General features: G+C 39.6%; 2 protein-coding genes across 2 annotated transcripts; both read left to right on the top strand.

Annotated features, from left to right (window-relative positions):
• Window positions 1-32,357: 32,357 nt before the first annotated feature.
• mcm6 (minichromosome maintenance complex component 6) lies at window positions 32,358-59,125 on the top strand. Its single transcript, XM_061935292.1, has 18 exons — window positions 32,358-32,627; window positions 32,728-32,874; window positions 36,110-36,220; window positions 36,305-36,392; window positions 36,473-36,634; window positions 36,693-36,858; window positions 36,939-37,084; window positions 39,679-39,829; window positions 42,592-42,733; window positions 42,806-42,947; window positions 43,144-43,251; window positions 43,349-43,504; window positions 43,581-43,709; window positions 52,856-53,020; window positions 54,678-54,801; window positions 58,293-58,466; window positions 58,528-58,667; window positions 58,743-59,125. The coding sequence occupies exons 1-18, from the start codon at window positions 32,530-32,532 to the stop codon at window positions 58,848-58,850; spliced, it is 2,457 nt and encodes an 818-aa protein (XP_061791276.1). The 5' UTR covers window positions 32,358-32,529; the 3' UTR covers window positions 58,851-59,125.
• A 6,860-nt stretch (window positions 59,126-65,985) lies between these two features.
• On the top strand, window positions 65,986-69,128 carry LOC140677479 (uncharacterized). Its single transcript, XM_072912108.1, has 3 exons — window positions 65,986-66,131; window positions 66,288-66,513; window positions 68,745-69,128. Exons 1-3 carry the CDS (start codon window positions 66,041-66,043, stop codon window positions 68,914-68,916), a joined length of 489 nt encoding a protein of 162 aa, XP_072768209.1. The 5' UTR covers window positions 65,986-66,040; the 3' UTR covers window positions 68,917-69,128.
• The last annotated feature ends 2,961 nt before the right edge of the window (window positions 69,129-72,089 follow it).

The following is a 72,089-nucleotide window of genomic DNA, read 5'->3' as shown; positions in this document are numbered from 1 at the left end:
ATTAAAAAAAATTAAAACATTTATTTACATTTTTTACTCTTTTTTTTTTCAAAAATCTGTCCTGTCCAGCCACTTCAGTAAATGTTTGGGTATAATTTTATTAAACATGTGAAATCCTGGTAATTTCTTTACATTGTGACAATGTTAAAACATCAAACTATAACAAATAAAAAAAAACGTTTTTTGAAATTTACGCGATTTTTATTTGTAACAATTCTTAATCGATTAAAAAAAATGTTTTTAACTGATTTAAATTTTTTTTTAAAAATCTGTCCTGTCCAGCATCTTCAGTAAATTTGGGTAGAATTGTATTAAACATATGAAATTCTGGTCATTTTTTACATTGTGACAATGTTAAAACATAAAAGTATTTTTTTAAATTAATTAATTTATTTATTTTTAAATCGGTTTTCGAAATTTTCGCGATTCTTATTTGTAACGATTCTTCATTGATTAAAAAAAATGTAAAAATGTATTTACTTTTTTTTTTTTAATTCAAAAATCTATCTTGTCCAGCCACTTCAGTAAATTTGGGTAGAATTGTATTAAACATGTTAAAACTCCTAGTCAGTTTTTACATTGTGACAATGTTATAACATCAAATTATTAAAAAAAAAAAAAAAAAACGGTTTTCGAAATTTACGCGATTTTTATTTGTAACAATTCTTAATCGATTAAACAAAATGTTTTTAACTGATTTAAAAAAATGTTTTTTAAATCTGTCCTGTCCAGCATCTTCAGTAAATTTGGGTAGAATTTTATTAAACATGTGAAATTCTGGTCATTTTTTACATTGTGACAATGTTAAAACATAAAAGTATTTTTTTAAATTAATTTTTTATTTTTTAAATCGGTTTTTGAAATGTTCGCAATTCTTATTTGTAACGATTCTTCATCGATTAAAAAAATGTAAAAATTGATTTACTTTTTTTTTTTAAATTCGAAAATCTGTCCTGTCCAGCCACTTCAGTAAATGTTTGGGTATAATGTTATTAAACATGTGAAATCCTGCTAATTTTTTACATTGTGACAATGTTAAAACATCAAATTATTTAAAAAAAAAAAAACTCCACACAGAAAGATCCCGAGCCCAGGATCGAACTCAAGACTACTCAGGACCTTCATATTGTGAGGCAGACGCACTAACCCCTCTGCCACCGTGCTGCCACATATACATACATACATACATACATACATACATACATACATACATACATACATACATACATACATACATACATATATATATATATATATATATATATATATATATATATATATATATATATATATATATATATATGTATATATATATATATATATATATATATATATATATATATATATATATATATATATATATATATATATAAATACACATATATATACATACATACTTTAACATTTCGATTTTACAGTGTGCGGTCCTCAGTGGAAACAGTTTGGACAATCCTGGACTATTTAATTCCTAATATTACTACCATTTTAATTATATTTTCATCTTTATTTATATTTCTTCCTTTTCCTTAAATCTGTAAAAGCTATTACTGTATACTTTTATTTTATAAATGTATTTGTTTAATTGTGCTCAACGGCTACCTTAATTCATTACGTATTCTAACTTATCCAATTTATGTACAGTACATTATTAATTATATTTATTTGTATTTTATTTACTCTTGTAATTTTTTGTAAATCTTATTTTCTTTGTTTTTCTTTAACATTGCATAAGCAATATATTGTCTTTTTTTTACCGTTATTTTCGGATAAGTAATCATTCATTTCCTTCACCACTGCATAATCTATGTACTGTATCCATTGCATTCTTCAATTAGAAAAAGGAGCCACTTTAAACAGGAAGTAAACAAACTTCAAATGAGAAAATGTAATGATGCAAAATACAGCATTGTCAGTGTCCACATGTGAAAGTTATAATGTGATTAAACTTCTTCCTACTCCTTTTAGATTGTGCAAATGTAACCATGTCCTTTTAAAACCATGATTCATAATTATCATGAGTCCAATCACACATGGGAGTCCTGGAAAAGAGATTATGATTCACATATCCTTTGAGGGGAAAAAACATGTTGCATGATGGCCAACCCTTTCATAATCACAGCACCTTTGTATTAATTCATGATCACCCGACTGAATCCAAACATCTGAAGCCACCGATCCAAAGCCGGGATGAGGTAAAATTCCTCTGAAAAATACAACTTGTTCAGGACTTGACTGTGAACAGCAGATGAATCACTCATATTGTGTGTATAATACACACAATATGAGTGTGGACATGTCAAGAGCGATGATAATCAGTTTGTGACGCGACTGCAGGAATGTCCACCAGAGCTGTTGCCTGTGAATCGAATGCTCATTTCTCTACCATAAACCGTCTCCAAAGGCATTTCGGAGAATTTGGCAGGACATCCAACCGGCCTCAGAACTGCAGACCACGTGTAACCACCATACTTGCCAACCCTCACGATTTTCCCGGGAGACTCCCGAATTTCAGTGCCCCTCCCGAAAATCTCCCGGGGCAATCATTCTCCTGAATTTCTCCCGATTTCCACCTGGATAACAATATTGGGGGTGTGCCTTAAAGGCACTGCCTTTAGCATCCTCTACAACCTGTCGTCACGTCCGGTTTTCCTCCATACAAACAGCGTGCCGGCCCAGCCACATAATATATGCGGCTTTTAAACACACATAAGTGAATGCAATGCATACTTGATCAACAGCCATACAGGTCACACTGAGGGTGGCCGTATATACAACTTTAACACTGTTACAAATATGCGCCACACTGTGAACCCACACCAAACAAGAATGACAAACACATTTCGGGAGAACATCCGCACCGGAACACAACATAAACACAACAGAACTAATACCCAGAACTCCATGCAGCACTAACTCTTCCGGGACGCTACAATATACACCCCCGATTGATTTTTTAGGTCATTGTTTTATAGGTCAATCTAAGTTTTTTGATGTGGGTATGGCGCTCTTAGATTGACCAGCAGCGTGCGGTACACAAAATAATTATGAATGTGTCCACGGAACTGTATTACAAATATAATTTCTGCATATTTCCATTCATTTTTGACTTTTTCTTGAGTTGATTTTGCACATTTCCTGGCAGAGCGTGAGCCAAGCCTACCCTCTGATTACGCAATCCTGCAGAACTGACAATTGAATGTTTGCAGAAATATTTATTACACACCACGACTTTCTAGAGCTAATGTATTTAATGTAAGTGAGACATCATTATGCTTGTTAATCGGTCAATAATAGTCACATAATGTTGGTCTTGACCTCTGTATGTATGATGACATTATCGCAGATAAATCAAATTTGAATAATAGGCTATTGAGACTGATTTGGTGGATATAAAGATTCCTTTTTTTATTTATAAATGAAATTGTAAATGGGCATTTGGTGGGTAGATTTTGAAATGTATTATATTGTATTGTATTTTGTATATTATATGATAATGTATATTTTAAAGGGGAACATTATCACCAGACCTATGTAAGCGTCAATATATACCTTGATGTTGCAGAAAAAAGACCATATCTTTTTTTAACCGATTTCCGAACTCTAAATGGGTGAATTTTGGCGAATTAAACGCCTTTCTATTATTCGCTCTCGGAGCGATGACGGTCACATCGGGAAGCAATCCGCCATTTTCTCAAACACATCATCGTCTATGTGTTGTCGGAGGGTGTAACAACACGAACAGGGACGGATTCAAGTTGCACCAGTGGCCCAAAGATGAGAAAGTGGCAAGAAATTGGACGAAACTTGTTCAAAATACGAGGGTGTGGGGAAAGCCGACGAAATGATCAGTCGTTTGTTCCGCACACTTAACCGACAAAAGCTATGCTACGACAGAGATGGCAAGAATGTGTGGATATCCTGCGACACTCAAAGCAGATGCATTTCCAACGATAAAGTCAAAGAAATCTGCCGCCAGACCCCCATTGAATCTGCCGGAGTGTGTGAGCAATTCAGGGACAAAGGACCTCGGTAGCACGGCAAGCAATGGCGGCAGTTTGTTCCCGCAGACGAGCGAGCTAAACCCCCTGGATGTCTTGGCTCACATCGACCCTTATGCCACCGAAGATGATCAAGAGAAGAATATCGACCCTAGCTTCCCTGGCCTGCTGACATCAACTCCAAAACTGGACAGATCAGCTTTCAGGAAAGGAGAGCGGATGAGGGTATGTTTACAGAATATATTAATTGATGAAAACTTTATTCATTATTTGCGGTTTTACGTAAATGATTATACATAAAAGTTAAAAGTTAAAGTACCAATGATTCTGTGTTTACCAATAATTTAGCTTAAAAACATTTATTTTTTTCAATCATTTGAGTACATTCGGGTAGTCTTGTGTAATGCAGCATTATGTGCCTATTTCGGTATGGTTAACCTGAGTGAAGACTCCCCATTATTTTGTTACAGGTGTTACAGGTTGTTAGTTGTTAGTTTCCTTTAATGCCAAACAAACACATACCAATCGTTGGTTAGAAGGCGATCGCCGAATTCGTCCTCGCTTTCTCCCGTGTCGTTTTCGTCGGTTTCGCTTGTATACGGTTCAAACCGATATGGCTCAATAGCTTCAGTTTCTTCTTCAATTTCGTTTTCGCTACCTGCCTCCACACTACAACCATCCGTTTCAATACATGCGTAATCTGTTGAATCGCTTAAGCCGCTGAAATCCGAGTCTGAATCCGAGCTAATGTCGCTATACCTTGCTGTTCTATGCGCCATGTTTGTTTGTATTGGCATCACTATGTGACGTCACAGGAAAATGGACGGGTGTATATAACGATGGTTAAAATCAGGCACTTTGAAGCTTTTTTTAGGGATATTGCGTGATGGGTAACATTTTGAAAAAAACTTCGAAAAATAAAATAAGCCACTGGGAACTGATTTTTAATGGTTTTAACAATTCTGAAATTGTGATAATGTTCCCCTTTAACGGTGGGTCCCTGTCCATAAACTGTGTGCTTCTAGGGATGACCTTTTTGCAGAAGGGACTCTGATATTAACAAAAGAAACAATAATGAAATAACTGTCTGTATTTAAATAAATAAATATGAAAATCAATCAATCAATCAATCAATCTTTATTTATATAGCCCTAAATCACAAGTGTCTCAAAGGGCTGCACAAGCCACAACGACATCCTCGGTACAAAGCCCACATACGGGCAAGGAAAAACTCACCCCAGTGGGACGTCGATGTGAATGACTATGAGAAACCTTGGAGAGGACCGCATATGTGGGTAACCCCCCCCCTCTAGGGGAGACCGAAAGCAATGGATGTCGAGTGGGTCTGACATAATATTGTGAGAGTCCAGTCCATAGTGGATCCAACATAATAGTAAGAGTCCAGTCCATAGTGGGGCCAGCAGGACACCATCCCGAGCGGAGACGGGTCAGCAGCGCAGAGATGTTCCCAGCCGATGCACAGGCGAGCGGTCCACCCCGGGTCCCGACTCTGGACAGCCAGCACTTCATCCATGGCCACCGGACCTGTGCCCCCCCCCCTCAAGGAAAAGGGGAGCAGAGGAGAAAAGAAAAGAAACGGCAGATCAACTGGTCTAACAGGGGGGCTATTTAAAGGCTAGAGTATACAAATGAGTTTTAAGATGGGACTTAAATAAACTGCGGATAAATGCCACACGGTGATGCGAGCGGTACGCTGGCTTACCATAAAGAGAGCATAGTCAGGTGCAAAGAGGAAACAAGGAAAGAAAATTAGGTAGAGGTACGTACTTCATATACAAAATCAAAATGCTAACAGCACAAATGGTTTTCAGTTTCATTATGTTTTTAAAAACCTAAAAAGAATTATTCTCTTGTTTTTTTCTGGTATAAATAAATAAATAAATGGTAAATGGGTTGTACTTGTATAGCGCTTTTCTACCTTCAAGGTACTCAAAGCGCTTTGACACTACTTCCACATTTACCCATTCACACACACATTCACACACTGATGGAGGGAGCTGCCATGCAAGGCGCTAACCAGCAGCCATCAGGAGCAAGGGTGAAGTGTCTTGCTCAGGACACAACGGACATGACGAGGTTGGTACTAGGTGGGGATTGAACCAGGGACCCTCGGGTCGCGCACGGCCATTCTTCCACTGCGCCACGCCGTCCCTATCCTCTTCTATGTATTATGATTATTATAGTCGAGGTTTCTGTGGTTTATCCGTTACATAGTGCTCAATGTACCTATTATACGGTGGGTCAGGAAAAAACACAGAGGCTATTTCATCCCTACAAGCCTGTTTTGCAGGTTTCCCTGCTCTTCGGGGGATTGTATCCCTGAAAATCCCCTGAAGAGCAGGGAAACCTACGAAATTGTAGACTGACCTAACATATATTATGATTATACTATATTTTATTCTCGTTGTTGTGTATTCGAAATAATTAATTTAATGAAAAAGAACATACAACTTAGTTATAATGTAATTTAAATATGTCAGGTTTAAACACTGATGACATCTATTAAACAAGACAAGAGGCAAAGAATTAAATTTGGCTCAAATTGAGGAGAGATGCCTGGACACACTGTACCCTTGTGTGTCCTTTATTTGGACTTTCCCTGACCCCATGGCAACAGCTGCTTCCAAAGGGACGTGGGTCGTAAACAGCGTTGCCTTTAGTTACAGAACAGTTCAAAAGAAAAGGTCGTAAACACTTCACAGAAAAGGTCGTAAAACAGTTCAAAGAAAGGTTCGTAAAACAGTTCAAAAAAGCGGTGTCTGGAACTTGGGCAATCCTGCCTTCTCTTCGCTTTGTAGTCCTTGGGTTGAAACAATATCTTTCTGTTGATTATCATACATGAAAGAAAACAGAACACCTTCATGTTGCTTCCCCCCTACACAGTGGAGTTTTACAAGCCTTCTTCTTGGTAGGTACAAAGACAGCTTTTGGTCTTCTCGCTGGGAACTCATTTCAACACAAAGTTTTTGTGATAACTTAGATAAAATTATTCTAACAAAATAGTTGAAGTATTTGTAGTCTGTTTAACTTGAATCTCACAAAATTCCATAGAATAAAAATGTTTGTTGTTTTTTTTTTAACAAAAATGTGCATATTTTCCATTTTTTAACTACCCGTTCAGGCACCGTTTAAGTACCGACATTATTTTTCACGTACTATCGAATGTAAACAATACCTATGACAATCAAGTTTTTGTTGTTGTTGTTTTTTTAACTCTGTTTTATTAGTTGTGCACGTGATGTGTGACACCCTTAAATATGTGGAGACCCCCAAAAGCTTAGGTTATGAGCTAAACCTTGGTCAAAGTTCAGGGAAATGATGTTAAAACATAGAGTTTACATTGCAGATTGTAGTGCAAAAGCCTGAAACTCCCAAGAGGTTGACGTTGCTAACAAATATTGAATTTGATTAGAATTGTTCATCTGATATTCTACAAAACCCAAAACCAGTGAAGTTGGCTAGTTGGGTAATTCGTAAATAAAAACAAAATACAATGATTTGCAAATAAGTTTCAACCTATGTTCAATAGAATAGACTGCAAAGACAAGATACTGGTAAACTTTGTTATTTTTTGCAAATGTTAGCTCATTTGGAATTTGATGCCTGCACAAGTGGCAAAAAAGACTGATAAAGTCGAGAAATGCTCATCAAACACTTTTTTGGAACAACCAACATGTGAACAGGCTCGTTGGGAACAGGTGGGTGCCATGATTGGGTATAAAAGCAGCTTCTATGAAATGCTCAGTCATTCACAAACAAGGATGGGGCGAGGTTAACCACTTTGTGAACAAACTGTCGAACAGTTTAAGAACAACATTTCTCAACGAGCTATTGCAAGGCATTTAGGGATTTCACCATCTACGCTCCGTAATGTCATCAAAAGGTTCAGAGAATCTGGAGAAATGCTGAAAGGTACACAAAGGTTTTGGAGCAACATATGTTGCCATCCAAGCAACGTCTTTTTCATGGACGCCCCTGCTTATTTCAGCAAGACAACGCCAAGCCACGTGTTACAACAGCGTGGCTTCGTAGTAAAAGAGTGCAGATACTAGACTGGCCTGCCTGTAGTCCAGACCTGTCTCTCATTGAAAATGTGTGAAGCCTAAAATAGCACAACGGAGACCCCCGGACTGTTGTACAACTTAAGCTGTACATCAAGCAAGAACGGGAAAGAATTCCACCTGAAACGCTTCAAAAATGTGTCTCCTAAGTTCCCAAACGTTTACTGAGTCTTGTTAAAAGGAAAGGCCATGTAACACAGTGGAAAAAATGCCCTTTTGCCATTTTGTTTGCTTAGCTGATGCCATTAAATTCTAAGTTAATGATTATTTGCCAAAAAAAAATATGTTTCTCAGTTCGAACATTAAATATCTTGTCTTTGCAGTCTATTCAATTGAATATAAGTTGAAAAGGATTTGCAAATCATTGTTTTTATTTACCATTTACACAACGTGCCAACTTCACTGGTTTTGGGTTTTGTACTTAATGCATGTGTAAATACTTGAAACCCCCCCCCCCCCTCACACACACACACACACACACACACTTAGAGAGCTTCCCACATCAACACTTCCACTCGGAGGTGACCGAAACAGAAGCTGGAAGTTTACTGTGCTCCATTTCCTGGAGCAAAGAGAAGGATGAGGATGGAGGTAAGATTTAGGAGACACATCATGAAGCCAACAAAGACTGCAAGAAAGGGAAAAAAAACAACACTTTTTGTAACCGTCAGTTGGTCTTTGTTGGTGAAACATGGCACGGGGAAAACGCACCCATCTTTACCTGTGCCCCCTCTTTCTCCATCTAGCGCACATTCACACAGCAACACACCATCCCCTTCTATTCATAGGGTATTCAAAACAGGAAGGACTTCCTGCAGCTCATTTTAGGAAAAACAAGCAGCTAAAACAATCAAACGGCCGAGCGCTGCTGCTGCACTCAAACGGCGTCCAGAGCTTCGGTCGAGTCAATGTGACGGTAAAAAAAAAAAGGATGTTTAAATCACAAAACATACAGTAAACAACTGATGGTGTTTCCTATAAAAGCATGCACCTGATGAGCATAACCTGAATAAATAGTGGCTGCATCTTTGAACATCATGTTCAGTTTAAATAACGATGTTCAAACTTTTCGACTTGGGGAAAGCCTTTTTATAGCCTTTTTTTTTTCCACCTGTGAAACAGGCTTATTTGTATTTATATTTATATCCTCAACTTATATATTTAATGATCACAGGTTTCCCTGCTCGTCAGGGGATTATATATATATATATATATATATATATATATATATATATATATATATATATATATATATATATATATATACACACATATATACATATATATATATATATATATATATATATATATATATATATATATATATATATATATATATACACACATATATACATATATATATATATATATATATATATATATATATATATATATATATATTAGAGATGTCCGATAATGGCTTTTTTGCCGATATCCGATATTGTCCAACTCTTAATTACCGATTCCGATATCAACCGGCGTGGCGCAGTGGAAGAATGGCCGTGCGCAACCCGAGGGTCCCTGGTTCAATCCCCACCTAGTACCAACCTCGTCATGTCCGTTGTGTCATGAGCAAGACACTTCACCCTTGCTCCTGATGGGTGCTGGTTAGCGCCTTGCATGGCAGCTCCCTCCATCAGTGTGTGAATGTGTGTGTGAATGGGTAAATGTGGAAGTAGTGTCAAAGCGCTTTGAGTACCTTGAAGGTAGAAAAGCGCTATACAAGTACAACCCATTTATCATTTATTATCATTTAACCAATACTGATATATACAGTCATGGAATTAACACATTATTATGCCTAATTTTGGTTGTGATGCCCCGCTGGATGCATTAAACAATGTAACAAGGTTTTCCAAAATAAATCAACTCAAGTTATGGAAAAAAGTGCCAACATGGCACTGCCATGTTTTTATTATTGAAGTCACAAAGTGCATTATTTTTATTTTATCATGCCTCAAAACAGCAGCTTGGAATTAGGGACATGCTCTCCCTGAGAGAGCATGAGGAGGTTGAGGTGGGCAGGGTTGGGGGGGGGGGGTTAGGGGGTAGCGGGGGGTGTATATTGTAGCATCCCGGAAGAGTTAGTGCTGCGAGGGGTTCTGGGTATTTGTTCTGTTGTGTTTATGTTGTGTTACGGTGCGGATGTTCTCCCGGAATGTGTTTGTCATTCTTGTTTGGTGTGGGTTCACAGTGTGGCGGATATTTGTAACAGTGTTAAAGTTGTTTGTACGGCCACCCTCAGTGTGACCTGTATGGCTGTTGACCAAGTATAAATGCATTCACTTGTGTGTGTGAAAAGCCGTAGATATTATGCGATTGGGCCGGCACGCAAAGGCAGCACACCCCCAATATTACTGTCTGAGTGGAAATCGGGAGAAATTCGAGAGAATGGTTGCCCAGGAGATTTTCAGGAGGGGCACTGAAAAATCGGAAGTGTTGGCAAGTATGACTGGGAGACGCAAAAGTACTTCTCCCTACGTCCGTGTACCACTCCGTACAGCGGTGTTTTAAAAAGTCATAAATGTTACTTTTTGAAACCGATACCGATAATTTCCGATATTACATTTTAAAGCATTTATCGGCCGATAATATCGGACATCTCTAATATATATATATATAGTGTTATTATTTATATATTTTATTCATGAAGTTTGGTTCTTTTATGAATTTATTATGGCTCTACTGAAAATATGACCAAATCTGTATACAGTTTGAGGTCATTGTCCATGCCTACCGTCAAGCATGGTGGTGGTAGTATTATGCTCTGGGCCTGTTTGGCTGCCAATGGAACTGCTGCTTTACATGAAAAAGGAGGATTACCTCCAAATTCTTCAGGCCAACCTAAAATCATCAGCCCGGAGGTTGGGTCTTGGGCGCAGTTGGGTGTTCCAACAGGACAATGACCCCAAACACACGTCAGAAGTGGTAAAGGAATGGCTAAATCAGGCTAGAATGAAGGTTTTCCTAAAAGTCCTGACTTAAACATGTGGACAATGCTGAAGAAACAAGTCCATGTCAGAAAACCAACAAATTTAGCTGAACTGCACCAATTTTGTCAAGAGGAGTGGTCAAATATTCAAGCAGAAGCTTGTGGATGGCTACCAAAAGCGCCTTATTGCAGTGAAACTTGCCAAGGGACATGTAAGCAAATATTAACATTGCTGTATGTTAGGGATGTCCCGATCTGATATTTGGATCGGATCGGCTGCCGATATTTGCCAAAAATTGCGTATCGGCAAGGCATGGGAAAATGCCGACCCGGATCCAGTTTTTAAAAAAAAATCCAACGCACCAATTTAAATAATACATTCCACTTTTCTGCTGCTCTGTAATTTCCGTTCCGCATTTTCCAGCACACCTTCAACACATCCACAGGTCTGTGGATTCTCACGCAGTTGCTTTTAGCTGCTGGCATTACAAGACAGGCTCTTCTCACTCTTTCCTGTGTCTCCCTCTCACAGACAGCAAGTGCACCTTCTTACACACGTCACATACGTCACGTCATACGTCACATACGTATACGTCCTCCCCGAGCAGAGAGGTAGCAGCATGGCTAACGTTAGCTGTGATGTTAGCGCAGCCGTGCGAGCAACGCTCCCTCTAAGGTGCTCGCCTGTGCAATTGCAAACTGCTCAAGCGTCCTCTGCGCATAGCAATTATATGCCACGCACAAAATCAAATAAAAAAATAAGCGCATAACAATTTTCGACACACGGACACGACAGAGAAAACAGTTTTCGTCATCATTGTTCAAATATTGTGACGTCTGTCGAGACACTTGTCTCCATTCGGTGCCACACGTCCACACCATCAAAATGCCGAGGCAAAAATTTCCACATCAACACCGTATGAAAAAATTAGTGATTTGTTTAGTTGTGATTTCCTTCTCTGCATGAAAGTTTAAAAGTAGCATATATTAATGCTCCTCTCTGAGCTGCCACCTTAACGTGGTAGAGGAGTTTGCGTGTCCCAATGATCCCAGGAGTTATGTTGTCTGGGGGCTTTATGCCCCCTGGTAGGGTCTCCCAAGGCAAACTGGTCCTAGGTGAGGGATCAGACAAAGAGCAGCTCGAAGATCTCTATGAGGAACACTGACAAGGAACCCAGATTTCCCTCGCCCGGACGCGGGTCACCGGGGCCCCCCTCTGGAGCCAGGCCCGGAGGTGGGGCACGATGGCGAGCGCCTGGTGGCCGGGCCTGCCCCCATGGGGCCCGGCCGGGCACAGCCCGAAGAGGCAATGTGGGTCCCCCCTCCAATGGGCTCACCACCCATAGCAAGGGTCATAGAGGTCGGGTGCGATGTGAGCTGGGCGGAAGCCGAAGGCAGGGCACTTGGCGGTCCGATCCTCGGCTACAGAAGCTAGCTCTTGGGACGTGGAACGTCACCTCGCTGGGGGGGAAGGAGCCTGAGCTAGTGCGCGAGGTGGAGAAGTTCCGGCTAGATATAGTCAGACTCACTTCGACGCACAGCAAGGGCTCTGGAACCAGTTCTCTCGAGAGGGGCTGGACTCTCTTCCACTCTGGCGTTGCCGGCAGTGAGCGGCGACGGGCTGGGGTGGCAATTCTTGTTTCCCCCCGGCTCAGAGCCTGCACATTGGAGTTCAACCCGGTGGACGAGAGGGTAGCTTCCCTCCGCCTTCGGGTGGGGGAACGGGTCCTGACTGTGGTTTGCGCTTATGCGCCAAGCCGCAGCTCAGAGTACCCACCCTTTTTGGATTCACTCGAGGGAGTACTTGAGAGTGCGCCCCCGGGTGATTCCCTCGTTCTACTGGGAGACTTCAATGCTCATGTTGGCAGCGACAGTGAAACCTGGAGAGGCGTGATTGGGAAGAATGGCCGCCCGGATCTGAATCCGAGTGGTGTTTTGTTATTGGACTTTTGTGCTCGTCACAGATTGTCAATAACAAACACCATGTTCAAACATAAGGGTGTCCATATGTGCACTTGGCACCAGGACACCCTAGGCCGCAGTTCCATGATCGACTTTGTAGTTGTGTCATCGGATTTGCGGCCTCATGTTTTGGACACTCGGGTGAAGAGAGGGGCGGAGCTTTCTACCGATCACCACCTGGTGGTGAGTTGGCTGCGATGGTGGGGGAGGATGCCGGACAGACCTGGCAGGCCCAAACGCATTGTGAGGGTTTGCTGGGAACGTCTGGCAGAGTCTCCTGTCAGAGAGAGTTTCAATTCCCACCTCCGGAAGAACTTTGAACATGTCACGAGGGAGGTGCTGGACATTGAGTCCGAATGGACCATGTTCCGCGCCTCTATTGTCGAGGCGGCTGATTGGAGCTGTGGCCGCAAGGTAGTTGGTGCTTGTCGTGGCGGTAATCCTAGAACCCGTTGGTGGACACCGGCGGTGAGGGATGCCGTCAAGCTGAAGAAGGAGTCCTATCGGGTTCTTTTGGCTCATAGGACTCCTGAGGCAGCGGACAGGTACCGACAGGCCAAGCGGTGTGCGGCTTCAGCGGTCGCAGAGGCAAAAACTCGGACATGGGAGGAGTTCGGTGAGGCCATGGAAAACGACTTCCGGACGGCTTCGAAGCAATTCTGGTCCACCACCCGCCGCCTCAGGAAGGGGAAGCAGTGCACTATCAACACCGTGTATGGTGAGGATGGTGTTCTGCTGACCTCAACTGCGGATGTTGTGGATCGGTGGAGGGAATACTTCGAAGACCTCCTCAATCCCACCAACACGTCTTCCTATGAGGAAGCAGTGCCTGGGGAGTCTGTGGTGGGCTCTCCTATTTCTGGGGCTGAGGTTGCTGAGGTAGTTAAAAAGCTCCTCGGTGGCAAGGCCCCGGGGGTAGATGAGATCCGCCCGGAGTTCCTTAAGGCTCTGGATGCTGTGGGGCTGTCTTGGTTGACAAGACTCTGCAGCATCGCGTGGACATCGGGGGCGGTACCTCTGGATTGGCAGACCGGGGTGGTGGTTCCTCTCTTTAAGAAGGGGAACCGGAGGGTGTGTTCTAACTATCGTGGGATCACACTCCTCAGCCTTCCCGGTAAGGTCTATTCAGGTGTACTGGAGAGGAGGCTACGCCGGATAGTCGAACCTCGGATTCAGGAGGAACAGTGTGGTTTTCGTCCTGGTCGTGGAACTGTGGACCAGCTCTATACTCTCGGCAGGGTCCTTGAGGGTGCATGGGAGTTTGCCCAACCAATCTACATGTGTTTTGTGGACTTGGAGAAGGCATTCGACCGTGTCCCTCGGGAAGTCCTGTGGGGAGTGCTCAGAGAGTACGGGGTATCGGACTGTCTGATTGTGGCAGTCCGCTCCCTGTATGATCAGTGCCAGAGCTTGGTCCGCATTGCCGGTAGTAAGTCGGACACGTTTCCAGTGAGGGTTGGACTCCGCCAAGGCTGCCCTTTGTCACCGATTCTGTTCATAACTTTTATGGACAGAATTTCTAGGCGCAGTCAAGGCGTTGAGGGGATCTGGTTTGGTGGCTGCAGGATTAGGTCTCTGCTTTTTGCAGATGATGTGGTCCTGATGGCTTCATCTGGCCAGGATCTTCAGCTCTCACTGGATCGGTTCTCAGCTGAGTGTGAAGCGACTGGGATGAGAATCAGCACCTCCAAGTCCGAGTCCATGGTTCTCGCCCGGAAAAGGGTGGAGTGCCATCTCCGGGTTGGGGAGGAGATCTTGCCCCAAGTGGAGGAGTTCAAGTACCTCGGAGTCTTGTTCACGAGTGGGGGAGGAGTGGATCGTGAGATCGACAGGCGGATCGGTGCGGCGTCTTCAGTAATGCGGACGCTGTATCGATCCGTTGTGGTGAAGAAGGAGCTGAGCCGGAAGGCAAAGCTCTCAATTTACCGGTCGATCTACGTTCCCATCCTCACCTATGGTCATGAGCTTTGGGTTATGACCGAAAGGACAAGATCACGGGTACAAGCGGCCGAAATGAGTTTCCTCCGCCGGGTGGCGGGGCTCTCCCTTAGAGATAGGGTGAGAAGCTCTGCCATCCGGGAGGAGCTCAAAGTAAAGCCGCTGCTCCTCCACATCGAGAGGAGCCAGATGAGGTGGTTCGGGCATCTGGTCAGGATGCCACCCGAACGCCTCCCTAGGGAGGTGTTTAGGGCACGTCCCACCGGTAGGAGGCCGCGGGGAAGACCCAGGACACGTTGGGAAGACTATGTCTCCCGGCTGGCCTGGGAACGCCTCGGGGTCCCACAGGAAGAGCTGGACGAAGTGGCTGGGGAGAGGGAAGTCTGGGCTTCCCTGCTTAAGCTGCTGCCCCCGCGACCCGACCTCGGATAAGCGGAAGAAGATGGATGGATGGATGGATGGATATTAATGCAGTATGAAGAAGAATGTTTTAATGTAGACATGCAAGCCTTGAAAGAAAATTTTGAAAATCAAGACTACATTTCCTGCAAATGGGTGCATTTCTACCCTATATTTTAACTTTAGATTTATTCTCATATCAAACTCTTTTGGCTGTCTTTTTGACACTTACATCCGGCGCCCCCCTCCACACCCTGGATTATAAATAATGTAAATAATTCAATGTGATTATCTTGTGTGATGACTGTATTATGATGATAGTATATATCTGATAGTATATATCTGTATCATGAATCAATTTAAGTGGACCCCGACTTAAACAAGTTGAAAAACTTATTGGGGTGTTACCATTTAGTGGTCAATTGTACGGAATATGTACTTCACTATGCAACCTACTAATAAAAGTCTCAATCAATCAATCAAAACACATAGAATCATCATACTGCTGTGATTATATGCATCAAGTGTTCATTCAAGGCTAAGGCAAAATATCGAGATATATATTGTGTATCGCAATATGGCCTTAAAATATCGCAATATTAAAAAAAGGCCATATCGCCCAGCCCGAGTTCAATGATGCCATTTCTGTTAGTCATGTATAATTTTGTCTATTTTGTGTTTATCCTTGAATAAACAGGTCAGTTTCTTGTTACCAACCATTGTGTATTATTCAAACTCCCCTAATTCAGCTGGCTAGTTGTTATCAAGAGTACTAAAACCCTTTTCAACATGATTCTGACAACTAAGTATGCTAAATAACTTTAAACTTTAATAATAATAATAATAACTGGGATTTATATAGCGCTTTTCTAAGTACCCAAAGTCGCTTTACATGTAGAACCCATCAATCATTCACACCTGATGGTGGTAAGCTACTTTCATAGCCACAGCTGCCCTGGGGTAGACTGACGGAAGCGTGGCTGCAATTTGCGCCAACGGCCCCTCCGACCACCACCTATCATTCATCATTCAATTCACCGGTGTGAGTGACACCGGGGGCAAAGGGTGAAGTGTCCCGCCCAAGGACACAATGGCAGCAATTTTTGGATGGTAAGAGGCGGGGAGCGAACCTGCAACCCTCAGGTTTCTGGCACTGTTGCTCTACCCACTTCGCCATGCCGCCCAAACTTTAATACATGCTCGGATAGGCCAGTATCGGTCAGTATCGGTATCGGATCGGGAATGCAAAAACAATATCGTATCGGATCAGAAGTGCAAAAACCTGGATCGGGACATCCCTACTGTATGTATACTTTTGACCAAGTCACATTTTCAGTAGACCCATAATAAATTCATAAAAGAACCAAACTTCACAAATATTTTTTTGTGACCAACAAGTATGTGCTCCAATCACTCTATCACAAACAAATAAGAGTTGTAGAAAAGATTGGAAACTCAAGACAGCCATGACATTATGTTCTTTACATCGCGACTCTATGTAATACTAAACTCATAGTCATTGACTATTTCTAATACCATTGTCCACATGTTTGCGGTGTTACATCGACGATGTTATTACAGTTTAACTCGGAACATCTCAAGAGTCCCACTTTAAATTAAACTTTCGACGTCTCGCAGGCCAGAGTGACAACGCCGGCCCAGACTACGCACCCGTGGGCCGTGGTCTGTTGAAATTAACTTTAAGGTCAATATTGGGCGCTTCGTTTTTTTTAATACTAATTGTTCATCTGCAAACGGACAACTCTAGACGTTTCGTTCCCATAAAATGTTCCATTTAAAAATAAAGCAGGGTAATAAACCAAAGACCACATTATTGCCTCAGGCATGAGAATTTGTGGTTGTTTTTGTAGCAGTTTATTGGATATTAGAGCTGGAGGAAAAAAGTTCAAAGGTGAGCTGCGTATTCTGATTATTTATCAAAGTATTTAATGGCCTAAGTCATCTATTATGTTTTGTCTCGCCTGTCGTTTCAATGCAGTGGGAAATGTGCGATCCCATTAAGAGACCATCTGTAGTTGTCCTGTTTATTGTTGTTTCTTCCTGTCTCACAAACTTGAGTTTGCTTTTCATCAGAGGACACCGGGACAGCTGCTGAAGCAACAATCAGTGGCCTGCTTCATTGAAAAGAACCTGGTTGAGGACGCAGTGGTTTGTGAAAAGATCAACTACTTGATATCTACACACTGATCAGAGTTTTTATTTCATACTTGCCAACCTTGAGACCTCCGATTTCGGGAGGTGGGGGGTGGGGGTTGGGGGTGGGGGCGTGGTCGGGGTGTGACTGGGGCGTGGTTGTGGGCGGGGGCGTGGTTAAGAGGGGAGGTGTATATTGACAGCTAGAATTCACCAAGTATTTCATACATATACATATATATATCAATCAATCAATCTTTATTTATATAGCCCTAAATCACAAGTGTCTCAAAGGGTTGCACAAGCCACAACGACATCCTCGGTACAAAGCCCACATACGGGCAAGGAAAAACTCACCCCAGTGGGACGTCGATGTGAATGACTATGAGAAACCTTGGAGAGGACCGCATATGTGGGTAACCCCCCCCCTCTAGGGGAGACCGAAAGCAATGGATGTCGAGTGGGTCTGACATAATATTGTGAGAGTCCAGTCCATAGTGGATCCAACATAATAGTAAGAGTCCAGTCCATAGTGGGGCCAGCAGGACACCATCCGGAGCGGAGACGGGTCAGCAGCGCAGAGATGTTCCCAGCCGATGCACAGGCGAGCGGTCCACCCCGGGTCCCGACTCTGGACAGCCAGCACTTCATCCATGGCCACCGGACCTGTGCCCCCCCCCCTCAAGGAAAAGGGGAGCAGAGGAGAAAAGAAAAGAAACGGCAGATCAACTGGTCTAACAGGGGGGCTATTTAAAGTCTAGAGTATACAAATGAGTTTTAAGATGGGACTTAAATGCTTCTACTGAGGTAGAATCTCTAATTGTTACCGGGAGGGCATTCCATAGTACTGGAGCCCGAATAGAAAACGCTCTATAGCCCGCAGACTTTTTTTGGGCTCTGGGAATCACTAATAAGCCGGAGTTCTTTGAACGCAGATTTCTTGCCGGGACATATGGTACAATGCAATCGACAAGATAGGACGGAGCTAGACCGTGTAGTATTTTATACGTAAGTAGTAAAACCTTAAAGTCACATCTTAAGTGCACAGGAAGCCAGTGCAGGTGAGCCAGTATAGGCGTAATATGATCAAACTTTCTTGTTCTTGTCAAAAGTCTAGCAGCCGCATTTTGTACCAACTGTAATTTTTTAATGCTAGACATAGGGAGACCCGAAAATAATACGTTACAGTAGTCGAGACGAGACGTAACGAACGCATGAATAATGATCCCAGCGTCGCTAGTGGATAAAATAGAACGAATTTTAGCGATATTACGGAGATGAAAGAAGGCCGTTTTAGTAACACTCTTAATGTGTGATTCAAACGAGAGAGTTGGGTCGAAGATAATACCCAGATTCTTTACTGATTCGCCTTGTGTAATTGTTTGGTTGTCAAATGTTAAGGTGGTATTATTAAATAAATGTCGGTGTTTAGCAGGACCGATAATCAGCATTTCCGTTTTCTTGGCGCTGAGTTGCAAGAAGTTAGCGGACATCCATTGTTTAATTTCATTAAGACACGCCTCCAGCTGACTACAATCCGGCGTGTTGGTCAGCTTTAGGGGCATGTAGAGTTGGGTGTCATCAGCATAACAATGAAAGCTAACACCGTATTTGCGTATGATGTCGCCTAGCGGCAGCATGTAAATACTAAAGAGTGCAGGGCCAAGAACCGAACCCTGAGGGACTCCGCACGTTACCTTAACATAGTCCGAGGTCACATTATTATGGGAGACGCATTGCATCCTGTCAGTAAGATAAGAGTTAAACCACGACAAGGCTAAGTCTGACATACCAATACGTGTTTTGATACGCTCTAATAAAATATTATGATCGACGGTATCGAAAGCAGCGCTAAGATCAAGAAGCAGCAACATAGATGACGCATCAGAATCCATCGTTAGCAGTAGATCATTAGTCATTTTTGCGAGGGCTGTCTCCGTAGAGTGATTTGCCCTGAAACCGGATTGAAAAGGTTCACAGAGATTGTTAGACACTAAGTGTTCATTTAGCTGCTGTGCGACAATTTTTTCGAGGATTTTCGAAATAAAGGGAAGGTGGGACACCGGTCGGTAGTTTACCATGAGGTCAGGATCAAGGTTAGGTCTTTTGAGCAGAGGATGAATAACCGCTTTCTTGAATGCTAGGGGAACAGTGCCAGAGGAAAGTGATAAGTTTATAATATTTAGCACTGATGGACCTAATAATACAAAAAGCTCCTTGATAAGTTTCCCAGGAAGTGGGTCAAGTAAACATGTTGTTTGTTTTATCCCACTTACACGCTGTAATAGTTCCTCTAATGTTATTTCATCAAAAAGAGTGAGACTATTTTGTATTGCAGTATCCGTCGTAGATACAGTTGTATCTGTGTTCATAGAACCCAGTTGTAGCTGGGATGCGTTGTCTTTAATCTCCTTTCTAATGAGTTCAATTTTCTTATTAAAGAAATTCATAAAGTCATCTGCCGAGTGGGTGGAGCTATTGGGAGGAGTCCCTTGTTGGGTTAGCGATGCTACTGTACTAAACAAAAATTTAGGGTCGTTTTTGTTGAGGCGGATGAGATTTGAGTAATATTTAGCTTTAGCTAAGGTAAGCATGCGTTTATACGATATTAAACTATCACTCCATGCTTGATGGAAAACCTCAAGCTTGGTCGCGCGCCATTTGCGTTCCAACTTTCTACATGATAATTTATGAGCTCTGGTTTCCTCTGTAAACCATGGGGTGCGCCTTTTAGGGGCCCTTTTTTGTTTTAGCGGTGCTATACTATCAATGGTTTTGCGCAGGGCATTGTCAAAGTTGTTAGTGAGGTTATCAATAGAGCCGACATAATTTGGGAATGGTGCCATTACCGAAGGCAGTAGGTCAGCAAGAGTCATCGTTGTGGCAGCATTAATGTTGCGGCTGCTATAGCAGTTATTATTATTATTAGTTTGTTGACAATGAGTCAGAACTTCGAATTTTATAAGGTAATTATCGGACATTACTTTAGTATACGGGAGTACCATAACTTTGGATGTGGTGACACCCCTGACCAGCACTAGATCTATCGTATATATATATATATATATATACATATATATATATATATATATATATATATATACATATATATATATATATATATATATATATATGTATATATATATATATATATATATATATATATATATATATATATATATATATATATATATCTACATCCTGAAAATATGTTTCGATAATTGATACTTCAAACTTGCATAAATAAATGTAACATAACTTGGCTTCTGAGAGCTTCAAAATGTAATGAATAAAATGCCAAAGTTGTTGATAAACAAGCAATTATTTTAATAATTAAATATGGTCATTTTAAATGAATTATTATGATCATTTAAAATTAATTATTTCATATATGTTTATTTTAATGTATAATTCTATGGCTGGATGAAAAAAATACAAAATAAAAATACAATTAATTTTGATGTTTTTAGCAAAATATAGTAAACTTTTTTTTTTTTTTTTTTAAATAAATTAATTAATATATTTATTTTTAGGTAAGATAAACATAATAATACAATCAGGGGCGCCAAAAAGGGGGGGGTAAAGGAGACGGATTCTAGGGGCCCATGATGGAGGGGGGCCCAGAGAGGCCCCTAATGATGATGAAATTATAATACAGAAAAAATAATGACACTGTGTTGGGGGCCCTGTAAAGATTATTTTCATGGGGCCCAAAATCCCTAGCGGCGCCCCTGAATACAATTTATCTCTAGTCTGGATGATTTAGTTCTTGTCACCCTGTTGTCCTCCCGTCATAAAAAAAAGGCTGTCCTCACTCAGGTCCGCATGGAGCTGGAGGGGGCGTGGCCTCCAGCTCCGGCTGAAAATCGGGAGATTTTCGGGAGAATATTTGTCCCGGGAGGTTTTCGGGAGAGGCGCTGAATTTCGGGAGTCTCCCGGAAAATTCGGGAGGGTTGGCAAGTATGTTTTATTTCATACGAGAGAGATCGGAGCCTGTACTCACTTTACTACAAGTTCCTTGCACAGAATTCCACCCATTGATGCCCAAATTAAACCATGACGGTACAGTAGTTAACTTCTAAACACTTGTTACTCAAATCGTCATCTCCCACTGAAATTGGGGTGGCAGCAACTTGACGGTTCCAGGTTTGATTCCCACATCAGACATCCTCGTGACTGCTGTTGTGTCCTTGGGCAAGACACTTTTACCCACCTGCTCCCAGTGCCACCCACACTGGTTTTAATGTAGCTTAAAGATGGGTTTCACTATGTAAAAGCGCTTTGAGTCACTAGAGAAAAGCGCTATATACAAACCCCGTTTCCATATGAGTTGGGAAATTGTGTTAGATGTAAATATAAACGGAATACAATGATTTGCAAATCCTTTTCAACCCATATTCAGTTGAATGCACTACAAAGACAAGATATTTGATGTTCAAACTCAAAAACGTTATTAACTTAGAATTTCATGGCTGCGACATGTGCCAAAGTAGTTGGGAAAGGGCATGTTCACCACTGTGTTACATGGCCTTTCCTTTTAACAACACGCAGTAAACGTTTGGGAACTGAGGAGACACATTTTTTAAGCTTCTCAGGTGGAATTCTTTCCCATTCTTGCTTGATGTACAGCTTAAATTGTTCAACAGTCCGGGGGTCTCCGTTGTGCTATTTTAGGCTTCATAATGCGTCGCACATTTTCAATGGGAGACAGGTCTGGACTACAGGCAGGCCAGTCTAGAACCCGCACTCTTTTACTATGAAGCCACGTTGATGCAACACGTGGCTTGGCATTGTCTTGCTGAAATAAGCAGGGGCGTCCATGGTAACGTTGATATGTTGCTCCAAAACCTGTATGTACCTTTCAGCATTAATGGTGCCTTCACAGATGTGTAAGTTACCCATGTCTTGGGCACTAATACACCCCCATACCATCACACATGCAGGCTTTTCCACTTTGCGCCTAGAACAATCCGGATGGTTATTTTCCTCTTTGGTCCGGAGGCCACGACGTCCACAGTTTCCAAAAACAATTTGAAATGTGGACTCGTCAGACCACAGAACACTTTTCCACTTTGTATCAGTCCATCTTAGATGAGCTCAGGCCCAGCGAAGCCGACGGCGTTTCTGGGTGTTGTTGATAAACGGTTTTCGCCTTGCATAGGGGAGTTTTAACTTGCACTTACAGATGTAGCGACCAACTGTAGTTACTGACAGTGGGTTTCTGGAGTGTTCCTGAGCCCATGTGGTGATATCCTTTACACACTGATGTCGCTTGTTGATGCAGTACAGCCTGAGGGATCGAAGGTCACGGGCTTAGCTGCTTACGTGCAGTGATTTCTCCAGTTTCTCTGAACCCTTTGATGATATTACGGACCGTAGATGGTGAAATCCCTAAATTCCTTGCAATAGCTGGTTGAAAAAGTTTTTTCTTAAACTGTTCAACAATTTGCTCACACATTTGTTGACAAAGTGGTGACCCTCGCCTCATCCTTGTTTGTGAATGACTGAGCATTTCATGGAATCTACTTTTATACCCAATCATGGCACCCACCTGTTCCCAATTTGCCTCTTCACCTGTGGGATGTTCCAAATAAGTGTTTGATGAGCATTCCTCAACTTTATCAGTATCTATTGCCACCTTTCCCAAATTCTTTGTCACGTGTTGCTGGCATCAAATTCTAAAGTTAATGATTATTTGCAACAACAAAAAAATGTTCATCAGTTTGAACATCGAATATGTTGTCTTTGTAAAGTACAAACCCTTTTTTTGGACTGAAACCAACATGGCCAACTTCCTGTTTGTTTTCAAGTTTTGGTTCCTGAGACTTTTACATTGGGACGTCTCCAGTGATGTTTGTGTCGAATGTGAAACTGCTGGTAGGGGCTAATTTATACTCATTTTAAAGGCGGCACAAAACAACCAAATTATGATCTTTATCGGAATCGTAACAGTTCGGTAACAGCTGATCATATTTGCTTTCAGGATTGTAAATCTGAACCTTCTTGCTTACTTTCAGGATGCTGACGCTCTTTCGGCCCTAACATGTGTATGTGCCAAATGTGTGTGTGTTTTGTTTCAGAGTGTTTGCCTACAGGTGGTCGAGCTCCTTCATGGTCCGACACGGTTTGTCTCGCGTTTCCTGGCCCCTGAACAATTGTGGGAAAATCAGAGGTCAAGACAAAAAGGACGACTAAAGAGGCCGAGAGGGACGAGGCTACGTCCAAACGCCGCGCAACAACTTCCTGCTGCATTCCCGGCGGATTCATACAATGTGACAGGTGAAAGCAATAGTCTTTTTTAATGAGCGCCGTGCGAGGATGGAAACGTGAGAACGAGGCGGGTGTAGACATGGTGGTGAGAATCAAAACATGGTGAGAAATGATGCTTATAAGCAATATTTACCTTTGTTGACGATTTGTCCGGGGGGAGAGTTCTGGATGCAAGACCTGCAGAGGACCAGACATAAGGAGATTCATATTCAGATGTATTATTCTCATTCAAACATGTACTGCAGAACGACATTGTGTTGCATTTTCCAAAATACGATCAAAGGAAATAGATAAAAACACCAAGAAAAGAGTTGAAAAGTTATTTAAAAAAGGTGGAAATGCTATAATGTCACATTGCACCCAGCTTCTTGTATCAGTGTGAAATATTGTTAATAAGCTAAGGAGCATAAAAAACAGTGATAAAGAGAACATTAGGGTGAGATTCACTCAGTTTGTGGTCAAAAGTTGACATACACGTGTAAAGAACATAATGTCATGTCTGTCTTGAGTTGCCAATCGTTTCTACAACTCTTATTTTGTTGTGATAGTGATTAGAGCACATACTTGTTGGTCACAAAAAACATTCATGAAGTTTGCTTCTAGAGATGTCCGATAATGGCTTTTTTGCTGATATTCCGATATTGTCCAATTCTTAATTACCGATACCGATATATACAGTCGTGGAATCAACACATTATTATGCCTAATTTTGTTGTGACGCCCCGCTGGATGCATTAAACAATGTAACAAGGTTTTCCAAAATAAATCAACTCAAGGTATGGAAAAAAAATGCCAACATGGCACTGCCGTATTTATTATTGAAGTCACAAAGTGCATTATTTTTTTTTAACATGCCTCAAAACAGCAGCTTGGAATTTGGGACATGCATGAGGAGGTCGGGGTGAGCAGGGGGTGTATATTGTAGCGTCCCAGAAGAGTTAGTGCTGCAAGGGTTTCTGGGTATTTGTTCTGTTGTGTTACGGTGCGGATGTTCTCACGAAATGTGTTTGTCATTCTTGTTTGGTGTGGGTTCACAGTGTGGCCCATATTTGTAACAGTGTTAAAGTTGTTTATACGGCCACCCTCAGTGTGACCTGTATGGCTATTGACCAAGTATGCATTTGCATTCACTTGTGTGTGTGAAAAGTCGTAGATATTATGTGACTAGGCCGGCACGCAAAGGCAGTGCCTTTAAGGTTTATTGGCGCTCTGTACTTCTCCCTATGTCCGTGTACACAGCGGCGCTTTAAAATGTCATTAATTTTACTTTTTGAAACCGATGCAGATTATTTTGAAACCGACACCGATAATTTCCGATATTACATTTTAAAGCATTTAGCGACCGACCGACATCTCTATTTGGTTCTTTTATGAATTTTTTATGGGTCTACTGAAAATGTGACTTGGTCAAAAGTATACATACAGCAATGATAATATTTGCTTACATGTCCCTTGGCAAGTTTACCTGCAATAAGGCGCTTTTGGTAGCCATCCACAAGCTTCTGCTTGAATATTTGACCACTCCTCTTGACTAAATTGGTGCAGTTCAGCCAGTGCCGGCCCAAGCCTCCATGGGGCCCTAAGCAAAATTAGATTTTGGGGCCCTCTATTTCTGTCAATAATATTGATTGATCATTCACACACCTACTATAAACTCATTGCGGCTCTGGCAGTGTTGTTTACATTATCCTATTGTCAGCCTGGCATGTCTTTACAAATGACATGTCATTTATAAAGATATGGGGGTGGCCCAGTTAAGAACATAAATAATACCAATGAATGAACGAATGATGTCCAGAGTGCCACATATGGTTCCTAATCTTAAAATGTAGAAAACATTCAGCTACAAGAGTGGCCTGGGGTTGAACAGTCCAAGTGATAAAGCTTTGCATTTACGGTAAAAGTGTCATCTTGTCTCATCAGTCTTGTACATATTAGTCTTTAATTACTAGTTTATATTTTTAGTTAATTGTTCATATTTAATGTTTACTTTGTACAAAGAGAGTGCAGTCTACTGAAGTTAAATTCTCAATAGTTTTCCCCTTTGAAAGACGCAAGGGAAATTCCTTCCATTTCACCATGTTGCTACAATGATCTTCACTGTTTTCATGCTGTTTCAGCAGTGCACCTATGTTGACCCAATCCAGCTGTCCCTCGGCTGCCAGTTTTGAGGACTTTTTGGAAAATAATTTGCAGCAAAAGCAATAGACTGCATCTTTACTTCTTGAATAAGTCAGCCAGCTACGCTTGACTTTTTCTCCATTGACTAGCTGTCTGTAGGTATAATGATAATGAAAACTTCGGCCATCATGCCGTTTGGGGAATGAAAAGTTCTCCTTAATAGACAGTGGTCCTCTGATCACCTGCTCAGTCCTGTCTGAATCTGAGAGGAAAGAAGGCCACTCAGCTGGGTCAACTGGCGGAGCTGATGATGGTCCATGGTGTGAAGGGGACGTTGTGGTGGAAGTTGCTGAGGAAGTGACCAAAGAAAGACAATGACTAAAAAAGAAGGACCTATAAGGTCATTAAATTGCACTGTTGGACATAATTATTAATCTCAGAATGTTCTGCAGTACAATGAGCAATTACAAAGGGTGTTTTGCAGTTAACTTACTAGATAAATCAGCTGTGGTTTCAGACATGGAGGGGACAGTGGGCACAGAGGGTGGAGGTGTGTGAGAGAGCACTGTAGAGGATGGAGATGGACCTAAGATGAAATACATACATACATACATATAGGCACACATATTAATGAGATACTTTGACTATATTAATTTCCCTTCAAGTGTAATGTTTATACTAAGAAATTAAATGTATACCGTGACAGTCTTTTCCTCACCTGATTCATCACTCACAGTTGAGCCTGAGGATGTGGACTGGCTCTGGGCTGATTCTGTGCCTCCAAAGTATTTTAACAATGCTCCTGGGGAAGTTTCACATAACTTATGAGTTGATGTAAAAAATAATGTTTATTTTACTCAAATAAATTACCGTGCTCTGCTGCAAACAATTTGTGCAAACAACATATCTCACTAGTAACCTGATGCTAAAAACATATTGCTAGCACCTGATGCTAAAAACATATTGCTAGCTAGCTAACGTCACCTAGCTAAAGCTAATTACAGCTACAAATCTCTTTGATAAACTTTTTATTACCAAGTCATGCAAACATACCTTTATCATGGCATTTTTTCTCCTCTTCCACTTTCTTCTTCTTCCTTTTTTCTGCACCTGAAGGATATGTCCTCTTTTGTGACATTGTTTTGCCTCTCTCTGCGCTTTTGATGCCCAGTGCGCACTGGCATTGCACGGCGGGCGGCAAACGTCACAGGTGCAGCAGAGGCAGTTTTACATTTAAAGAGAGGCAGGAAGAATCACTAGGCCTAGATCAGCAGCAGCACTCTGTTGACCTAAAATTGTGTTTTTGTACAATAATATATCTTTGATCATTTAGAAATCATCAGTCAGACTCGTACATGCAAAAAATAAAAAATAAGAAATTTTTGTTAATTGCTTTTGGGGGCCCCCTGGTGGCCGCGGGGCCCTAAGCAAGCGCTTAGTACGCTTATGCCTTGGGCCGGCTCTGAGTTCAGCTAAATGTGTTTGACTTGTTTCTTCAGCATTGTCCACACGTTTAAGTCAGGACTTTTGGGAAGGCCATTCTAAAACCTTCATTCTAGCCTGATTTACCACTTTTGGCGTGTGTTTGGGGGTCATTGTCCTGTTGGAACACCCGACTGCGCCCAAGACCCAACCTCCGGGCTGATGATTTTAGCTTGTCCTGAAGAACTTTCCTCCAGAAGGTCTTGAAATATAAATAATAAATAAATATGAATACAATAACGTGTAAAGAACATAACGTCATGCTGTCTTGAGTTGCCAATCATTTCTACAACTCTTATTGTGATAGAGTGATTGGAGCACAGAACTTTCCTCCAGAAGGTCTTATCTTTGTCCATGTGATGTCAGATGAAACAAAAAAAGTAGCTGTTTGGCCACAATAAATGATAAATAAATAAATGGGTTGTACTTGTATAGCGCTTTTCTACCTTCAAGGTACTCAAAGCGCTTTGACACTACTTCCACATTTACCCATTCACACACACATTCACACACTGATGGAGGGAGCTGCCATGCAAGGCGCTAACCAGCACCCATCAGGAGCAAGGGTGAAGTGTCTTGCTCAGGACACAACGGACATGACGAGGTTGGTACTAGGTGGGGATTGAACCGGGGACCCTCGGGTTGCGCACGGCCACTCTCCCACTGCGCCACGCCGTCCCCGGCAATATGTTTGGAGGAGAAAAGGTAAGAACTTTAATCCCAGGAAAACCATAACTACCGTCAAGCATGGTGGTGGTCATACTTGCCAACCTTCCCGATTTTCCCGGGAGACTCCTGAATTTCAGTGCCCCTCCCGAAAATCTCCCAGGGCAACCATTCTCCCGATTTCCACCCGGACAACAATATTGGGGGCGTGCCTTAAAGACACTGCCTTTAGAGTCCGCTTTTCCTCCATACAAACAGCGTGCCGGCCCAGTCACATAATATATGTGGCTTTTACACACACACTGATCAACAGACATACAGGTCACACTGAGGGTGGCCGTATAAACAACTTCAACACTGTTACAAATATGCGCCACACTGTGAACCCACGCCAAACAAGAATGACAAACACATTTCGGGAGAACATCCGCACAGTAACACAACATAAACACAACAGAAAAGATACCCAGAATCCCTTGCAGCACTAACTCTTCCGGGACGCTATAACATACACCCCCCGCTACCACCAAACCCCGCCTAGCATGAACTTGTTCTCATTACATAACACCTGTTTTCTCCTTCAATGAAGCTTTTTATGGTAGAGCAATATTTTTATAAATACCATTAAGATCAATATATTTACAATGTTAAAATTTCAGCTGTGGGCCAAAAATGGCCCCCACGCTGCACTTTAGACACCCCTGATATTAAGGATCTTTGATTACTGTTTTTGAAATCGGTCCTTAAAAACACACCTGTCATAGTGGGAATTTTGGCTTTTTTTGCACTTAATAACAGCATATCGCTCCTGTCAAAGAGATGATCTTTGACTAGCTTTTTTTTTTTAAATCAATAAGTCCGAAAACTAGCACAGATCTCCCGTCAAACAGATGTTCTTTGACTAGCTTGTTTTTTAATCAATACGTCCGAAAACTAGCACAGAACTCCTGTCAGACAGATGATCTTTGACTAGCTTATTTTTTATTCAATAGGTTCTAAAACTAGCACAACGCTCCTGTCATATAGATGATCTTTGACTAGCTTTTTTCTTCTTCTTTTTTTTGTAATCAATATGTCCTAAAACTAGGACAGAACTCCTGTTGGACAGATGATCTTTAACTAGCTTTATTTTTAATTAATACTTCCTAAAACTAGCACATAACTCCTGTCAGACAGATGATCTTTAACTAGCTTTATTTTTAATTAATACTTCCTAAAACTAGGACATAACTCCTGTCAGACAGATGATCTTTGACTAGCTTTTTTTTTTATCATTATGTCCTAAAACTAGCACAGAACTCCTGTCAGACAAACAATCCTTGACTAGCTTTTTTTTTTTTTAATTAATACGTCCTAAAACTAGCACAGAACTCCTGTCATAAAGATGATCTTTGACTAGCTTTTTTTTTTTTTAATCAATACGTCCTAAAACTGGGACAAAACTCCTGTCAGACAGATGATCTTTGACTAGCTTTTTTTTTTTTTTTTTTTTTTTAAATCAATACGTCCTAAAACTAGGACAAAACTCCTGTCAGACAGATGATCTTTGACTAGCTTTTTTTTTTATCATTACGTCCTAAAACTAGCACAGAACTCCTGTCAGACAAACAATCCTTGACTAGCTTTTTTTTTTTTAATTAATACGTCCTAAAACTAGCACAGAACTCCTGTCATAAAGATGATCTTTGACTAGCTTTTTTTTTTTTTAATCAATACGTCCTAAAACTGGGACAAAACTCCTGTCAGACAGATGATCTTTGACTAGCTTTTCTTTTTTTTTTTTTTTTTTTAAATCAATACGTCCTAAAACTAGGACAAAACTCCTGTCAGACAGATGATCTTTGACTACGGTAGCTTTTTTTTTTAAATTTTTTTTTTTAATCAATACGTCCTAAAACTAGCACAGAACTCCTGTCAGACAGATGATATTTGACTAGCTTTTTTTTTTTTTTTTTTTTTTTTTTTTTAAATCAATACGTCCTACAACTAGGACAGAACTCCTGTCAGACAGATGATCTTTGACTAGCTTTTTTTTTTCTTTAAATCAATACGTCCTAAAACTAGCACAGAACTCCTGTCAGACAGATGATCTTTGACTAGCTTTTTTTTTTTTAAATCAATACGTCCTAAAACGAGCACCGAACTCCTGTCAGACAAACGATCTTTGACTAGCTTTTTTTTTTAAATCAATACGTCCTAAAACGAGCACCGAACTCCTGTTAGACAAACGATCTTTGACTAGCTTTTTTTTTTTTTTTTAAATCAAAACGTCCTAAAAGTAGGACAGAACTCCTGTTAGACAGACGAAATGTATTTTTTTTATCAATACGTCCTAAACTAGGACAGAACTCCTGTCAGACAGACGATCTTTGACTAGCTTCTTTTTTTTTCTTCTTTTTTTTTTTAAATCAATACGTCCTAAAACTAGCACAGAACTCCTGTCAGACAGATGATATTTGACTAGCTTTTTTTTTTTTTTTTAATCAATACGTCCTACAACTAGGACAGAACTCCTGTCAGACAGACAATCTTTGACTAGCTTTTTTTTTTTTTTTTTTTAAATCAATACGTCCTAAAACTAGCACAGAACTTCTGTCAGACAGATGATCTTTGACTAGCTTTTTTTTTTTTTTTTAAATCAATACGTCCTAAAATCAGCACAGAACTCCTGTCAGACAAACGATCTTTGACTTGCTTTTTTTTTTTTTTTTTTTTTAAATCAAAACGTCCTACAACTAGGACAGGACTCCTGTCAGACAGATGATCTTTGACTAGCTTTTTTTTTCTTTAAATCAATACGTCCTAAAACTAGCACAGAACTCCTGTCAGACAAACGATCTTTGACTAGCTTTTTTTTTTTTTTTTTTTTTTTTTTAAATCAAAACGTCCTAAAAGTAGGACAGAACTCCTGTTAGACAGACGAAATGTATTTTTTTATCAATACGTCCTAAACTAGGACAGAACTCCTGTCAGACAGACGATCTTTGACTAGCTTTTTTTTTTCTTTCTTTTTTTTTTTAAATCAATACGTCCTACAACTAGGACAGAACTCCTGTCAGACAGACAATCTTTGACTAGCTTTTTTTTTTTTTTTTTTTAAATCAATACGTCCTAAAACTAGCACCGAACTCCTGTCAGACAAACGATCTTTGACTAGCTTTTTTTTTTTTTATTTTATTTTATTTTTTAAATCAAAACGTCCTAAAAGTAGGACAGAACTCCTGTTAGACAGACGAAATGTATTTTTTTATCAATACGTCCTAAACTAGGACAGAACTGCTGTCAGACAGACGATCTTTGACTAGCTTTTTTTTTTCTTTCTTTTTTTTTAAAATCAATACGTCCTAAAACTAGCACAGAACTCCTGTCAGACAGATGATATTTGACTAGCTTTTTATTTTTATTTTTTTAAATCAATACGTCCTACAACTAGGACAGAACTCCTGTCAGACAGACAATCTTTGACTAGCTTCTTTTTTTTTTAAATCAATACGTCCTAAAACTAGCACAGAACTCCTGTCAGACAGATGATCTTTGACTAGCTTTTTTTTTTTAATCAATACGTCCTAAAATCAGCACAGAACTCTTGTCAGACAAACGATCTTTGACTTGTTTTTTTTTGTTTTTGTTTTTAAATCAAAACGTCCTAAAAGTAGGACAGAACTCCTGTTAGACAGACGAAATTTATTTTTTTATTTTTTTATCAATACGTCCTAAACTAGGACAGAACTCCTGTTAGACAGACGATCTTTGACTAGGTTTTTTTTAGTTATTTATCAATACGTCCTAAAACCAGCACATAACTTCTGTCAGACAGACAATCTTTGACTAGCTTATTTTTTTAAATCAATACGTCCTAAAACTAGCACAGAACTCCTGTCAGACAGACGATCTTTGACTAGCTTATTTTGTTTTATCAACTGGTCCTTTAGCACAGTCATACTAGCTTTTTTTTTATCAATAGGTTTTAAAACTAGCTCAACAGAGAATCATTAACGGGGATTTGTGTTAGCTTATTAAAAACTACAGAGCTTTTTTGTTGTGAAAATATTACCGTTAGTAAAAACAAAAACAGTTTGGAGTGTTTTAAGTGGTCAAATGTATGTCACTGCCCCTTAGTGGTTACTTTGGGGAAATACATTGTATATGTTTAAATCGAATATCGAGTGTGTGTATCATTATTGTTACAACAACTGAATTTAGTAAGCGGAAATATGTATCAAAAGGTCACTTTAATGTTTTATTGGCGACAATTGTTTACCTTCGTTCATATCTACGGTCTTCTCCCGCGTGGGAACCATGACACAGCACTTCTGCTATTTGAGACCTCGGATCCTGATTGGCTAAAACGCGTCGTATTTGCATATCAGCTCTGATTGGGCAAAAAACGTCCCGCCAAATATCACGTGGTGTAACTTTTCGCGCGAACTAGTGCAGTGTGTGGACCTCGTTTCGTCAGTACAGGACCGCTTCTTTTGTTGTTTTTTTGTGTGCGCTTTATACTTAAGTGTTGGATTATTTCGGTATGGACGTCGCCACTGCCACTGCGGAGACTGCCGGGGAGACGGTGAAAGACGAGTTGGCCGATAAATGTCAGAAGTTATTCCAGGCCTTCTTGGAGGAGTGAGTACCATGCTCTTTATTGTTGTAGCTGCAGGGCTAGCATGGCCACAAAATGCATGTAAATGTTGGTTTTTTTCTTCTTATTTGTGTCCGTGTGCAGGTTCCAGACCACGGATGGAGAAGTGAAGTATGTCCGGGAGGCTGAGGAGTTGATCCGGCCTGAGAGGAACACACTCCTGGTTAGCTTCACCGACCTGGAGGGCTTCAACCAGGAGCTGGCAACCACCATCCAGGAGGAGTATTACAGGTTGCCACTCTTATTACTATTATTATTACTATTACTATTATTACTACTATTTTATTACTGCAAGATTTCAAATTAATAGAAATGAGAATTTTGTGTCAGGCTTTCTTAAAGAACATAAAATGTGAGTAAATGTGGGTATTCTGATAAATGTCTTAATAAGAAGATAAAAAAAGTAAGATAAATGTCATCGAATGATCATCACAGCAATCCTCTAAGCCAGTGTTTTTCAACCACTGTGCCGCGGCACACTAGTGTAGAAGTCTGAATGCGTCCAGCATGGTTTGTCGCGATCCCAAAATGCAGGGCACAGCGGTAGACGGGTGTGCAGGTAAAATAGTATGTAATGATTAAACCAAAAATGAACTAAAAAGGGAAAGGCACTGAAGCTTAGGGATGGCCATGCAAAACAAAAGTAAAACTGAACTTGCTTCAAAGTAAACAAAAACAGAATGCTGGACGACAGCAAAGACTTACGGCGCGTGGAGCGGAGATGGCCTGAACTTATAAATAAATGATAAATGGGTTGTACTTGTATAGCGCTTTTCTACCTTCAAGGTACTCAAAGCGCTTTGACACTACTTCCACATTTACCCATTCACACACACATTCACACACTGATGGAGGGAGCTGCCATGCAAGGCGCTAACCAGCACCCATCAGGAGCAAGGGTGAAGTGTCTTGCTCAGGACACAACGGACATGACGAGGTTGGTACTAGGTGGGGATTGAACCAGTGACCCTCGGGTTGCGCACGGCCACTCTTCCACTGCACCACGCCGTCCCTTGCTACAAAGTAAACAAAAACAGAATGCTGGAGGACAGCAGAGACTTGCGGCGTGTGGAGCAGAGATGGCCTGAACTTGCTACAAAGTAAACAAAAACCGAATGCTGGACGACAGCAAAGACTTGCGGCGTGTGGAGCAGAGATGGCCTGAACTTGCTACATAGTAAACAAAAACAGAATGCTGGGCGACAGCAAAGACTTACGGCGTGTGGAGCGGAGATGGCCTGAACTTGCTACAAAGTAAACAAAAACAGAATGCTGGACGACAGCAAAGACTTACGGCGTGTGGAGCGGAGATGGCCTGAACTTGCTACAAAGTAAACAAAAATGACAACAAACTCAAAATAAGGGCACGACAACCTGGTGGAGTTTAATTTTTTTAACATTTTCTGCTGGTGGTGTGCCTCCGTATTTTTAAATGGAAAAAAATGTGCCTTGGCTCAAAAAAGGTTGAAAAACACTGCTCTAAGCCAGGGGGTGTCAAACTCATTTTAGATCGGGGGGGGGGGGCACATGGAGAAAAATCTACTCCTACTGGTAAAATCACAGCACGATAACTTAAAAATAAAGATAAGATAATTTTTGCGCTTAAGAAACTTCTCTATGACTTTATCTCCAGACTTTTTCTGTTTGTTTGATATTGTCACTACTGCCACAAGTGGTGGGAAAGTGTATTACAACCGAGTACCACTGCAGCCAAAACGGACCACCGCTGAGAAACACGATATTTTTTGGCAGCCCACTCGGGTGCGGTCTGATTACAAAAATACATACTAATCAAATATACTGCAAGGGTGACTCACAAAAACTGATTAAAAAAATGAATGTACATACAATTACGTAGTGCTAAATTAAATACATTTTAACTTAAATAATAACAAATAAATAAATAAAATATATGTATATATATATATATTTTTTTTTTAGATAAACTGTCAATATAATTAAAGTCCAAAATAAAATACAGCTTCACCACTTTAGTCATATTTTTTGCGCTTATCTCCAGACTTCTTCTGTCTAATATTGTCTCTACTGCCACAAGTGGTGGAAAAGTGTATTACAACCGAGTACCACTGCAGCCAAAACGGACCACCGCTGAGAAACCGATATTTTTTGGCAGCCCACCAGGGTGCGGTCTGATTACAAAAATACATACTAATCAAATATACTGCAAGGGTGACTCTCAAAAACTGATTAAAAATAAATTTACATACATAATTATGCGGTGCTAAAATAAAGAAATTCTAACTAAATTAATGTTTTTTAAATAAACTGTCTATATAATTTAAGTGAAAATGAAAATACAGCTTCACCACTTTAGTCATAATTTTTGCGCTTAAACTTCTCTTTGACTTTATCTCCAGACTTCTTCTGTCTAATATTGTCATTACTGCCACAAGTGGTGGAAAAGTGTATTACAACGGAGAACCATACGGACCACAGCTGAGAAACAGATATTTTTTGGCAGCCCACGGTCTGATTACAAAAATACATACTAATCAAATATACTGCAAAGGTGACTCATAAAAACTGATAAATAAAAAATAATGTACATACAATTACGCAGTGCTAAATTAAATAAATTGTAACATAAATAATAACAAATAAATAAATAAAATGTGTATATATACATATAATTTTTTTAGATAAACTCAATATAATTAAAGTCCAAAATAAAATACAGCTTCACCAATTTAGTCATATTTTTTGTGCTTAGCTCCAGACTTCTTCTGTCTGTTTGATATTGTCAGTACTGCCACAAGTGGTGGGAAAGTGTATTACAACCGAGTACCACTGCAGCCAAAACGGACCACCGCTGAGAAACCGGTATTTTTTGGCAGCCCACCCGGGTGCGGTCTGATTACAAAAATACATACTAATCAAATATACTGCAAGGGTGACTCATGAAAAATATATTTACATACACAATTACGCAGTGCTGAAACTAAGAAATTCTAACTAAATTAATAATAAAATGTTTTTTTATTTAAACTGTTAATAAAATTTAAGTGAAAATGAAAATACAGTTTGAATACTTTAGTCATCATTTTTGCGCTTAAACTTCTCTTTGACTTTATCTCCAGACATTTATTAAACAAGACAAGAAGCAAGGAATTAAACAGAGACAGAATTAAATTTGGCTCAATGAGGAGAAACACACTCACTTAAATTTTGTTAACAGTTTATTTAAAAAACATTATTATTAATTTAGTTAGAATTTCTTTATTTTAGCACTGCGTAATTGTGACCTCTTATAATGTCATTACTGCCACAAGTGGTGGGAAAGTGTATTACAACCGAGTACCACTGCAGCCATAACGGACCACCGCTGAGAATCGGATATTTTTTGGCGGCCCAACAATGCCGCCAAAAAATGTTCACGGGTAGATCAAATAAAAGTGAAAAGGTCGTAAAAAATGTGCACTGAACTGTGCAAACTTCCTGTTTCCAGAGTGTATCCCTTCCTGTGTCGGGCCGTTCGCAATTTTGCAAGGGATCATGGGAACGTTCCGCTCACTAAAGAGTTCTATGTGGCGCTGGAAGATCTGCCTGCCAGACACAAGTAAGATTCGTATCGGGACTTAAATGTGTCCTTGGCTTTGGATGTCACCTTGTCTTGGTAAATAAATAATAATGTTGACTTCAGGATCCGCGAGCTGTCGTCCATGCGCATCGGCACCCTGGTGAGGATCAGCGGTCAGGTGGTGAGGACGCACCCGGTCCACCCGGAACTGGTGAGGCGTGCTTCCGGTCAAAGCTGCGAGCGTGTTTGGCCTGAGCTTCAGGGGATGACAAGCCCATGTGTGGTTTTTAGGTGAGCGGCACTTTCCTGTGCATGGACTGTCAGGCGGTAGTCAAGGACGTACCCCAGCAGTTCAAGTACTCCCCGCCCACTATCTGCCGCAACCCCGTGTGCAACAACCGCGCACGCTTCCACCTGGACACGCACAAGTCCAAGTTCATTGACTTCCAGAAGGTAACTTCCTAACGTGTGGTGGTTGAGGACTGCGTGTGATACAAAGGTTTGTGTCCAGGTGCGTATCCAGGAGACGCAGGCGGAGCTCCCTCGTGGTTCCATCCCGCGGTCCCTAGAGGTCATCCTCAGAGCAGAGGCGGTGGAAATGGCTCAGGCCGGCGACCGGTGCGACTTTACGGGAACGCTTGTGGTGGTGCCGGACGTCTCTCAGCTCAGCACTCCCGGTATCAGACCCTCCGCACCGTCACGTTTCAGTATTTGCAATCGGACTATTCATGTCGAACCCTGTGGATTCCTTCTGGAGGTCTGCGAGCGGAGACCAGTACTAGGGTCAGCGGACCGCAGGGCTTCGAGTCTGATGGTCTGAGGGGATTGAAAGCTCTGGGGGTCCGGGAGTTGTCGTACAGACTGGCCTTCCTGGCCTGTAACGTCGCTCCCACAAACCCACGGGTAAGAAAGAAAGGACTTACCCTCTGTCCTTGTCGCATATCTACAGTCCCGATCAAAAGTTGACATACACTTGTACAAAACAGGACTTTGGGAAGGCCATTCTAAAACCTTCATTCTAACCTGATTTAGCCATTCCTTTACCACTTTTGACGTGTTTGGGGGTCATTGTCCTGTTGGAACACCCGACTGCGCCCAAGGCCCAACCTCCGGGCTGATGATTTTAGCTTGTCCTGGAGAATTTGGAGGTAATCCTCCTTTTTCATTGTCCCATTTACTCTCTGTAAAGCAGTGTTTTTCAACCAGTGTGCCGTGAGAAATTGTCTGGTGTGCCGTGGGAAATTATGCAACTTCACCTAATTGGTCCTAACAATATTATTTGCAAATCAATAATTATAATATGCAAATAATGTGCCGTTGTCTATTGTCTGTGCTGTGTAGAGCTCGGCAGGGTAACCATGTAAAAATCCATATCAGTAGGTGGCAGCAGGTAGTTCATTGCTTTGTAGAAGGTCGAGGATGGTTTGTCATGATCCCAATATGCAGAGCACAGCAGGAGACAGCGTGCAGGTAAAAAGGTATGTAACGCTTAAACCAGAAATGAACAAAAGGGAAAGGAAACGGCAATGAAGCATAGGGATGGCTATGCAAAACTAAAGTAAAACCGAACTGGCTACAAAGTAAACAAAAACAGAATGCTGGAAAACAGCAAAGACTTACAGCGTGTGGAGCGAGGCGGCATCCACAAAGTACATCCGTACATGACATGACAATCAACAATGTCCCCACAAAGAAGGAAAGCGTCCGCACAACTGAAATAGTCTTGTTTGCCAATAGAAAGCAGGTCAGGCAATAGCACTTAAAGGAAGGCGTGAAGCTGCTACGGGTAAACACCAACAGAACAGGAAGAGCCACCAAAATAACAGCGCAAGACAGGAACTAAAACACTACACACAGGAAAACAACAACAAACTCAAAATAAAGCACGACAACCTGGTGGAGTTTCATTTTTTTACCGTTTTCTGCTGGTGGTGTGCCTCCATATTTTTTTTAATGAAAAAAATGTGCCTTTGCTCAAAAAAGGTTGAAAAACACTGCTGTAAAGCACCAGTTCCATTGGCAGCAAAACAGGCCCAGAGCATAATACTACCACCACCATGCTTGACGGCAGGATAGGATAGGATAGGTCTTTAGTGTCATTGCAACAAGTACAACAAAACTATGTTTTCAGCACAAACCCGTTCAAGATTAGACAAACAAACAGTGTACAGGGTTACAGAACAGGAACGCTGATGGGTCGCCACGAGGCGCCCCGTAAAAGGTAAAACGCTAGGGGAAGAAGATGAGTAAAAAAAATACAATCTAGACTGGGCTCCTAAGGGGGCCTAGTCTGGAGGGGGAAAAAACCTCCATGCCATGCACACATAAACACGTTACATATAATCACGACAACTCACAACAGAGGTGGGGGGAGTTGGGTCCTGGAGGTCGACTGCTGCTACGAAATCGCCCCAGTCTGTGATCCCACAGCCCGGCCCAAACCTTCCATTGCAACGAACAGCCGTTGGGCCCCTTGAGTGGCTGCCATCGTCTTACGAATTTGCTATACGGAATGGTGTTCCTAGGATTAAAGGCCTCACCTTTTCTCCTCCAAAACATATTGCTGGGTATTGTGGCCAAACAGCTCCATTTATGTTTCACCTGACATCACATGGACAAAGATAAGACCTTCTGGAGGAACGTTCTGTGGTCAGATGAAACAAAAATTAAACCGTTTGGCCACAATACCCAGCAATATGTTTGGAGGAGAAAAGGTGAGGCTTTTAATCCCAGGAACACCACCCTACCGTCAAGCATGGTGGTGGGGATATTATGTTCTGGGCCTGTTTTGCTGCCAATGAGAGTAAATGGGACAATGAAAAATGAGGATTACCTCCAAATTCTTCAGGACAACTTTTGACCCAGCAGATTTGCTCACATTTTCAGTAGACCCATAATAAATTCATAAAAGAAGCAAACTTCATGAATGTTTTTTGTGACCAACAAGTATGTGCTCCAATCATCCATCCATCCATCCATTTTCTACCGCTTATTCCCTTTGGGGTTGCGGGGGGCGCTGGAGCCTATCTCAGCTACAATCGGGCGGAAGGCGGGGTACACCCTGGACAAGTCGCTACCTCATCGCAGGGCCAACACAGATAGACAGACAACATTCACACTCACATTCACACACTAGGGCCAATTTAGTGTTGCCAATCAACTTATCCCCAGGTGCATGTCTTTGGAAATGGGAGGAAGCCGGAGTACCCGGAGGGAACCCACGCAGCCACGGGGAGGACGTGCAAACCACACAGAAAGATCCCGAGCCCGGGATTGAACCCAAGACTACTCAGGACCTTCGTATTGTGAGGCAGATGCACTAACCCCTCTGCCACCGTGAAGCCGTGCTCCAATCACTCTATCACAAAAAAATAATAGGTCTAGAAATGATTGGAAACTCAAGACAACCATGACATTATGTTCTTTACAAGTGTATGTACACTTTTGACCACGACTGTACATTTTCTTTTATTGCCGGAACCTTTTTGTCTTTGCAGTTTGGCGGCAAGGAGCTGCGAGAGGAGGAGCAGACGGCCGAGAGCATCAAAAGCCAGATGACCGAGCGAGAGTGGGAGAAGGTGTTTGAGATGAGCCAGGACAAGAACCTCTACCACAACCTGTGCACCAGCCTCTTCCCCACCATCCACGGTCAGTGCCCACGTTCCTCTTTAACACACTCCGTAAATTATTATTTCAATCTTCAAAATAATGATTGAATAATCAATCTTGTTGTTGATTATGTGGCAAATTTTATCCATTTTACATAACAAAGAAGTGGCAGATCATATAGTCTATAATTAATAAAGCCTATCCAAGATTCCATTGTGCCCGATAATGAACTAATGACTCAATCATCTTGACTTTGAACACGCTACACCCAATCGAATGAAGAGCATACTTAGTCAACAGCCATACATGTCACACTAAGGGTGGCAGTATGAACAATGCCAACACTGTCATAAACATGTGCCATATAGTGAAACCACATTAAACGACAACAACAAACCCATTTTGGGAGAATATTTGCACCGCAACACAACATAAACACCACAGAACAAATTCCCAGAATTCCTTGCAGCACCAACTCTTCCAGGGACGCTACAATATAAACAAACGCCATTGGTGGATCTACTGTAATGATACCAAGTACAATAGCGTATCTAGTCGATCGATATTTTTTCAACATCACAAAATCTTCTTTTCGTTTTTTTAAAATGTATATATATTATGTTTATAAACTCATGAAATATGTCCCTGGATGGACACATGAGGACTTTGAATATGACCAATGTATGATCCTGTAACTACTTGGTATCGGATTGATACCCAAATGTGTAGTATCATCCAAATCTAATATCAAATAACAGAAGAATAAGTGATTACTATATTTTAACAGAAGTGTAGATAGAACATGTTGAAACAGGAAGTAATCAGTAAATAAGTAGATTAATAACCCATTTTTACAGTTTGTCCTTTATAATGTTGACAAAATAATAGAATGATAAATGACAATATTTTACTGCATACGTCAGCAGACTAATTAGGAGCCTTTGTTTGTTTACTTACTACTAAAAGACAAGTTGTCTTGTATGTTCACTATTTTATTTAAGGACAAACTTGCAATAATAAACATATGTTTAATGTAGCGTAAGATTTTTTTGTTAAAATAAAGCCAATAATGACATTTTTTTGTGGTCCCCCTTATTTAGAAAAGTACCGAAAAGTATCAAACTATCGAAATACACTTAAAGTATTGTTATCGGTCGGCACAACCCCTAATGTGGGCACGGATCGAATAATGCCATTTTTTGTGGTCACCGTCATTTAGAAAAGTATGGAAATAATTTTTAAATATTGGTATCGTTACAACACTAGTGTAGACATAGCCTAAATATTGAGTTGACATTGTTAAACTGTGAAGAGCACTCACCATAAATAAATGTAAACATTCACAGTTAATACATGGGATTGGTATCGGTCTATCTAACCCATGGATGGTTGGTATCGGAACCGGCAGAAAAGTGAATAATAAACATATGTTTAATGTACCCTCAGATTTTTTTGTTCAAATAAAGCCAATAATGCAATTTTTTTGCGGTGCCCCTTATTCAGAAAAGTACCGAAAAGTATCTACTATCCAAATACATGTTGGTACTGGTACTTAAGTATTGTTATCGGTCGGCACAACCCCTAATGTGGGCACGGATCGAATAATGCCATTCTTTTGTGGTCCCCTTCATTTAGAAAAGTACCAAAATTATTTTAGTATTGTGAAGCGCACTCACCATGAATAAATGTAAACATTTACAGTTAATACATGGGATTGGTATCGGTCGATCCAACCCGTGGATGGTTGGTATCTGAATCGGCAGCATGAATCCCCGATCGAAACGTTCCTAAAAACAATACGTCAGCAGACTAATTAGGAGCCTTTGTTTGTTTACTTACTACTAAAAGACAAGTTGTCTTGTATGTTCACTATTTTATTTAAGGACAAACTTGCAATAATAAACATATGTTTAATGTACCCTAAGATTTTTTTGTTAAAATAAAGCCAAAAATGACATTTTTTTGTGTTCCCCCTTATTTAGAAAAGTACCGAAAAGTATGAACCTATCGAAATACATTTTGGTACTGGTACTAAAGTACCGGTATTGTTATCGGTCGGCACAACCCCTAATGTGGGCACGGATCGAATAATGCCATTCTTTTGTGGTCCCCTTCATTTAGAAAAGTATGGAAATAATTTTTAAATATTGGTATCGTTACAACACTAGTGTAGACATAGCCTAAATATTGAGTTGACATTGTTAAACTGTGAAGAGCACTCACCATGAATAAATGTAAACATTTACAGTTAATACACGGGATTGGAATCGGTCGATCTAACCCGTGGATGGTTGGTATCGGAACCGGCAGCATGAATCCCCGATCGAAACGTTCCTAAAAACAATACGTCAGCAGACTAATTAGGAGCCTTTGTTTGTTTACTTACTACTAAAATACAAGTTGTCTTGTACGTTCACTATTTTATCTAAGGACAAACTTGCAATAATAAACATGTTTAATGTACCCTAAGATTTTTTTGTTAAAATAAAGCCAGTAATGACATTTTTTTGTGTTCCCCCTTATTTAGAAAAGTACCGAAAAGTATCAAACTATCGAAATACATTTTGGTACTGGTACTCAAGTATTGTTATCGGTCGGCACAACCCCTAATGTGGGCACGGATCGAACAATGCCATTTTTTGTGGTACCCTTCATTTCGAAAAGTACCGAATTACTTTTGGTACCAAAATATTGGTATGGGGTCAACACTAATACACACCGAGCACACACTGGCAGAAATGTAGATCGGAGACTATGGACACGGGTGTCTTCAGCCTTGTCGCTGCTCTGGGTTTGTGCAGGCAACGACGAGGTGAAGCGCGGCATCCTCCTGATGCTGTTCGGAGGCGTTCCCAAGACGACCATGGAGGGAACCTCGCTGAGGGGAGACATCAACGTGTGCATCGTGGGAGACCCCAGCACCGCCAAGAGCCAGTTCCTCAAGTAGGCGCCTTGAACAAATGCACAGCTCCGGCGGTGGTTGATGTTGTCGATAATGGACAAACTTGTGTGCAGGCATGTGGAGGAGTTCAGCCCCAGGGCGGTTTACACCAGCGGCAAAGCCAGCACGGCCGCCGGTCTGACTGCTGCCGTGGTCCGAGATGAAGAGTCCCACGAGTTTGTCATCGAGGCCGGAGCGTTGATGCTGGCCGATAACGTGAGTTTCTCTTTTTCTCCTTCACATGTTGCGTTATCCCATATTGCCAGGGAGGTTTGAAGAATACCCCTACTAGATCGGAACAAACTGAAAACATCTTCTTCATATTTTCATGGATAAATGTCCGTCGTCGGGGTGTTGTTGACTGCACGACGTGGTTAATGCCTCGACATAATTGAGCCCCTTTTTCCTTCAGGGCGTGTGCTGCATTGACGAGTTTGACAAGATGGACCTCAAGGACCAGGTGGCCATCCACGAGGCCATGGAACAGCAGACCATCAGCATCACCAAGGCCGGAGTCAAGGTAACGGCGCAGATTTGAGATACAAAATACAAGTTCCACTCCCCTTTCCGACGAGATTAAAACCAAGTGCGTGCCTTCAACTCCCCCCCCCCCCCAGGCCACCCTGAACGCCCGCACCTCTATCCTCGCCGCCGCCAACCCCGTCAACGGGCGCTACGACCGCGGTAAGAGCCTGAAGCAGAACGTCAATCTGTCCGCGCCGATCATGAGCCGCTTCGACCTGTTCTTCATACTGGTGGACGACTGCAACGAGGTAAGCGCACCTCGCCCGGCGGGGGATTGAGCACGTTCGTGTGGCATTCCGGCGAAAACCGTACGCCCTGTCGCAGGTCACGGACTACGCCATCGCCCGGCGTATCGTGGACCTGCACTCGCGGGTGGAGGAATCCGTGGACCGGCTCTACTCTTTGGATGAGATCCGGAGGTACCTGCTGTTCGCCAGGCAGTTCAAGCCAAAGGTATTCACTTTTGCAGAGCGGTTGTTTTTAGGAACGCTGACGATTCCGATGCCAACCTATGTCTACACTAGTGTTGTAACGATACCAATATTTTAAAATTATTTCCGTACTTTTCTAAATGAAGGGGACCACAAAAAATGGCATTATTCGATCCGTGCCCACTTTAGGGGTTGTGCCGACCGATAACAATACTTTAGTACTAGTACCAAAATGTATTTCGCTTGTTTTTGATACTTTTCGGTACTTTTCTAAATAAAGGGGGACCACAAAAAATGGCATTATTGGCTTTATTTTAACAAAAAAATCTTAGGGTACATTAAACATATGTTTATTATTCACCTTTGCAGAGTAGTTGTTTATAGGAACGTTTCGATCGGGGATTCATGCTGCCGATTCCGATACCAACCAGCCATGAGTTACATTGACCGATACCAATCCCATGTATTAACTGTAAATGTTTACATTTATTCATGGTGAGTGCTCTTCACAGTTTAACAATGTCAACTCAATATTTAGGCTATGTCTACACTAGTGTTGTAACGATACCAATATTTTAAAATGATTTCCGTACTTTTCTAAATGAAGGGGACCACAAAAAAATGGCATTATTCGATCCGTGCCCACTTTAGGGGTTGTGCCGACCGATAACAATACTTTAGTATCAGTACCAAAATGTATTTCGCTTGTTTTTGATTCTTTTCGGTACTTTTCTAAATAAAGGGGACCACAAAAAACTGGCATTATTGGCTTTATTTTACCGAAAAAATCTTAGGGTACATTAAACATATGTTTATTATTGCAAGTTTGTCCTTAAATAAAATAGCGAACATACGAGACAACTTGTCTTTTAGTAGTAAGTAAACAAACAAAGGCTCCTAATTAGTCTGCTGACGTATTGTTTTTAGGAACGTTTCGATCGGGGATTCATGCTGCCGATTCCGATACCAACCATCCACGGGTTGGATCGACCGATACCAATCCCATGTATTAACTGTAAATGTTTACATTTATTCATGGTGAGTGCTCTTCACAGTTTAACAATGTCAACTCAATATTTAGGCTATGTCTACACTAGTGTTGTAACGATACCAATATTTTAAAATGATTTCCGTACTTTTCTAAATGAAGGGGACCACAAAAAAATTGCATTATTCGATCCGTGCCCACATTAGGGGTTGTGCCGACCGATAACAATACTTTAGTACCAGTACCAAAATGTATTTCGATAGTTTGATACTTTTCGGTACTTTTCTAAATAAGGGGCACCACAAAAAAATTTCATTATTTGCTTTATTTTAACAAAAAAATCTTAGGGTACATTAAACATATGTTTATTATTCACTTTTGCAGAGCGGTTGTTTATAGGAACGTTTCAATCGGGGATTCATGCTGCCGATTCCGATACCAATCCCATGTATTAACTGTAAATGTTTACATTTATTCATGGTGAGTGCTCTTCACAGTTTAACAATGTCAACTCAATATTTAGGCTATGTCTACACTACTGTTGTAACGATACCAATATTTTAAAATGATTTCCGTACTTTTCTAAATGAAGGGGACCACAAAAAAATGGCATTATTTGATCCGTGCCCACTTTAGGGGTTGTGCCGACCGATAACAATACTTTAGTACCAGTACCAACATGTATTTGGATAGTTTGATACTTTTCGGTACTTTTCTAAATAAGGGGCACCACAAAAAATGTCATTATTGGCTTTATTTTAACACAAAAATCTTAGGGTACATTAAACATATGTTTATTATTGCAAGTTTGTCCTTAAATAAAATAGTGAACATACTAAACAACTTGTCTTTTAGTAGTAAGTAAACAAACAAAGGCTCCTAATTAGTCTGCTGACGTATTGTTTTTAGGAACGTTTTGATCGGGGATTCATGCTGCCGATTCCGATACCAACCATGCACGGGTTGGATCGACCGATACCAATCCCGTGTATTAACTGTAAATGTTTACATTTATTCATGGTGAGTGCTCTTCACAGTTTAACAATGTCAGCTCAATATTTAGGCTATGTCTACACTAGTGTTGTAATGATATCAATATTTAAAAATTATTTCGGTACTTTTCTAAATGAAGGGGACCACAAAAGAAATGGCATTATTCGATCCGTGCCCACATTAGGGGTTGTGCCGACCGATAACAATACTTTAGTACCAGTACCATAATGTATTTCGCTTGTTTTTGATACTTTTCGGTACTTTTCTAAATAAAGGGGGACCACAAAAAATGGCATTATTGGCTTTATTTTAACAAAAAAAATCTTAGGGTACATTAATCATATGTTTATTATTCACTTTTGCAGAGCGGTTGTTTTTAGGAACGTTTCGATCGGGGATTCATGCTGCCGATTCCGATACCAACCATCCACGGGTTAGATTGACCGATACCAATCCCATGTATTAACTGTAAATGTTTACATTTATTCATGGTGAGTGCTCTTCACAGTTTAACAATGTCAACTCAATATTTAGGCTTTGTCTACACTCGTGTTGTAACGATACCAATATTTAAAAATTATTTCCGTACTTTTCTAAATGAAGGGGACCATAAAAAAAATGGCATTATTCGATCCGTGCCCACTTTAGGGGTTGTGCCGACCGATAACAATACTTTAGTACCAGTACCAAAATGTATTTCGCTTGTTTTTGATTCTTTTCGGTACTTTTCTAAATAAAGGGGACCACAAAAAACTGGCATTATTGGCTTTATTTTACCGAAAAAATCTTAGGGTACATTAAACATATGTTTATTATTCACTTTTGCAGAGCAGTTGTTTATAGGAACGTTTCGATCGGGGATTCATGCTGCTGATTCCGATACCAACCATCCATGGGTTAGATCGACCGATACCAATCCCATGTATTAACTGTAAATGCTTACATTTATTCATGGTGAGTGCTCTTCACAGTTTAACAATGTCAACTCAATATTTAGACTATGTCTACACTAGTGTTGTAACGATACCAATATTTTAAAATTATTTCCGTACTTTTCTAAATGAAGGGGACCACAAAAAAATGGCATTATTCGATCCGTGCCCACTTTAGGGGTTGTGCCGACCGATAACAATACTTTAGTACCAGTACCAAAATGTATTTCGCTTGTTTTTGATACTGTTCGGTACTTTTCTAAATGAAGGGGACCACAACAAAAATGGCATTATTCGATCTGTGCCCACATTAGGGGTTGTGCCGACCGATAACAATACTTTAGTACCAGTACCAACATGTATTTGGATAGTTTGATACTTTTCGGTACTTTTCTAAATAAGGGGGACCACAAAAAAATGGCATTATGGGCTTTATTTTAACAAAAAAAATCTTAAGGTACATTAAACATATGTTTCTTATTGCAAGTTTGTCCTTAAATAAAGTAGTGAACATACTAGACAACTTGTCTTTTAGTAGTAAGTAAACAAACAAAGGCTCCTAATTAGTCTGCTGACGTATTGTTTTTAGGAACGTTTCGATCGGGGATTCATGCTGCCGATTCCGATACCAACCATCCACGGGTTAGATTGACCGATACCAATCCCATGTATTAACTGTAAATGTTTACATTTATTCATGGTGAGTGCTCTTCACAGTTTAACAATGTCAACTCAATATTTAGGCTTTGTCTACACTCGTGTTGTAACGATACCAATATTTAAAAATTATTTCCGTACTTTTCTAAATGAAGGGGACCATAAAAAAAATGGCATTATTCGATCCGTGCCCACTTTAGGGGTTGTGCCGACCGATAACAATACTTTAGTACCAGTACCAAAATGTATTTCGCTTGTTTTTGATACTTTTCGGTACTTTTCTAAATAAAGGGGGACCACAAAAAATAGCATTATTGGCTTTATTTTAACAAAAAAAATCTTAGGGTACATTAAACATATGTTTATTATTCACTTTTGCAGAGCAGTTGTTTATAGGAACGTTTCGATCGGGGATTCATGCTGCTGATTCCGATACCAACCATCCATGGGTTAGATCGACCGATACCAATCCCATGTATTAACTGTAAATGCTTACATTTATTCATGGTGAGTGCTCTTCACAGTTTAACAATGTCAACTCAATATTTAGACTATGTCTACACTAGTGTTGTAACGATACCAATATTTTAAAATTATTTCCGTACTTTTCTAAATGAAGGGGACCACAAAAAAATGGCATTATTCGATCCGTGCCCACTTTAGGGGTTGTGCCGACCGATAACAATACTTTAGTACCAGTACCAAAATGTATTTCGCTTGTTTTTGATACTGTTCGGTACTTTTCTAAATGAAGGGGACCACAACAAAAATGGCATTATTCGATCTGTGCCCACATTAGGGGTTGTGCCGACCGATAACAATACTTTAGTACCAGTACCAACATGTATTTGGATAGTTTGATACTTTTCGGTACTTTTCTAAATAAGGGGGACCACAAAAAAATGGCATTATGGGCTTTATTTTAACAAAAAAAATCTTAAGGTACATTAAACATATGTTTCTTATTGCAAGTTTGTCCTTAAATAAAGTAGTGAACATACTAGACAACTTGTCTTTTAGTAGTAAGTAAACAAACAAAGGCTCCTAATTAGTCTGCTGACGTATTGTTTTTAGGAACGTTTCGATCGGGGATTCATGCTGCCGATTCCGATACCAACCATCCACGGGTTAGATTGACCGATACCAATCCCATGTATTAACTGTAAATGTTCACATTTATTCATGGTGAGTGCTCTTCACAGTTTAACAATGTCAACTCAATATTTAGGCTATGTCTACACTAGTGTTGTAACGATACCAATATTTTAAAATTATTTCCGTACTTTTCTAAATGAAGGGGACCACAAAAAAATGGCATTATTCGATCCGTGCCCACTTTAGGGGTTGTGCCGACCGATAACAATACTTTAGTACCAGTACCAACATGTATTTGGATAGTTTGATACTTTTCGGTACTTTTCTAAATAAGGGGCACCACAAAAAATGTCATTATTGGCTTTATTTTAACACAAAAATCTTAGGGTACATTAAACATATGTTTATTATTGCAATTTTGTCCTTAAATAAAATAGTGAACCTACAAAACAACTTGTCTTTTAATAATAAGTAAACAAACAAAGGCTCCTAATTTATTTTATTTAATTTATATGCAGTAACATATTGTTATTTTGTCAAAATTATAAAGGACAAACTGTAAAAATGGGTTATTAATCGACTAGTTTATTTACTGCGTGCTTCCTGTTTCGACATGTTCTATCTACACTTCTGTTAAAATGTAATAATCACTTATTCGTCTGTTGTTTGGATACTTTACGTCAGTTTTGGATGATACCACAAATTTGGGTATCGATCCGATACCAAGTAGTTACAGGATCATACATTGGTCATATTCAAAGTCCTCATGTGTCCAGGGACGTATTTCCTAAGTTTCTAAACATAATATACAATTTAAAAAACCCAAATGATATCGACATAATCATAGTAGTATCGACTAGATACGTGCTTGTACTTAATATCATTACAGTGGATGTCAGGTGTAGATCCACCCATGGCGTTTGTTTACATTTTGATGCAAGTGAGCCATGGTGTGTAGTGAAGCAAGCTATTCCTCGTCCTCCAGTGATAATACTTGTAAGAAACTCACTTTATTTTTCACTATAGAGGCCAGGATTAGATTTCAGTGTTATAAATTCACCTTTATCGTTAGTTTTTAAGCCAAAATGCGTCCGTTCTCCCTTTTTCTGTCTACACACTGTGTCTGCTTCTAAGTACTCTGTGAGTGTGCGCTGCCGAACATGCTCCTCTGCTCGTAAAACCAGCAATGTCATGACGTGACTTCGACGCGGGCGCGGTACGTTTCAGAGACTGTATCGCACCGAAAATGATTCATTACTATCGGGGTACTATACTATTACCGGTATACCGTACAAGCCTAGTCTACACTAAGCCGGATAAACCCTTAATCGAATAATTATTGAGCCTAACACTAAATCATCGTTTAAGGTTCCCCTCCTCGGATAATTTTTTACACGGGTAAGTGCGCCGTCCATTGGCGTTGTTAGGCCTATTTTAGGGGGGCTCAAGCCCCCCTAAAATATTCTTAAGCCCCCCTAAATAATTTGGTGTTATATATATATACGGTATATACAATTTTTTTTTTTTTTTTTTTTTTTTTTTAACAAATACATGCCAACATATTCATTATAAAGTGGCCCAAATATGAGTTTAAATAAATAATCATATAAACTGTCATTATTCACTCAGTTTCCCCTCACTTCATAGCGTAAATCACCATAAATGATTCCCGGGCGCGGCACCGCTGCTGCCCACTGCTCCACTCACCTCCCAGGGGGTGAACAAGGGGATGGGTCAAATGCAGAGGACACATTTCACCACACCTAGTGTGTGTGTGTGACAATCATTGGTACTTTAAGGTAAAGAGCCCCTTTAGTGTGTCGGTATCCAATCCATTCCACTTGTTCATATAGAAAATGCCCACATCACTCAAAATCCAGTCCGCATTTTCTCTGCGACCTTGCCTGCGGTCCTTGGACTTGTTCATATGGAAAATACCCACATCACTCTTGTAGAATCTATATACCGTATTTTCCGCACTATAAGGCGCACCGGATTATTAGCCGCACCTTCAATGAATGGCATATTTCATAACTTTGTCCACCAATAAGCCGCCCCGGACTATAAGCCGCGCCTACGCTGCGCTAAAGGGAATGTCAAAAAAACAGTCAGATAGGTCAGTCAAACTTTAATAATATATTGAAAACCAGCGTTCTAACAACTCTGTCCCAAAATGTACGCAAATGTGCAATCACAAACATAGTAAAATTCAAAATAGTGTAGAGCAATAGCAACATAATGTTGCTCGAACGTTAATGTCACAACACACAAAATAAACATAGCGCTCACTTTCTGAAGTTATTCTTCATTCGTAAATCCTTCGAATTCTTCGTCTTCGGTGTCCGAATTGAAAAGTTGGGCAAATGTGGGATCCAAAATGGCCGGTTCCGTCTCGTCGAAGTCATCGGAGTCAGTGTCGCTGTTGTTGTCCAGTAGTTCTGTGAATCCTGCCTTCCGGAAAGCTCGGACCACAGTTGTGACCGAAATATCTGCCCAGGCATTTACGATCCACTGGCAAATGTTGGCGTATGTCGTCCGGCGCTGTCTGCCTGTCTTAGTGAAGGTGTGTTCGCCTTCGGTCATCCATTGTTCCCACGCCGTTCGCAGTCGTGATTTGAATGCCCTGTTGACACCAATATCCAGCGGTTGGAGTTCTTTGGTTAATCCACCCGGAATGACGGCGAGTGTTGTATTTGTGTGCTTCACTTGTTTTTTGACACCATCTGTGATGTGGGCGCGCATAGAGTCGTATATCAACATGGACGGAGCTGTGTGAAAAAAGCCACCCGGCCTCTTCGCGTAAACTTCCCTTAACCACTCGCTCATCTTTTCTTCATCCATCCATCCCTTCGAGTTAGCTTTTATGATGACGCCGGCTGGAAAGGTCTCTTTTGGCAAGGTCTTCCTTTTGAATATCACCATGGAAGGAAGTTTCTGGCCATTAGCATGGCAAGCTAGAACCACAGTGAAGGACGACTTCTCATTCCCTGTGGTGCGAATATTCACCGTACGTGCTCCCGTTATATCAACAGTGCGGTTCACAGGAATATCAAAAGTCAGTGGAACCTCGTCCATGTTGATAATGTGCTCTGGCCGGATCTTTTTTTCAGCTATCTTGTTTTTACAATATGCACGGAAAGTAGCCAGCTTTTCTTTAAAGTCGTTAGGCAGTTGCTGTGAAATAGTGGTCCGTGTGCGGATGGAGAGATTGCGTCTTTTCATGAACCGGAAACACCAAGAAGCACCACCTTTAAAATCATCCAGGTGAAGTTCGCTTGCTAGCTTTGTTGCCTTCATTCGAATAGTGATGGTGCTGACACTTCTGCTTGCTGCTCTCTGCTCAACAACCCACTGTTCGAGTTTGTCCTCCAACAGTTGCCATCTTGCTTTGTTCCCTCAGAAACTCTGTTTTGTCTTCTTTACCTGGCGCAGGTCATCTTCTTGCTTCCTCCACCTACGCACCATTGATTCATTTATGTTATATTCTCTTGCTGCTGCTCTATTTCCGTGTTCTTCGGCATGACTTATTGCCTTAAGTTTAAATTCTGCGTTATACGCGTGTCGCTTAGTAGGAGCCATTTTGTAGTCTGGTCTTTACAGATGTAAACACACAAAGGAAATGAAACGAAAATCCGCGCGCTTCTTCTTCTTCCGGGGGCGGGTGGTTGCTTACAGTAGAAGAAGAAGCGCTTCCTGTTCTATGGGGGCGGGTGCTTACCTTGGCGGTTGCTTGCGTAGAAGAAGAAGCGCTTCCTGTTCTACCGGGAAAAAAGATGGCGGCTGTTTACCTAAGTTGCGAGATCGAAACTTTATGAAAATGAATCTTAATATTTATCCATATATAAAGCGCACCGGGTTAAAAGCCGCACTGTCAGCTTTTGAGTAAATTTGTGGTCTTTAGGTGCGGCTAATGGTGCGGAAAATACGGTAAAGTAATATACATTAGCCTAATGTTAAAATAATGAAAAAAAACATCATTAAATATATTTGTTTTATTGTATTGTTACATTAATAGCTGTTGTATTATTATAGGATGGCTTGTTAAATATTTCATAGGATTTTCAGAGGGAGGAAAAACCAAGACATTTAATATATCATGTTAAATGAATAAATACATAAAAAGAAAAAGAAAAAAAATGGTTAAAAGCCATCGTCCCGGGGAGCATTTCATTTCGTCCCGTGCATTTTTAAAATAATAATAACAATGAATAATTTCTAAGTATTTGTTAGTATTTGGTGTAGTTTTGTGCTCGTGCGCTACGTTCGCTCTCCTAGGGGCTAAGCCCCCCCTGTCCTTGAAAGCTAGTGACGCCCCTGGCGCCGTCTATTTCTTGAATCTCTGGCTCTTAGTTTTGTATGGACTCATTGATCGTTTACTAAGTTCGGAGAGGAGGTGACGTCAGAAACCGTCCGATACCGATCGGTGGCCAGTCGATCGGCACGTCCCGATTTTTATTTTCTTCCGGTGTTTTAACGAGGCACTTTCGTTGCTCGCTCCCGCAGATTTCTAGCGAATCCGAGGAGTTCATCGTGGAGCAGTACAAGCGCCTCCGCCAGCGTGACGGCTCGGGGGGCGTGACCAAGTCGGCCTGGAGGATCACCGTGAGGCAGCTGGAGAGCATGATCCGCCTGTCGGAGGGCATGGCCCGGATGCACTGTTGTGACGAGGTGGGTTCACGTAGGAGGATAGCCTCTTTTTTTTTTTTTTTTTTTTTTTTGGCAAAAGCGCATTGGTGAGGTCACACACACGGATGTTGGTCGAGAAGGCTCCGTTCTAATTCATCCAAAAGGTGTTCTATCCGGTTCATGTCAGGACTCTGTGCAGGCCAGTCAAGTGATTAGGACACCTGATTCTGATCATTTGGATGGGTGGCCAAATACTTCAGCAAAGTCCAGCAAATTGCTACAGTAATGAATTTGTGTGATTATTTGTCACTCGCTGCTGCCCCCAAGTGTCCGAAAATGGTAACTGGACGTATTTGGCCTACTGCCTTGACTCACATATGAACTTGAAGTGCCATTCCATTCCTAACCCATAGGGTTCAATATGATGTCGGTCCAACCTTTTGCAGCTATTACAGCTTCAACTCTCCTGGGAAGGCTGTCCACAAGGTTGCAAAGTGTGTTTATAGGAATTTTCCACCATTCTTCCGAAAGCGCATTGGTGAGGTCACACACTGACCTGGCTCTGTCTCCGTTCTAATTCATCCAAAAAAGGTGTTCTATCTGGTTCAGGTCAGGACTCTGTGCAGGCCAGTCAAGTTCATCCGCACCATGTCTTTATGGACCTTTGCTTTGTGGCACTGGTGCACAGTCATGTTGGAAGATGAAGGGGCCCGCTCCAAACTGTTCCCACAAGGTTGGGAGCATGGAATTGTCCAAAATGCACTTCCACTGGAACTAAGAGGCCAAGCCCAACTCCTGGGAAAACAACCCCACACCATAATTCCTCCTCCACCAAATTTCACACTCGGCACAATGCAGTCCGAAATGTAGCAATCTCCTGGCAACCTCCAAACCCAGACTCGTCCATCAGCTTTACACCACTGCATCCCACGCTTTGCATTGGACTTAGATACAGCTGACCGGCCATGGAAACCCATTCCACGAAGCTCTGCGTACTGTACGTGGGCCAATTGGAAGGTCACATGATGTTTGGAGCTCTGTAGCAACTGACTGTGCAGAAAGTCTTTGCACTATGCGCTGACCCCTCTCTGTCAGTTCACGTGGCCTACCACTTGGTAGCTGAGTTGCTGTTGTTCCCCAAACTCTTCCATTTTCTTATAATAAAGCAGACAGGTTGACTTTGGAATATTTAGGAGCGAGGCGAAGTATGATCCAGACATGCAGGGCACCTCCACAAGCGTAATACAACTATTTGGTCTTTAAATAAATATATACAATTTTTCAGCCACAAATAGATTGTAGTTCTGTGGGCAACACTGACCCATTTTTATAGTCTTTGGTATGACCGGGGGTTTGAACTCACAACCTACCGATCTCAGGGCGGACACTCTAACCACAAGGCAACTTTGGCAAACAATAGCTCTTCCGTGAAGACTTTGGGACTTAAAAAGTCACCGATTAGAGTACAGTAGGCAAGACGACGTAACAAATCTCAACAACACCCGGCTCGGGGGCGGGGGTCACAGTCCAGTTTTGTCCATCCCGTGTTGTGCAAAACAGCTCGACAAATGACAATATTTAGACAAATCCAGAGAAAACTGGATCATTTCCAAACCACACCTGATAATGTCAAAGTGCACCGCCAAAATAAAAGCCTAGTGAAAGCTGCATTACAATATTCCCTTCATGAATTATGCAGGTTCAGCCCAAGCACGTCAAAGAAGCTTTCCGTCTTCTGAACAAGTCCATCATCAGGGTGGAGACACCGGACATCAACTTGGAGCAAGAGGATGAAGAAGAGGAAGAGGAGATGGCGGAGGAAGGTAATGTTACGTTTCCACTTGTCACTCGTATTGATTAGCAATACCAATATCCAATAAAGGATATGAATGTGGGAAAACAAGTATGGATGGGTTGTACCGGTACTAGTATAGTATTGTGGTACTATTGAATCAAAAACGCTACTATACTCTGTTTGAAAAGTACCGTCGTTTTGTGAGCAGGGGAGCATGTTCGGCAGCGCACGGTCACAGAGTACTTACAAGCAGACACAGTGTGTAGACAGAAAAGGGAGAACGGACGCATTTTGGCTTAAAAAACTAACAAAGGTGAAGTTATAACACTGAAACACCCTCAGGAAGAGGTGCTTTAAGACGTGGCTAGCTAGCTAGCGGCTAACGTCCATCCGCAGTGTTTTAGCTACTTTTATCCATCCATTTTCTACCGCTTATTCCCTTTGGGGTCACGGGGGGTGCTGGAGCCTATCTCAGCTACAATCGGGCGGAAGGCAGGGTACACCCTGGACAAGTCGCCACCTCATCACAGGGCCAACACAGATACTTCTAAATCATTATTATTCACCGGTTGTAACTGAAAAAAAAACCCCCCAAAAAACATATATGTATATATATATATATATATATATATATATATATATATATATATATATATATATATATATATATATATATATTTTTTTTTTTTTTTTTTTTTTTTAAATATATATATATATATTTTATATATATGTATATTTATATATATAAAAATTATAAATATATATAAAAATTATAAATATATATAATATATTTATAATTATATTTATTAATATTATTTAAAAAAAAATATATATATATATATATATATTTTTTTTAAATATATATATATATACAGTATATATATTAGTTTTTTTGTTTTATATACATATATATTTTTTATATATATTTAAAAAAAATATATATATATATATATATATAAAAAAAAAATATATATATATATACAGTATATACATTTGTTTTTGTTTTATATACATATATATATATTTTATATATATATATATATATATACAAATATATATATAGATTTTTTTTAATATATAATATTTATATATATATATAGATTTATTTATTTATATATATATATAAAAAAAATATGAATATATATTTAAAAAAATATATATATAATAATAATAATATAATATATATATATAAAACAAAAAAAACAAATATATATATATATATATATATATATATATATATGTATGCATATAATATACATCTAGTACGTATAAAAATATATATATTATATATATATACAGGTAAAAGCCAGTAAATTAGAATATTTTGAAAAACTTGATTTATTTCAGTAATTGCATTCAAAAGGTGTAACTTGTACATTATATTTATTCATTGCACACAGACTGATGCATTCAAATGTTTATTTCATTTAATTTTGATGATTTGAAGTGGCAACAAATGAAAATCCAAAATTCCGTGTGTCACAAAATTAGAATATTGTGTAAGGGTTAAATTTTGAAGACACCTGGTGCCACAAACTAATCAGCTGATTAACTCAAAACACCTGCAAAGGGCTTTAAATGGTCTCTCAGTCCAGTTCTGAAGCCTACACAAACATGGGGAAGACTTCAGATTTGACAGCTGTCCAAAAGGCAACCATCGACACATTGCACAAGGAGGGAAAGACACAAAAGGTTATTGCTGAAGAGGCTGGCTGTTCTCAGAGCTCTGTGTCCAAACACATTAATGGAGAGGCAAAGGGAAGGAAAAACTGTGGTCAGAAAAAGTGTACAAGCGATAGGGATCACCGCGCCCTGGTCAAGATTGTGGAAAAAAAAACCATTCAAAAATGTGGGGGAGATTCAGAAGGAGTGGACAGCTGCTGGAGTCAGTGCTTCAAGATCCACCACCAAGAGACGCTTGAAAGACATGGGTTTCAACTGCCGCATACCTCGTGTCAAGCCACTGTTGACCAAGAAACAGCGCGAAAAGCGTCTCACCTGGGCTAAGGAAAAAAAGAGCTGGACTGCTGCTGAGTGGTCCAAAGTCATGTTTTCTGACGAAAGCAAATTTTGCATTTCCTTTGGAAATCGAGGTCCCAGAGTCTGGAGGAAGACAGGAGAGGCACAGGATCCACGTTGCCTGAAGTCTAGTGTAAAGTTTCCACCATCAGTGATGGTTTGGGGTGCCATGTCATCTGCTGGTGTCGGTCCACTCTGTTTCCTGAGATCCAGGGTCAACGCAGCCGTCTACCAGCAAGTTTTAGAGCACTTCATGCTTCCTGCTGCTGACCTGCTCTATGGAGATGGAGATTTCAAGTTCCAACAGGACTTGGCGCCTGCACACAGCGCAAAATCTACCCGTGCCTGGTTTACGGACCATGGTATTTCTGTTCTAAATTGGCCCGCCAATTCCCCTGACCTTAGCCCCATAGAAAATCTGTGGGGTATTGTGAAAAGGAAGATGCAGAATGCCAGACCCAAAAACGCAGAAGAGTTGAAGGCCACTATCAAAGCAACCTGGGCTCTCATAACACCTGAGCAGTGCCAGAAACTCATCGACTCCATGCCACGCCGCATTAACGCAGTAATTGAGGCAAAAGGAGCTCCAACCAAGTATTGAGTATTGTACATGCTCATATTTTTCATTTTCATACTTTTCAGTTGGCCAACATTTCTAAAAATCCCTTTTTTGTATTAGCCTTAAGTAATATTCTAATTTTGTGACACACGGAATTTTGGATTTTCATTTGTTGCCACTTCAAATCATCAAAATTAAATGAAATAAACATTTGAATGCATCAGTCTGTGTGCAATGAATAAATATAATGTACAAGTTACACCTTTTGAATGCAATTACTGAAATAAATCAAGTTTTTCAAAATATTCTAATTTACTGGCTTTTACCTGTATGTATATATAATATATATATTTATATATATATATATAAATATACAATATATTATATAATATATATATATATATATATATATATATATATATATATATATATATATATATATATATATATATAAATATACAATATATTATATAATATTTATATATATATATATATATATATATATATATTAGGGCTGCAACTAATGATTAATTTGATAATCGATTAATCTGTCGATGATTAATCGATTAATAATCGGATAAAGGAGAAACGACATTTCTATCCTTTCCAGTACTTTATTGAAAAAAAAACAGCATACTGGCACCATACTTATTTTGATTATTGTTTTTCAGCTGTTTGTACATGTTGCAGTTTATAAATAAGGGTTTCCTAAAAAAAAAAAAAAAAAATTGCCTCTGCGCATAGCATTGATCCAACGAATCGATGACTAAATTAATCGATTAGTTGTTGCAGCCCTAATATATATATATATATATATATATATATATATATATATATATATATATATATTAAATACAAATGTATTTAGTTTGTACACCATTACTGCTTCCTCTGCCTTGATGGAGGACTGGAAGGCTACATTCTGATTTATCACCCTACAGGGAACATCCCCAACGGAGTTAACGGGCACGTTAACGGTATCAACGGCCACACCGACGGTATCAACGGCCACTCGGAGGCCGGCAGTCAGCCCAAGCCGTCCCTCCGCCTGTCCTTCGCCGAGTACCAGCGCATCTCCAACCTGCTGGTCTTGCGTCTGCGCAGGTCTGAAGAAGGTAAGAAGTCCCGTCCTTAGGGAATGAATCTTCCTCTTTAAACGGCTTTTCAACCATCCAGCTGAAGAGGAGGAGGAGCTGAAGAAAAGCGCGGTGGTGAACTGGTACCTGAAGGAGATCGAGTCGGAGATCGACTCTGAGGAGGAGCTGATCAATAAGAAGGGGCTGATCGAGAAGGTCATCCACAGGCTGGTGCACTATGTGAGTCTTTGATATTTTCAATCAAGTCTCCATCAGATTCTATCTCCTCATCCACTTTTCTCCACGGGTGTGTAGGACCACATCCTCATAGAGCTGTCTCAGTCAGGCCTGAAGGGCTCGGAGCCTGCAAGTACCGAGGAGGTGGTGCTGGTCGTCAATCCCAACTACAACCTGGAGGACTGAGATCCTCTTGGCTTCTCGAGGCTCTCTTACTATAACAGGCGGACTATGCTCAATGTAAGAGATAAGTTTATCCATCATGCTCATGATGAAGACCCACATGAGAGTCTGATTGTACAAAGATTGCATTATTCCCTTGTCACATTTGTTGTAAATATGCAGCGGACTTCCAGGACTCAAACTGTTGGGATTTGTGTCACAGCTGATTATCTTTTTTTTTTTTTTTTTTTGGTAGTGTTTTCTCTTGTGCTACTAAGGTTAAGTAAATAAAATGTTGATCTAGGCAATTGCTTACTGTTCATCCTTTAGTATGCAGTGCAGGTGCCAGTTTTACTATACATTATTATATGTATATATTATAATGTATAGTAAAACTGGCACCTGCACTGTGTGTGTGTGTGTGTATATATATATATATATATATATATACCGTATATATATATATATACACTAGAGATGCGCGGATAGGCAATTTATTTCATCCGCAACCGCGTCAGAAAGTCGTCAACCATCCGCCATCCACCCGATGTAACGTTTGATCAGAACTGCACCCGCCCGCCATCCGCCCGATCTAATATAGATGATGCAAGGCATTAGTGAGCCTGCCAACTACTCCGGTTTTCCCGTAATTCGTACGGTTTTCATCAACCTATTCCGGGTTTTTCATTAATTAAAAAAAAAAGGGTGAAAACTACGCGAATTGCACCTTGTGCAGACAAGATTTTTCGATCGGACACGGAGTAATTAGCGATGTAAAAGACCACGTTGGGACAAAAAAACACAAGTCTAATGCCGTTGCTAGCGATACAAGTGGAAAACTTTCAACGTTTTTCGTCGCCCAAACAGATTCTTTGGATGTGATAAATGCCGAAGTTTTATTTACGGAGGCAATAATTGAGCATGGATTTCCAATCGCACTGGCTGATCACATGGGACAGTTAAATGTTTGTCATGCAACCTTTAAAAATCATTACGCGGTGATCGCGGTCCCAAAAATAAACTTTTCTTGCATGATAATGTCCAGAAAAATTCGCTTTATATTACTATAGAGTCCTTTTAACGAATGAGTTTGATGGTTTATCACAAACCTTAAATGAAAGAAGTCCTTTGTTCTCCTGCAGCATGGCCTTGCTTCGTGTTTGGTGCGCAAGCTTTATAACCTCACTGAGGTTATAAAGCTTTTGCCTGTTAAAGAAAGGAGACTGATCCAACGCAGCACAGACTTTCGCGTGCCACGCTGTCACGACCCAGACGCACACCATATGGGAGCCGCGCTGAGCGCACCTCCAAGCGCATCTCGCTGCCGGCGACGGCCGGGTATATGGGCCCGACGCTCCAGCGCCATCCATTTTCAGGGCTAGTTGATTCGGCAGGTGGGTTGTTACACACTCCTTAGCGGGTTCCGACTTCCATGGCCACCGTCCTGCTGTCTATATCAACCAGGGTGAGCCCCACCCCTTTCGTGAGCGCACTGCGCGCGGAGTGACCCCTGTTACGCGCCCCCGGCAACAGGAGTGGCGGGCAGGTAAGCTGCGCGGGCGGAGCGCGCGGAGTGACCCCTGTTACGAGCCCCCGGCCACGGGGGTGGCGGGCAGGTAAGCTGCTTACCTGCTGCGCGTGACGCCGGCCGCGGCGAAGGCGGACGAGGCGGGGTGTCGGTGCGGTGGGCGCGGTAGTGACCCTGGACGTGCGTCGGGCCCTTCTCGCGGATCGCCTCAGCTACGGCTCCCGGTGGGGCCCTCTCGGGGAAAGGGGCCTCGGTCCCGGACCCCGGCGAGGCGTCCCTTCTCCGCTCCGTAAAAGTGTCCATCTCTTTTCTTTTTTTTTTCTTCTGTTGTGGCATATGCAGCAGGTGCCTGCTCGTTTTTCGTATGTGGGTAACAACATTTAACTATGTATATATATTTCCGAATTGGTTTAACTGCCACCCGCAAAAAAAACAAAAAACAAAAACAAAAATCTAATTAATCCGCCTGACCCGACCCGCGAGCGGATATTATCTTTTTTTTTTTTAATTTCATCCGCCCGATCCGCGGATAATCCGCGGACTCCGCGGTTGTGTCCGCAAACCGCGCATCTCTAATATACACACACATTATATATATATTATATATATATATATAAATATATATATTGTATTTTATATATATATATATATATATACATAATATATATATATGTATATATATTATTTATATACATAAATATTATATTTTTATATATATATATATATATATATATATATATATATAATATACATATATATATATATATATATATAATATACCGTATTTTCCGCACTATTAGCCGCACCTAAAAACCACAAATTTACTCAAAAGCTGACAGTGCGGCTTTTAACCCGGTGCGCTTTATATATGGATTAATATTAAGATTCATTTTCATAAAGTTTCGGTCTCGTAACTACGGTAAACAGCCGCCATCTTTTTTCCCCGTAGAAGAGGAAGTGCTTCTTCTTCTACGCAAGCAACCGCCAAGGTAAGCACCCGCCCCCATAGAACAGGAAGCGCTTCTTCTACTGTAAGCAACCACCCGCCCGCGTAGAAGAAGAAAAAGGGCGCGGATATTACCGTACGTTTCATTTCCTTTGTGTGTTTACATCTGTAAAGACCACAAAATGGCTCCTACTAAGCGACAGGGATCCGTTTCATGAAAAGACGCAATCTCTCCATCCGCACACGGATTACTATTTCACAGCAACTGCCTAAAGACTTTCAAGAAAAGCTGGCTACTTTCCGTGCATATTGTAAAAACAAGATAGCTGAAAAAAAGATCCGGCCAGAGAACATTATCAACATGGACGAGGTTCCACTGACTTTTGATATTCCTGTGAACCGCACTGTGGATACAACGGGAGCACGTACGGTGAATATTCGCACCACAGGGAATGAGAAGTCATCCTTCACTGTGGTTCTAGCTTGCCATGCTAATGGCCAGAAACTTCCACCCATGGTGATATTCAAAAGGAAGACCTTGCCAAAAGAGACCTTTCCAGCCGGCGTCATCATAAAAGCTAACTCGAAGGGATGGATGAAGAAAAGATGAGCGAGTGGTTAAGGTAAGTTTAAGTTTACGCGAAGAGGCCGGGTGGCTTTTTTCACGCAGCTCCGTCCATGTTGATATACGATTCCATGCGCGCCCACATCACGCTGGTTTTAATATATTATTAAAGTTTGACTGACCTATTTGACTGTTTTTTTGACATTCCTTTAGCGCAGTTAGATGCGGCTTACAACACGGGGCGGCTTATAGGTGGACAAAGTTTTGAAATATGCCGTTCATTGAAGGCGCGGCTTATAACCCAGGGCGCCTTATGGTGCGGAAAATACGGTATATATTATATATATAATGTATATAATATATATATATATAAAATACATATATATATTTATATATATATATATATATATATATATATATATAATATATATATTATATATATATAATATATATATTATATATATAATGCATATAATATATATATAATGTATATATATATAAAATACATATATATATATATATTTGGGTGTCAAACATTTTAGATTGGGGACCACATGGAGAAAAATCAGACTGGTAAAATCACGGCACGATAACTTAAAAATAAAGACAACTTCAGATTGTTTTCTTTGTTTAAAAATAGAACAAGCACAAATGTACAAATCATAATGTTGGGGTTGTTCTACACTTACATGTTGCGCTTAATAATGTATTTGTCGTTATTTATATTTTTAAACTAAATGATGTGATAATGTTCATCAGTCAACCCATTGGTGTTCATTTTCAATCTTATCAAGATAAAAAAAATTGTATCAATATCAAATTACAGGATGTTATTTATGGAGTTTGATCATTTTGCTCGACTGTTGTACTAATGTGGTTTATTTTGTACATATGTAGCATCATTGCTATTGCGACATCTAGTGGACACATTTAGAACAGCAGTTTCTTTCATTAAAAAAATTCATATAATTACATATTTATGACTTTTTATCTCTTAATTATTAAAAATATCAAATATTTTTGCCAAAGGTACATACATTTATAATATTGACTTTTTAGTCATCATTTAGAAAAGTCATTATTACATAAATTCGACTTATGAGTTTTTATAAATTCTAATTGTTGTATCATATTTTTATCTCGTTATTATAACTTTTATTTCACAAAGTTTAACAATATTTTTTTTCTAAAGGTACATAAAAAAGTCAAAAATACGAGCCAAAAAGTCATATTTATTAGATCATTTCGAATTTTTATTTTAAAATTATGACTATTTTTTTATAAATAAATTCTACTGTTTGATATTTTTATCTCATTATTATAACTTATTTCACAAAGTTTAATAACAAATATTTTTTTCTGAAGTCAGTTGAAATTATGAAAATAAAAAAATCATATTTATTTAACCATGAAAGCTACGCAAAGCCATTTTATAAAGTTTAACTTCTTTTAAACCCAAAGTGTTCACCTCTGCGAGCTAAAAGTGCAATCTGACATACAGTACCGCCATGTGTCCACTAGGTGGCAGCAGGCGTCTCTACTGATTCCCGCAACTGCGCATGTGCGGTGCATGACACAAGAAACAAGGCGGCGCTCTTGACATATTAAAAATATCAATATTTTTGCCAAATGTACATATTTTTAAAATATGGACTTTTTAGCTCACAGGACTTTTTAAGTCATCATTTTGAAAAGTCATAATTATTAGATCATTTCGACTTATTTCATAGTGATGAGTTTTTATAAATTCTACTTTTTATATCATATTTATATCTCGTTATTTATTTCACAAAGTTTAACAATATTTTTTTCCAAAGGTACATAAAAAACTCAAAAATATGAGCTAAAAAGTCACATTTATGAGATCATTTCGATTTTATTTTATTTCAAAATTATGACTTTATATTTCATAATTATGACTTCTTTTAAAAAAAATAAATTCTACTGTTTATTTAATATTTTTATCTCATTATTACAACTTTATTTTCCAAAGTTTAGCAACAATATTTTTTTTCCAAAGATACATAAAAAAGTCACAAATATGAGCTAAAAATTCATATTGAGATAATTTCGACTTTTTGATTTAAAATTATGACTTTTTAATTTTTTTTAATAAATTCTACTTTTTATTTAATATTTTATCTCGTTATTATAACTTTTATTTCACAAAGTTGAACAACAATATTTATTTTCCAAAGGTACATAAAAAAGTCAAAAATATGAGCTAAAAAGTCATATTTATGAGATAATTACGAATTTTTATTTCAAAATTATGACTTTATATTTAATAATTATGACTTTTAAAAAAAAATTTATAAATTATTTTATTTAATATTTTTTATCACATTATTATAACTTTTATTTCCCCAAGTTTAACAATATTTTTTTCCCCATATGTACATAAAAAAGTCAAAAATATGAGCTAAAAATTCATATTTATGAGATAATTTCGACTTTTTATTTTAAAATTATGACTTTTTATTTTTGTATAAATTGTACTTTATTCAATATTTTTTATCTTGTTTTTATAAATTTTATCTCACAAAGTTTAACAATATTTTTTTCCAAAGGTATATAAAAAAGTCAAAAATATGAGTTAAAAAGTAATATTTATGAGATAATTTCGACTTTTTTTTTTAATTATGACTTTATATTTCATAATTATGACTTTTTTTAAATAAATTCTACTGTTTATTTAATATTTTTATCTCATTATTATAACTTATTTCACAAAGTTTAACAATATTTTTTTCTAAAGGTACATAAGAAGGTAAAAAATATGAGCTAAAAATTCATATTTATGAGACAATTTCGACTTTTTATTTTAAAATTATGACTTTTCATTTTTGTATAAATTTTACCTTTCATTCAATATTTTTTATGTCGTTTTTATCAATTGTATCTCACAAAGTTTAACAATATTTTTTTTCCAAAGGTACATAAAGTCAAAAATATGAGCTAAAAATTCATATTTATGAGATAATTTCGACTTTTTATTTAAAAATTGACTTTTTATTTTTGTATAAATTGTACTTTTTATTCAATATTTTGTATCTCGTTTTTATACATTTTATCTCACAAAGTTTAACAATATTTTTTTCCCAAAGGTACATAAAAAAGTCAAAAATATGAGCTAAAAATTCATATTTATGAGATAATTTCGATTTTTTATTTTTGTATAAATTGTACATTTTATTCATCCATCCATCCATCCATTTTCTACCGCTTATTCCCTTTGGGGTCGCGGGGGGCGCTGGAGTCTATCTCAGCTACAATCGGGCGGAAGGCGGAACAATCGGGCGGAAGGCGGTACAATCGGGCGGAAGGCGATAATATTTTATTCAATATTTTTTATCTCGTTTTTATAAATTTTTCTCACAAAGTGTAACAATATTTTTTCCCAAAGGTACATAAAAAATGTCAAAAATATGAGCTAAAAAGTCATATTTATGAGATAATTTCGACTTTTTATTTAAAAATTGACTTTTTATTTTTGTATAAATTGTACTTTTTATTCAATATTTTTTTATCTCGTTTTTATAAATTTTATCTCACACAGTTTAACAATATTTTTTTCCAAAGGTACATAAAAAAGTCAAATATGAGCTAAAGTCATATTTATGAGATAATTTCGACTTTTTATTTCAAAATTATGACTTTATATTTCATAATTATGATTTTGAAAAATAAATTATACTTTTTAATTAATATTTTTTATCTCATTATTATAACATATCTCACAAAGTTGAACAATATTTTTTTCCAAAGGTACATAAAAAAGTCAAATATGAGCCAAAAAGTCATATTTGTGAGATAATTTTGACTTTTATTTCAAAATGATGACTTTATACTTCATAATTATGACTCTTTAAAAAATTCTACTGTTTATTTAATATTTTTTTATCTCATTATTATAACTTTTATTTCACAAAGTTTAACAACAATATTTTTTTCGTAAAGGTACATAAGAAAGTTGAAATTATGAGATAAAAAGTCATATTTATTTAACCATTTAGCGAATTTATAAAGTTTAACTTCTTTTAAACCTTAAGTGTTCACCTCTGCTAGCAATAGGCGTTCTATTGTTTCGGTACTAAAAGTGCAATCTGACATACAGTACCGCCATGTGTCCTTTAGGGGGCAGTAGGCGTCATTACTGAGCGCCGCAACTGCGCATGTGCAGTGCAAGACACAACTGCGCATGTGCGTTGCGTAACACAACAAACATGGCGGTGTTCTCGACAGGAGCAGGAATGGCTTGTAAAGGTAAAAAGACATTTTTGCTTTTAAAATGTCAGCACGACAACTCGGCTTTAGTTTATCAACATGAATTGTAAAATCGTTGTGTTAGGCGTCGTCACGTCACGGTGGAGTAAGAGTTATTGACAAAATGTACTTGATAGTGTGTTATTTGCATACCAGGTGCAGTCCTCCTAGCTTCCGGTCCATGGCGGGGGAATATTGGCTTCTTTTCACCCGCTCTGTGCCGGCGTTGGAGCGTCCAGACGGCGGCCATGTGCAGCTCTGGGAGCGGGCAGCAGACCAGCCGAGGGGGAAGCAGAAAAGTCGAGGAGGAGTACTTCGAAGGTCCCGAATACATTCCTCTGAGGAAGGCCAAGAACCCCATGATGCCCATTGGCTACGCCTGGTCAGTTGTGACGTCACCACAGAAATCAGCTTTTAAATTAACTACGGAAGCCCGTTTCTGCCACTGAAATAATCCAAATTTAAGTAATAATCACGAGATAAAAAGTCACATTTATGAGATAACTGTGACCTAAAAAGTCGATATTATGACTTTTCAGTCATAATTTAAAAAAGCCATAATTATGAGATAATTTCGAGTTAGTTTAAAAAAAATATAAATTCTACTTTTATTTAATATTTTTATCTCATTGTTGTAACTTTTATTTCACAAAGTTTAACAATATTTTTTCCAAAGGTACATAAAAAAGTTGCAACGAGATAAAGTCATAATTATTACATAATTTCGACTTTTTAGTTCATAATTTTATAAATTCTACTTTTTATTATTTTTTATCTCATTATTATAACTTTTATTTCACAAAGTTTAACAATATTTTTTTTCCCAAACGGTACATAAAAAAGTTGAAACGATGAGATAAAATGTCATAATTAAATAATTTTGACTTTTAGTTCATGAGTTTTTTTTTTTTAATACATTCAACTTTGTATTTATTGTTTTTATGTCATAGATAAAAAGTCATAATTAGATGATTTCGACTTTTAGTTCATAATTCTAAGTTAATTTTTTTTTTAATTCTTTTTTTAATTTTTATCTTTTTATTATAACTTTTCACAAAGTGTAACAATATTATTTTGCAAAAGGTACATAAAAAAGTTGAAATGAGATAGTCATAATTATAAGATAATTTCGACTTTTTATTTTTATCTCATAACTTTTATTTCACAAAGTTTAACAACAATATTTTTTTCCAAAAGGTACATAAAAAAAGTTGAAATGATGAGATAAGTCATAATTATGAGGGTTTTTTTTAATATAAATTCTACTTTTTATATAATTTTTATCTCATTATTATAACTTTTATTTCACAAAGTTTAATAATATTTTTTGCAAAAGGTACATAAACTTGAAATGATGAGATAAAAAGTGATATTTATGGGATAACAATTTGGACTTTTTTCCCCTCATTATGAAATAAAAAGTCATAAGACTTATTTTGAGGTATTTTTAGTGGCGGAAACGAGCTCCCATAAAGTTCAGTATTTTATGGACAAGTTTTACAGTCAAATTTAATTTATTTTTTACATTTTGACTTTTTATATCATATTTATGAGTTTTTATCTCATAGGACTTTTTAATCATAATTTTGAAAAGTCATAATTATGAGATAATTTCAACTTTTTATTTTATAATTATGAGTTTTTATATATTCTACTTTTATATCATATTTTTATCTGGTTATAACTTATATTTCAAAGTTTAACAATATTTTTTTCCAAAGGTACATTAAAAAAAGTCCAAATTATGAGCTAACAAGTCATAATTATGAGATCATTTTGACTTTTTATTTCATAATTATGAGTTTTTATATATTCTACTTTTATATCATATTTTTATCTGGTTATTATAACTTTAATTTCAAAGTTTAACAATATTTTTTTTCCAAAGGTACATAAAAAAAGTCCAAATTATGAGCTAACAAGTCATATTTATGCGATAATTTCGACTTTTTATTTCAAAATTACTTTCAATCTAATTTTTACTTAATATTTCATAATTCTGACTTTTTATCTCACGATTTCGACTTTTTTCCTCATAATTATGAAACAAAAAGTAATATAAGACTTATTTGGCGGAAACAGGCTTCCATAAAGTTCAGTTTTACATTCAAATTTAAATTTTTAAAGACAAAATATGTACCGGTACCTTTGGCAAACTGTGTAATTAAGGTAATAATTATGAGATGAAAACTCAAAATTGTGATTGAATAAAGTCACAACTATGAGGGGAAAAAAGTCGAAATTATTAGAAAGTGGATGCGATAAGTCAGAATTATGTGATCATTTTGATTTAATTTTTACTTTTTATCTCGTAATTTGGACTTTTTATGTGAGTCGGCTCTCTTGGTTGCTTTGTTGGGTCTGCTCCTCTCTCTGGCCATGCTCCCCTAACAGTGTTATGTTTTTTTATTTATTTATTTATTAGTTTTTTTTTGTAGCTATATGTAGAAATGGCTGGTTGCATCAGCTCTGCTCTTTTAATGTCATTTGTGTTATTTGATGTTTCCCTCTTACACACATGCTTATGTGTGCTATGGCTATGAGGTTCTTTTTGGCCTCAGTCTGGACCCCGGGCTTTTTGCCACTAAATGAGTCTCCCCCTCCTTCGTGCAGGATGGTGGGCCTCCCCGGCGGCATTCTCCTCTTCTTGCTGGCCAAAAGGCAAGTGGACAAGAACCGCCTAAAGCAGCTGAAGATCCGACAGAAGATGCAGATGTCCAACGAGGGGAACTACGAAGGCAGCCGCTACCGCCGCGCTGTAGAGAACATCAAGCTGGACCAGTAACGCCTGTTAAAAAGACTGCCCCACTTCCACTGGTGGACATTATAATCAGTGATTTTCACCCCTGCAGGGAGCATGACGCAACATCCTCATGTTTAAATGAGATGTATTGAAGTGTCCAAACTTTTTCTTTTTCAAAACCAATATATATTGTAACCCTTTGGGGATCCCCTCAATTTTTGTGAAGGTGTCAGTCATTAAAAGTCATATATTAATATTTTTTCAGTCGGTTGTGCCCTGTACTTTGCAGTGGTTTGTTGGGGGGAGCAGCACCAGCAGAAAAGCTCAATCAATCAATCAATCAATCTTTATTTATATAGCCCTAAATCACAAGTGTCTCAAAGGGCTGCACAAGCCACAACGACATCCTCGGTACAAAGCCCACATACGGGCAAGGAAAAACTCACCCCAGTGGGACGTCGATGTGAATGACTATGAGAAACCTTGGAGAGGACCGCATATGTGGGTAACCCCCCCCCTCTAGGGGAGACCGAAAGCAATGGATGTCGAGTGGGTCTGACATAATATTGTGAGAGTCCAGTCCATAGTGGATCCAACATAATAGTAAGAGTCCAGTCCATAGTGGGGCCAGCAGGACACCATCCCGAGCGGAGACGGGTCAGCAGCGCAGAGATGTTCCCAGCCGATGCACAGGCGAGCGGTCCACCCCGGGTCCCGACTCTGGACAGCCAGCACTTCATCCATGGCCACCGGACCTGTGCCCCCCCCCCTCAAGGAAAAGGGGAGCAGAGGAGAAAAGAAAAGAAACGGCAGATCAACTGGTCTAACAGGGGGGCTATTTAAAGGCTAGAGTATACAAATGAGTTTTAAGATGGGACTTAAATGCTTCTACTGAGGTAGCATCTCTAATTGTTACCGGGAGGGCATTCCATAGTACTGGAGCCCGAATAGAAAACGCTCTATAGCCCGCAGACTTTTTTTGGGCTCTGGGAATCACTAATAAGCCAGAGTTCTTTGAACGCAGATTTCTTGCCGGGACATATGGTACAATGCAATCGACAAGATAGGACGGAGCTAGACCGTGTAGTATTTTATACGTAAGTAGTAAAACCTTAAAGTCACTTCTTAAGTGCACAGGAAGCCAGTGCAGGTGAGCCAGTATAGGCGTAATATGATCAAACTTTCTTGTTCTTGTCAAAAGTCTAGCAGCCGCATTTTGTACCAACTGTAATTTTTTAATGCTAGACATAGGGAGACCCGAAAATAATACGTTACAGTAGTCGAGACGAGACGTAACGAACGCATGAATAATGATCTCAGCGTCGCTAGTGGATAAAATAGAACGAATTTTAGCGATATTACGGAGATGAAAGAAGGCCGTTTTAGTAACACTCTTAATGTGTGATTCAAACGAGAAGAGTTGGGTCGAAGATAATACCCAGATTCTTTACTGATTCGCCTTGTGTAATTGTTTGGTTGTCAAATGTTAAGGTGGTATTATTAAATAAATGTCGGTGTTTAGCAGGACCGATAATCAGCATTTCCGTTTTCTTGGCGTTGAGTTGCAAGAAGTTAGCGGACATCCATTGTTTAATTTCATTAAGACACGCCTCCAGCTGACTACAATCTGGCGTGTTGGTCAGCTTTAGGGGCATGTAAAGTTGGGTGTCATCAGCATAACAATGAAAGCTAACACCGTATTTGCGTATGATGTCGCCTAGCGGCAGCATGTAAATACTAAAGAGTGCAGGGCCAAGAACCGAACCCTGAGGAACTCCGCACGTTACCTTAACATAGTCCGAGGTCACATTATTATGGGAGACGCATTGCATCCTGTCAGTAAGATAAGAGTTAAACCACGACAAAGCTAAGTCTGACATACCAATACGTGTTTTGATACGCTCTAATAAAATATTATGATCGACGGTATCGAAAGCAGCGCTAAGATCAAGAAGCAGCAACATAGATGACGCATCAGAATCCATCGTTAGCAGTAGATCATTAGTCATTTTTGCGAGGGCTGTCTCCGTAGAGTGATTTGCCCTGAAACCGGATTGAAAAGGTTCACAGAGATTGTTAGACACTAAGTGTTCATTTAGCTGCTGTGCGACAATTTTTTCGAGGATTTTCGAAATAAAGGGAAGGTGGGACACCGGTCGGTAGTTTACCATGAGGTCAGGATCAAGGTTAGGTCTTTTGAGCAGAGGATGAATAACCGCTTTCTTGAATGCTAGGGGAACAGTGCCAGAGGAAAGTGATAAGTTTATAATATTTAGCACTGATGGACCTAATAATACAAAAAGCTCCTTGATAAGTTTCCCAGGAAGTGGGTCAAGTAAACATGTTGTTTGTTTTATCCCACTTACACGCTGTAATAGTTCCTCTAATGTTATTTCATCAAAAAGAGAGAGACTATTTTGTATTGCAGTATCCGTCGTAGATACAGTTGTATCTGTGTTCATAGAACCCAGTTGTAGCTGGGATGCGTTGTCTTTAATCTCCTTTCTAATGAGTTCAATTTTCTTATTAAATAAATTCATAAAGTCATCTGCCGAGTGGGTGGAGCTATTGGGAGGAGTCCCTTGTTGGGTTAGCGATGCTACTGTACTAAACAAAAATTTAGGGTCGTTTTTGTTGAGGCGGATGAGATTTGAGTAATATTTAGCTTTAGCTAAGGTAAGCATGCGTTTATACGATATTAAACTATCACTCCATGCTTGATGGAAAACCTCAAGCTTGGTCGCGCGCCATTTGCGTTCTAACTTTCTACATGATAATTTATGAGCTCTGGTTTCCTCTGTAAACCATGGGGTGCGCCTTTTAGGGGCCCTTTTTTGTTTTAGCGGTGCTATACTATCAATGGTTTTGCGCAGGGCATTGTCAAAGTTGTTAGTGAGGTTATCAATAGAGCCGACATAATTTGGGAATGGTGCCATTACCGAAGGCAGTAGGTCAGCAAGAGTCATCGTTGTGGCGGCATTAATGTTGCGGCTGCTATAGCAGTTATTATTATTATTAGTTTGTTGACAATGAGTCAGAACTTCGAATTTTATAAGGTAATGATCGGACATTACTTTAGTATACGGGAGTACCATAACTTTGGAGGTGGTGACACCCCTGACCAGCACTAGATCTATCGTATTGCCGTTGCGATGCGTAGGTTCATTTATTATTTGTGTAAGACCACAGCTATCAATTATAGTCTGGAGCGCCAC

Source organism: Nerophis lumbriciformis, linkage group LG03 (genome assembly GCF_033978685.3).
Source record: "Nerophis lumbriciformis linkage group LG03, RoL_Nlum_v2.1, whole genome shotgun sequence".
NCBI lineage: Eukaryota > Metazoa > Chordata > Actinopteri > Syngnathiformes > Syngnathidae > Nerophis > Nerophis lumbriciformis.
This window is presented reverse-complemented; position numbering and strand designations above follow the sequence as displayed.

Excerpts from the sequence above, each read along its gene's own strand:
- LOC140677479 (XM_072912108.1), top strand. The coding sequence starts at position 66,041 with ATGTGCAGTGCAAGACACAACTGCGCATGTGCGTTGCGTAACACAACA. Across the intron at positions 66,132-66,287 it reads AGCAGGAATGGCTTGTAAAG|GTGCAGTCCTCCTAGCTTCC; the intron begins GTAAAAAGACAT and ends TTTGCATACCAG. Across the intron at positions 66,514-68,744 it reads ATGCCCATTGGCTACGCCTG|GATGGTGGGCCTCCCCGGCG; the intron begins GTCAGTTGTGAC and ends TCCTTCGTGCAG.
- mcm6 (XM_061935292.1), top strand. The coding sequence starts at position 32,530 with ATGGACGTCGCCACTGCCACTGCGGAGACTGCCGGGGAGACGGTGAAA. Across the intron at positions 32,875-36,109 it reads ATCCAGGAGGAGTATTACAG|AGTGTATCCCTTCCTGTGTC; the intron begins GTTGCCACTCTT and ends TCCTGTTTCCAG. Across the intron at positions 53,021-54,677 it reads GGATGCACTGTTGTGACGAG|GTTCAGCCCAAGCACGTCAA; the intron begins GTGGGTTCACGT and ends TGAATTATGCAG.